At 44.8% G+C, this 72,089-nt stretch overlaps 2 protein-coding genes across 2 annotated transcripts; one reads left to right on the top strand and one right to left on the bottom strand.

The window, feature by feature from the left end:
- Window positions 1-26,697: 26,697 nt before the first annotated feature.
- On the top strand, window positions 26,698-27,541 carry LOC109780892 (uncharacterized). Its single transcript, XM_020339485.4, has one exon. The coding sequence runs from the start codon at window positions 26,810-26,812 to the stop codon at window positions 27,341-27,343; it is 534 nt and encodes a 177-aa protein (XP_020195074.1). The 5' UTR covers window positions 26,698-26,809; the 3' UTR covers window positions 27,344-27,541.
- Window positions 27,542-30,454: 2,913 nt separating this feature from the next.
- Window positions 30,455-34,708, bottom strand: LOC109780894 (basic leucine zipper 6). The gene is made up of 4 exons (XM_020339488.4): window positions 33,923-34,708; window positions 33,729-33,819; window positions 31,125-31,251; window positions 30,455-31,033 (listed from the first exon to the last, which is right to left on the bottom strand). Exons 1-4 carry the CDS (start codon window positions 34,363-34,365, stop codon window positions 30,888-30,890), a joined length of 807 nt encoding a protein of 268 aa, XP_020195077.1. The 5' UTR covers window positions 34,366-34,708; the 3' UTR covers window positions 30,455-30,887.
- Between the last annotated feature and the right edge of the window lie 37,381 nt (window positions 34,709-72,089).

The following is a 72,089-nucleotide window of genomic DNA, read 5'->3' as shown; positions in this document are numbered from 1 at the left end:
TTCCAATAGAATTGATACTGTGGACTTGAGGTTGTTTCCTCGGAAACTGTACCGTATGCTCATTACCATTAACATGAAAAGTAACATTGCCTTTGTTGCAATCAATAACAGCCCCTGCAGTATTAAAAAAGGGTCTACCAAGAATAATAGACATACTATCGTCCTCGGGAATATCAAGAATAACAAAGTCCGTTAAAATAGTAACGTTTGCAACCACAACAGGCACATCCTCACAAATACCGACAGATATAGCAGTTGATTTATTGGACATTTGCAAAGATATTTCATTAGGTGTCAACTTAATCAAATCAAGTCTACGATATAAAGAGAGAGGCATAACACTAACACCGGCTCCAAGATCACATAAAGCAGTTTTAACATAGTTTCTTTTAATGGAGCATGGTATAATTGGTACTCCTGGATCTCCTAGTTTCTTAGGTATTCCACCTTTAAAAGTATAATTAGCAAGCATGGTGGAAATTTCAGCTTCCGGTATCTTTCTTTTATTTGTAACAATATCTTTCATATACTTGGCATAAGGATTCATTTTAAGCATATCAGTCAAACGCATACGCAAAAAGATAGGTCTAATCATTTCAGCAAAGCGCTCAAAATCCTCATCATCATTTTTCTTGGATGGTTTAGGAGGGAAAGGCATGGGTTTCTGAACCCATGGTTCTCTTTCTTTACCGTGCTTCCAAGCAACAAAGTCTTTCTTATCATAACGTTGATTCTTTGATTGTGGGTTATCAAGATCAACAGCAGGTTCAATTTCTACATCATTGTTATTGCTAGGTTGAGCATCAACATGAACATCATCATTAACATTATCACTAGGTTCATGTTCATTACCAGATTGTGTTTCAGCATCAGAAATAGAAATATCATCGGGATTCTCAGGTGTGTCAACAACAGGTTCACTAGAAGCATGCAAAGTCCTATCATTTTTCTTTTTCTTCTTCTTAGAAGAACTAGGTGCATCAACATTAGTTCTCTGAGAATCTTGCTCAACTCTCTTAGGGTGGCCCTCAGGATACAAAGGTTCCTGAGTCATTCTACCCCCTCTAGTCACAACTCTAACAGCATTATCATTTTTTCTTATTATTTAATTCATTGAGCAAATCATCTTGAGCTTTAAGCACTTGTTCTACTTGAGTGGTAACCATAGAAGCATGTTTACTAATAAGTTTAAGTTCACCTTTAACTCTAGACATATAATAACTCAAGTGTTCAATCATATAAGCACTACGTTTCAATTGTCTACCAACATAAGCATTGAAGTTTTCTTGTTTAACAATAAAATTATCAAACTTATCTAAGCATTGGCTCGCAGACTTATAACGAGGAATATCACCTTCATCAAATCTATAGAGAGAGTTTACCTTTACTACCTGTGTCGGGTCATTGCTACCTCTTGAGCGCTGCGTTGGTTTTCCCTTGAAGAGGAAAGGGTGATGCAGCAAAGTAGCGTAAGTATTTCCCTCAGTTTTTGAGAACCAAGGTATCAATCCAGTAGGAGGCCACGCACGAGTCCCTCGCACCTACACAAACAAATAAATCCTTGCAACCAACGCAATAAAGGGGTTGTCAATCCCTTCACGGTCACTTACGAGAGTGAGATCTGATAGATATGATAAGATAATATTTTGGTATTTTTATGATAAAGATGCAAAGTAAAGAAAGCAAAATAAAGACGACGCTAGAAATAACTTGTTGACGGGAGATTAATATGATGGAAAATAGACCCGGGGGCCATAGGTTTCACTAGTGGCTTCTCTCAAGAGCATATGTATTACGGTGGGTGAACAAATTACTGTTGAGCAATTGACAGAATTGAGCATAGTTATGAGAATATCTAGGTATGATCATGTATATAGGCATCACGTCCGAGACAAGTAGACCGACTCTTGCCTGCATCTACTACTATTACTCCACACATCGACCGCTATCCAACATGCATCTAGAGTATTAAGTTCATAAGAACAGAGTAACGCTTTAAGTAAGATGACATGATGTAGAGGGATAAACTCATGCAATATGATATAAACCCCATCTTGTTATCCTCGATGGCAACAATACAATACGTGCCTTGCTGCCCCTACTGTCACTGGGAAAGGACACCGCAAGATTGAACCCCAAAGCTAAGCACTTCTCCCATTGCAAGAAAGATCAATCTAGTAGGCCAAACCAAACTGATAATTCGAAGAGACTTGCAAAGATAACCAATCATACATAAAAGAATTCAGAGAAGATTCAAATATTGTTCATAGATAAACTTGATCATAAACCCACAATTCATCGGTCTCAACAAACACACCGCAAAAGAAGATTACATCGAATAGATCTCCACAAGAGAGGGGGAGAACATTGTATTGAGATCCAAAAAGAGAGAAGAAGCCATCTAGCTAATAACTATGGACCCGAAGGTCTGAGGTAAACTACTCACACATCATCGGAGAGGCTATGGTGTTGATGTAGAAGCCCTCCGTGATCGATGCCCCCTCCGGCGGAGCTCTGGAAAAGGCCCCAAGATGGGATCTCACGGGTACAGAAGGTTGCGGCGGTGGAATTAGGTTTTTGGCTCCGTCTCTGGTAGTTTCGGGGTACGTAGGTATATATAGGAGGAAGAAGTACGTCGGTGGAGCAACGTGGGGCCCACGAGGGTGGAGGGCGCGCCCAGGGGGTAGGCGCGCCCCCCCTACCTCGTGCCCTCCTGGTTGATGTCTTGACGTAGGGTTCAAGTCCTCTGGATCACGTTCGTTCCGAAAATCACGTTCCCGAAGGTTTCATTCCGTTTGGACTCCGTTTGATATTCTTTTTCTGCGAAACTCTGAAATAGGCAAAAAACAGCAATTCTGGGCTGGGCCTCCGGTTAATAGGTTAGTCCCAAAAATAATATAAAAGTGTATAATAAAGCCCATTAATGTCCAAAACAGAATATAATATAGCATGTAACAATAAAAAATTATAGATACGTTGGAGATGTATCAAGCATCCCCAAGCTTAATTCCTGCTCGTCCTCGAGTAGGTAAATGATAAAAACAGAATTTTTGATGTGGAATGCTACTTGGCATAATTTCAATGTAATTCTCCTAATTGTGGTATGAATATTCAGATCCGAAAGATTCAAGATAAAGGTTTAATATTGACATAAAAGTAATAATACTTCAAGCATACTAACTAAGCAATATGTCCTCTCAAAATAACATGGCCAAAGAAAGTTCATCCCTACAAAATCATATAGTTTAGTCATGCTCCATTTTCGTCACACAAGAATGCTCTCATCATGCACAACCCCGATGACAAGCCAAGCAATTGTTTCATACTTTAGTAATCTCAAAAAAATTTCAACCTTCACGCAATACATGAGCGTGAGCCATGGATATAGCACTATGGGTGGAATAGAATATAATGATGGGGGTTATGTGGAGAAGACAAAAAAGGAGAAAGTCTCACATCAACGCGGCTAATCAATGAGCTATGGAGATGCCCATCGATTGATGTTAATGCAAGGAGTAGGGATTGCCATGCAACGGATGCACTAGAGCTATAAATGCATGAAAGCTCAACAAAAGAAACTAAGTGGGTGTGCATCCAACTTGCTTGCTCACGAAGACCTAGGTCATTTGAGGAAGCCCATTGTTGGAATATACAAGCCAAGTTCTATAATGAAAAATTCCCACTAGTATATGAAAGTGACAAAACAAGATACTCTCTATCATGAAGATCATGGTGCTACTTTGAAGCACAAGTGTGGAAAAAAAGGATACTAGCATTGTCCCTTTTTTTTGGGCCTTCCTTTTTTTATTTGGCCTTTCTCTCTTTTTTTATTGGGACAATGCTCTATGAATGATGATCATCACAGTTCTATTTATTTACAACTCCATGATTACAAATCGATACTAGAACAAAGTATGACTCTATATGAATGCCTCCGGCGGTATACCGGGATAGCAATGAATCAAGAGTGACATGTATGAAAAATTATGAACGGTGGCTTTGCCACAAATACGATGTCAACTACATGATCATGCAAAGCAATATGACAATGATGAGCGTGTCATAATAAACGGAACGGTGGAAAGTTGCATGGCAATATATCTCGGAATGGCTATGGAAATGCCATAATAGGTAGGTGTGGTGGCTGTTTTGAGGAAGATATAAGGAGGTTTATGTGTGAAAGAGCGTATCATATGACGGGGTTTGGATGCACTGGTGAAGTTTGCACCAACTCTCAATGTGAGAAAGGGCAATGCACGGTACCGAAGAGGCTAGCAATGATGGAAGGGTAAGAGTGTGTATAATCCATGGACTCAACATTAGTCATAAAGAACTCACATAGTTATTGCAAAAATCTACAAGTCATCAAAAACCAAGCACTATGCGCATGCTCCTAGGGGGATAGATTGGTAGGAAAAGACCATCGCTCGTCCCCGACCGCCACTCATAAGGAGGACAATCAAAGGACACCTCATGTTTCAAATTATAACGTTTGCCATACGTGCATGCTACGGGACTTGCAAACTTCAACACAAGTATTTCTCAAATTCACAACTACTCAACTAGCACAACTTTAATATCACTACCTCCATATCTCAAAACAATCATCAAGCATCAAACTTCTCTTAGCATTCAGCACACTCATAAGAAAGTTTTTTACTAGTCTTGAATACCTAACATATTAGGATTAATTTCCCAATTTGAGAAAATTACCATGCTTATCAAAATAATATAAGTGAAGCATGAGAGAATAATAGTTTCTATAAAACAAAACCACCGCCGTGCTCTAAAAGATATAAGTGAAGCACTAGAGCAAAAACTATATAGCTCAAAAGATATAAGTGAAGTGCATAGAGTATTCTAATAAATTCCGAATCATGTGTGTCTCTCTCAAAAGGTGTGTACAAAAAAGATGATTGTGGTAAACTAAAAAGCAAAGACTCAAATCATACAAGACGCTCCAAGCAAAACACATATCATGTGGTGAATAAAAATATAGCTCCAAGTAAAGCTACCGATGGAAGTAGACGAAAGAGGGGATGCCTTCCGGGGCATCCCCAAGCTTTGGCTTTTTGGTGTCCTTAGATTATCTTGGGGTGCCATGGGAATCCCCAAGCTTATGCTCTTGCCACTCCTTGTTCCATAATCCATCAAATCTTTTACCCAAAACTCGAAAACTTCACAACACAAAACTTAACAGAAAATCTCGTGAGCTCCGTTAGCGAAAGAAAACAAAACACCACTTTAAGGTACCGTAATGAACTCATTATTTATTTATATTGGTGTTAAAACTACTGTATTACAACTTATCTATGGTTTATAAACTATTTTTCTAGCCATAGATTCATCAAAATAAGCAAACAACACACGAAAAACAGAATCTGTCAAAAACAGAACAGTCTGTAGTAATCTGTAACTAACGCAAACTTCTGGAACTCCAAAAATTCAGAAAAAATAGGACTACCTAGACAATTTGTTTATTGATCAGGAGCAATTGGAATCAATATTTTATCACGTGCTGATGATTTTTAACAATTATTTTCATGAACAGAAATTTTCTGAAATTTTCAGCAAGATCAAATAACTATCACCCAAGAAGATCCTATAGGTTAAACTTGGCACAAACACTAATTAAAACATAAAAACAAATCTAACCATAGGATAGATCAAATATTTATTCCTAAATAGAAGCAAAAAGCAAAAAACTAAAAATAAAATTGGGTTGCCTCCCAACAAGCGCTATCGTTTAACGCCCCTAGCTAGGCATAATAGCAAGGATAGATCTAGGTATTGCCACCTTTTGTGGGCAATCCATAAGTGGCTCTCATGATAGATTCATATGGTAATTTTATTTTCTTTATAGGAAAGTGTTCCATGCCTTTCCTTAACGGAAATTGGAATCTAATATTTCCTTCCTTCATATCAATAATTGCACCAATCATTCTAAGGAAAGGTCTACCAAGAATAATAGGACATGAAGGATTGCAATCTATATCAAGAACAATAAAATCTACGGGCACATAATTCCTATTTGCAATAATAAGAAAATCATTAATTCTTCCCATAGATTTCTTAATGGTAGAATCCGCAAGGTGCAAGTTTAAAGAGCAATCATCAAAATCACGGAAACCTAGCAAACTGCACAAAGTTTTTGGGATCGTGGAAACACTAGCACCCAAATCACATAAAGCATAACACTCATGATCTTTAATTTTAATTTTAATAGTAGGTTCCCACTCATCATAAATTTTTCTAGGGATAGAAACTTCCAACTCAAGTTTTTCTTCATAAGATTGCATCAAAGCATCAACGATATGTTTAGTAAAAGCTTTATGTTGGCTATAAGCATGTGAAGAATTTAGCACGGATTGCAACAAGGAAATACAATCTATCAAAGAGCAATTATCATAATTAAATTCCTTGAAATCCAAAGTAGTGGGTTCATTAATATCTAGAGTTTTGATCTCTTCAATCCCACTTTTACCAATTTTTGCATCAAGATCTAAAGACTCCGAATTTTTGGAATGCCTTCTAGGTAAAGGTGGATCATATTCAGTCCCATCATTATCAAGATTCATATTGCAAAACAAAGATTTAATAGGGGACACATCAATAACTTTTAGATCTTCATCTTTATTTTCATAGAAATTAGAAGAACACGCTTTCACAAAGCAATCTTTCTTGGCACGCATCCTAGCGGTTCTTTCTTTGCACTCATCAATCGAAATTATCATGGCTTTGAGAGACTCATTGATATCATGCTTAGGTGGAATAGATCTAAGTTTCAAAGAATCAACATCAAGAGAAATTCTATCAACGTTCCTAGCCAATTCATCAACTTTAAGCAATTTTTCTTCAAGCAAAGCATTGAAATTCTTTTGTGAATTCATAAATTCTTTAACACTAGTCTCAAATTCAGAAGGCATCTTATTAAAATTTCCATAAGAATTGTTGTAGGAATTACCATAATTATTGGAGGAGTTACTAGGGTATGGCTTAGGATTAAAGTTTCCTCTATACGCGTTGTTACCAAAATTATTCCTACCAACAAAATTCACATCCATAGATTCATTATTATTCTCAATCAAAGTAGACAAAGGCATGTCATTAGGATCAGAAGAAACATTTTTACTAGCAAATAATTTCATAAGTCCATCCATCTTTCCACTCAAAACATTAAATTCTTCTATCGCATGCACTTTTTTATTAGTAGATCTTTCAGTGTGCCATTGAGAATAATTAACCATAATATTATCTAGGAGTTTAGTAGCTTCTCCTAAAGTGATTTCCATAAAAGTGCCTCCCGCGGCCGAATCTAAAAGATTTCTAGAAGCAAAATTCAATCCGGCATAAAAATTTTGTATGATCATCCACAAATTCAAACCATGTGTAGGATAATTACGTATCATTAATTTCATCCTATCCCAAGCTTGTGCAACATGTTCATAATCAAGTTGCTTAAAATTCATAATATCGTTTCTAAGAGAGATGATCTTAGCGGGAGGAAAGTACTTAGAGATAAAAGCATCTTTGCACTTATTCCAAGAATCAATACTATTTTTAGGCAAAGATGAAAACCAAGCTTTAGCACGATCTCTAAGCGAAAAAGGAAATAGCTTCAATTTAACAATATCATTATCCACATCTTTCTTCTTTTGCATATCACACAAATCAACGAAGCTATTTAGATGGGTAGCGGCATCTTCACTAGGAAGGCCGGTGAATTGATCTTTCATGACAAGATTCAACAAAGCAGCATTGATTTCACAAGATTCAGTATCGGTAAGAGGAGCTATCGGAGTGCTAAGAAAATCATGTTGGTATTGGTAAAGTCACACAACTTAGTATTATCTTGAGCCATCGTGACAAGCAAGCAATCCAACACACGAGCAAACAAGAAGCAAGCGAGAAAAAAGCAAACGGAAAAGAGAGGGCGAATAAAACGGCAAGGGTGAAGTGGGGAAGAGGAAAACGAGAGGCAAATGGCAAATAATGTAATGCGGGAGATAAGTGTTTGTGATGGGTACTTGGTATGTTGACTTTTGCGTAGACTCCCCGGCAACGGCGCCAGAAATCCTTCTTGCTACCTCTTGAGCACCGCGTTGGTTTTCCCTTGAAGAGGAAAGGGTGATGCAGCAAAGTAGCGTAAGTATTTCCCTCAGTTTTTGAAAACCAAGGTATCAATCCAGTAGGAGGCCACACACGAGTCCCTCGCACCTACACAATCAAATAAATCCTCGCAACCAACGCAATAAAGGGGTTGTCAATCCCTTCACGGTCACTTATGTGAGTGAGATCTGATAGATATGATAAGATAATATTTTTGGTATTTTTATGATAAAGATGCAAAGTAAAGAAAGCAAAATAAAGACGACGCTAGAAATAACTTGTTGACGGGAGATTAATATGGTGGGAAATAGACCCGGGGGCCATAGGTTTCACTAGTGGCTTCTCTCAAGAGCATAACTATTACGGTGGGTGAACAAATTACAGTTGAGCAATTGACAGAATTGAGCATAGTTATGAGAATATCTAGGTATGATCATGTATATAGGCATCACGTCAGAGACAAGTAGACCGACTCCTGCCTGCGTCTACTACTGTTACTCCACACATCGACCGCTATCCAGCATGCATCTAGAGTATTAAGTTCATAAGAACAGAGTACTGCTTTAAGTAAGATGACATGATGTAGAGGGATAAACTCATGCAATATGATATAAACCCCATCTTGTTATCCTCGATGGCAACAATACAATACGTGCCTTGCTGCCCCTACTGTCACTGGGAAAGGACACCGCAAGATTGAACCCAAAGCTAAGCACTTCTCCCATTGCAAGAAAGATCAATCTAGTAGGCCAAACCAAACTGATAATTCGAAGAGACTTGCAAAGATAACCAATCATACATAAAAGAATTCAGAGAAGATTCAAATATTGTTCATAGATAAACTTGATCATAAACCCACAATTCATCGGTCTCAACAAACACACCGTAAAAGAAGATTACGTCGAATAGATCTCCACAAGAGAGGGGGAGAACATTGTATTGAGATCCAAAAAGAGAGAAGAAGCCATCTAGCTAATAACTATGGACCTGAAGGTCTGTGGTAAACTACTCACACATCATCGGAGAGGCTATGGTGTTGATGTAGAAGCCCTCCGTGATCGATGCCCCCTCCGGCGGAGCTCCGGAAAAGGCCCCAAGATGGGATCTCGCGGGTACGGAAGGTTGCGGCGGTGGAATTAGGTTTTTGGGTCTGTCTCTGGTAGTTTGGGGGTACGTAGGTATATATAGGAGGAAGAAGTACGTCGGTGGAGCAACGTGGGGCCCACGAGGGTGGAGGGCGCGCTCAGGGGGGTAGGCGCGCCCCCTACCTCGTGCCCTCCTAGTTGATGTCTTGACGTAGGGTCCAAGTCCTCTGGATCACGTTCGTTCCGAAAATCACGTTTTCGAAGGTTTCATTCCATTTGGACTCCGTTTGATATTCTTTTTCTGCGGAACTCTGAAATAGGCAAAAAACAGCAATTCTGGGCTGGGCCTCCGGTTAATAGGTTAGTCCCAAAAATAATATAAAAGTGTATAATAAAGCCCATTAGTGTCGAAAACAGAATATAATATAGCATGGAACAATAAAAAATTATAGATACGTTGGAGACGTATCAGTTATCAAGACCATGTATTTCTTCAATGGGTGGTAAATTCTTAACATCTTCAACTTTAATACCCTTTTCTTTCATAGATTTCTTTGCCTCTTGCATATCTTCAGGATTGAGAAATAGAATACCCCTTTTCTTCAGAGTTGGTTTAGGAGTTGGTTCACGAAGTGTCCAATCATTATCATTACTCAATATATTATTCAATAGCAATTCAGCTTGCTCAACAGTTCTTTCCCTGAAAACACAACCAGCATAACTATCCAGGTGGTCTCTGGAAGCATCGTTTAGTCCATTATAAAAGATATCAAGTATTTCATTTTCTTGAGAGGATGATCAGGCAAAGCATTAAGTAATCAGAGAAGCCTCCCCCAATATTGTGGGAGACTCTCTTCTTCAATTTGCACAAAATTATATATTTCCCTTAAGGCAGCTTGTTTCTTATGAGCGGGGAAATATTTAGCAGAGAAGTAATAAATCATATCCTGGGGACTACGCACACAACCAGGAGTAAGAGAATTAAACCATGTTTTAGCATCACACTTTAATGAGAACGGAAATAACTTAAAGATATAGTAGTAACGAATTTTTTCTCATGAGTAAATAGGGTGTCTATATCATTCAATTTAGTAAGATGTGCCACAACAGTTTCAAATTCATAGCCATAAAAAGGGTCAGATTCAACCAAAGTAATTAACTCAGGATCGACAGAGAAATCATAATCCTTATCAGAAATACAGAAAGGTGAAGTAGCAAAAGCAGGGTCATATTTCATTCTAGCATTCAAAGACTTTTCTTCCAGCTTAGCTAACAGTTTCTTAAGATCATATCTATCTTTGCAAGCAAAAAATTCTCTAGTAGTTTCTTCATCCATAACATAACCTTCAGGCACATCAGGCAATTCATATCTAGGGGGAGAATCTTCATCATCACTTTCATCAATATTATCAGTTTAAATAATTTCATTCTCTCTTACCCTAGCTAGTTCATCAAGAAATTCACCTAATGGCACAGTATTATCAAGCATAGAAGTAGTCTCATCATAAGTGTCATGCATAGCAGAAGTGGCATCATCCATAACATGCGACATATCAGAATCAATAGCAGGAGTAGGTTTAGGTGTCGCAAGTTCACTCAAAACAGAAGGTGAATCAAGTGCAGAGCTAGATGGCAGTTCCTTACCTCCCCTCGTAGTTGAGGGATAAATCTTGGTTTTTTCGTCTTTCAAGTTCCTCATAGTGATCAACAGATATAAATCCCAAGTGACTCAAAGAATAGAGGTATGCTCCCCGGCAATGGCACCAGAAAATAGTCTTGATAACCCACAAGTATAGGGGATCGCAACAGTTTTCGAGGGTAGAGTATTCAACCCAAATTTATTGATTCGACACAAGGGGAGCCAAAGAATATTCTCAAGTATTAGCAGCTGAGTTGTCAATTCAACCACACCTAAAAGACTTAATATCTGCAGCAAAGTATTTAGTAGCAAAGTAGTATGGAAGTAACGGTAGCGGTGGCCAAAGTAACAGTAGCAGTTTTGTAGTAATCGTAACAGTGGCAGCGGAAAAGTAACTAAGCAAAGATCAATATGTGAAAAGCTCGTAGGCCATGGATCAATGATGGATAATTATGTCAGATGCGATTCCTGATGCAACAGTTATAACATAGGGTGACACAGAACTAGCTCCAGTTCATCAATGTAATGTAGGCATGTATTCCGAATATAGTCATACGTGCTTATGGAAAAGAACTTGCATGACATCTTTTATCCTACCCTCCCGTGGCAGCAGGGTCCTATTGGAAACTAAGGGATATTAAGGCCTCCTTTTAATAGAGTACCGGACCAATGCATTAACACTTAGTGAATACATGAACTCCTCAAACTACGGTCATCACCGGGAGTGGTCCCGATTATTGTCACTTCGGGGTTGCCGGATCATAACACATAGTAGGTGACTATTGACTTGGAAGATAGGATCAAGAACTCACATATATTCATGAAAACATAATAGGTTCAGATCTGAAATCATGGCACTCGGGCCCAAGTGACAAGAATTAAGCATAGCAAAGTCATAGCAACATCAATCTCAGAACATAATGGATACTAGGGATCAAACCCTAACAAAACTAACTCGATTACATGGTAAATCTCATCCAACCCATCACCGTCCAGCAAGCCTACGATGGGATTACTCACGCATGGCGGTGAGCATCATGAAATTGGTGATGGAGGATGGTTGATGATGACGACGGCGATGGATTCCCCTCTCCGGAGCCCCGAACGGACTCCAGATCAGCCCTCCCGAGAGAGATTAGGGCTTAGCAGCGGCTCCGTATCGTAAAACACAATGAATCCTTCTCTCTGATATTTTTCTCCCCGAACGTGAATATATGGAGTTGGAGTTGAAGTCGGTGGAGTCTTAGGGGGCCCACGAGGCAGGGGCACGCCCCAGGGGGGTGGGCGCGCCCTGCACCCTCGTGGACAGGGTGTGGGCCCCCTGATGCTGATTCTCTTGCCAGTATTTTTTATTTATTCCAAAAATATTCTCCGTGAAGTTTCAAGTCATTCCGAGAACTTTTATTTCTGCACAAAAATAACACCATGGCAATTTTGCTGAAAACAGCGTCAGTCCGGGTTAGTTCCATTCAAATCATGCAAGTTAGAGTCCAAAACAAGGGCAAAAGTGTTTGGAAAAGTAGATACGTTGGAGACGTATCAGGCCTTCATACTGCTTTGGAGGCATGCCGTCTTTTTCATGCAAACGTTGCAGGTCCTCCCGTGCCTCCGGTGTATCTTTTGTCTTCCCATACACGCCCAAGAAGCCTAGCAGGTTCACGCAAAGGTTCTTCGTCATGTGCATCACGTCGATTGAAGAGCGGACCTCTAGGTCTTTCCAATAGGGTAGGTCCCAAAATATAGATTTCTTCTTCCACATGGGTGCGCGTCCCTCAGCATCATTCGGAACAGATAGTCCGCCGGGACCCTTTCCAAAGATTACGTGTAAATCATTGACCATAGCAAGTACGTGATCACTGGTACGCATGGCGGGCTTCTTCCAGTGATCTGCCTCGCCTTTGAAATGCTTGTCTTTCTTTCGACATTGATGGTTGGTCGGAAGAAATCAACGATGGCCCAGGTACACATTCTTCCCGCATTTGTCCAGGTATATACTTTCGGTGTCAGCTAAACAGTGTGTGCATGCGTGGTATCCCTTGTTTGTCTATCCTGAAAGGTTACTAAGAGCGGGCCAATCGTTGATGGTTACAAACAGCTACGCATGCAGGTTAAATTCCTCCTGTTTGTGCTCATCCCACACACGTACACCATTTCCATTCCATAGCTGTAGAAGTTCTTCAACTAATGGCCTTAGGTACACAATAATGTCGTTCCCAGGTTGCTTAGGGCCTTGGATGAGAAATGGCATCATAATGAACTTCCGCTTCATGCACATCCAAGGAGGAAGGTTATACATACATAGAGTCACGGGCCAGGTGCTGTAATTGCTGCTATGTTGGGGAACGCAGTATTTCAAAAAATTTCCTACGATCACGCAAGATCTATCTAGGAAATGTATAGCAACGAGCGGGGAGAGTGTGTCCACGTACCCTCGTAGGCCGAAAGCGGAAGCGTTAAGTAACATGCTTGATGTAGTCGAACATCTTCGCGATCCAACCGATCAAGTACCGAACGCACCACACCTTCGTGATCTGCACACGTACAGCTCGGTGACGTCCCTCGAACTTCTAGATCCAGCTGAGGTCAAGGGAGAGTTTCGTCAGCACGACGACGTGTTGACGGTGATGATGAACTTACCGACGCAGGGCTTCGCCTAAGCTCTACAACTATATGACCGAGGTGGAAATGTGTGGAGGGGGGCACCGCACACGGCTAAACAATCAACTTGTGTGTCTATGGGGTGCCCCCTCCCCCGTATATAAAGGAGGGGAGTAGGGGGCCGGCCGGCCTCATGGTGCGCCCCCAAGGGGGGATTCCTACTCCTACTAGGAGTAGGTTTCCCCCCTTTCCTAGTCCAACTAGGAGGGGGAAGGAAGGGGAAGAAGGGAGGAAGGAAAGGGGGGCCGGCCCCCCTCCCAATTCGGATTGGGCTTGGGGGGGCACCTCTTGGCCACCTCCTCTCTCTTCCACTAAAGCCCATGTAGGCCCATTAAGCCCACAGAGGGGTTCCGGTAACCCCCCGGTACTCCGGTAAATGCCCGAACTCATCCGAAACCATTCCGGTGTCCAAACATAACCTTCCCAATATACCAATCTTCATGTCTCGACCATTTCGAGACTCCTCGTCATGTCTGTGATCACATGCGGGACTCCGAACTACCTTCGGTACATCAAAACACATAAACTCATAATACCGATCGTCATCGAATGTTAAGCGTGCGGACCCTACAAGTTCGAGAACTATGTAGACATGACCGAGACTCACTTCCGATCAATAACCAATAGTGGAACCTGGATGCTCATATTGGTTCCTACATATTCTACGGAGATCTTTATCGGTCAAATCGCATAACAACATACATTGTCCCCTTTGTCATCGGTATGTTACTTGCCCGAGATTCGATCGTCGGTATCATCATACCTAGTTCAATCTCGTTACCGGCAAGTCTCTTTACTTGTTCCGTAATGCATCGTCCTGTAACTAACTCATTAGTCACATTGCTTGCAAGGCTTATAGTAATGTGCATTACCGAGAGGGCCTAGAGGTACCTCTCCGACAAGCGGAGTGACAAATCCTAATCTCGATCTATGTCAACTCAACAAACACCATCGGATACACCTGTAGAGCATCTTTATAATCACCCAGTTACGTTGTGACGTTTGATAGCACACTAAGTGTTCCTCCGGTATTCGGGACTTGCATAATCTCATAGTCATAGGAACATGTATAAGTTATGAAGAAAGCAATAACAATAAACTAAACGATCATAGTGCTAAGCTAACGGATGGGTCAAGTCAATCACATCATTCTCTAATGATGTGATCCCGTTCATCAAATGACAACTCATGTCTATGGTTAGGAAACTTAACCATCTTTGATTAACGAGCTAGTCAAGTAGAGGCATACTAGTGACACTCTGTTTGTCTATGTATTCACACATGTACTAAGTTTCCGGTTAATACAATTCTAGCATGAATAATAAACATTTATCATGATATAAGGAAATATAAATAACAACTTTATTATTGCCTCTAGGGCATATTTCCTTCATGCTCTGCTCCCCGAAAGGATTAATGCCATCTGCGCTTAAACCAAACTATACGTTCCTTGGGTCACCTGCAAACTCAGCCCAGTACTTTCTCTCAATTTTTCTCCACTGCAACCCGTCAGCGGGTGCTCTCAACTTTCCGTCTTTCTTACGGTCCTCTCTGTGGCATCAATTTGGCATGCTCTTCGTTTCTGAACAGACGTTTCAACCGTGGTATTATAGGAGCATACCACTTCACCTTGGTAGGAACCCTCTTCCTGGGGGGCTCGCCGTCAACATCACCAGGGTCATCTTGTCTGATCTTATACCGCAATGCACCGCATACCGGGCATGCGTTCAAATCCTCGTACGCACCGCGGTAGAGGATGCAGTCATTAGGGCATGCATGTATCTTCTGCACCTCCAATCCTAGAGGGCCTACGACCTTCTTTGTTGCGTACGTACTGTCGGGCAATTCGTTATCCTTTGGAAGCTTCTTCTTCAATACTTTCAGTAGCTTCTCAAATCCTTTGTCAGGCATATCATTCTCTGCCTTCCACTGCAGCAATTCCAGTACGGTACCGAGCTTTGTGTTGCCATCTTCGCAATTGGGGTACAACCCATTTTTGTGACCCTCTAACATGCGATCGAACTTCAGCTTCTCCTTTTGACTTTTGCACTGTCTCCTTGCATCAACAATGACCCGGCGGAGATCATCATCGGGCACAATATCGTCTGGTTCCTCTTGATCTTCAGCAGCTTCCCCCGTTGCAGCATCACCGTATTCCGGTCAGAGTAAGACTTCGTATTCCCACATATAGGGCATGGACAACACATAAAACCATTTTGCTTGTTTGCCTCAGCCACTTCGAGAAAATTATGCACGCCCTTAACGTACTCGAAGGTGTGTCTGTCACCGTACATCCATTGCCGGTTCATATGCGTGCATTATATATAATTAAGTGTTTCAAAAACCATTACAGAACATCATGGATAGATAAGTGACCAAATTAATTGAAGTTCATCATCACATTAAAACCAAAGTACATACATAGTTCTCATTGAACAACATATAGCTCTCCAGAGCATCTAATTAAACCATACATTGAAACTATGTAAAACATTTCAATGCACCAACAAATGCGATCATAATCGCAACCAAGGTAACAATTTATCCAACGGCATAATGATACCAAGCCTCAGTATGAATGGCATATTTTCTAATATTTCTAATCTTCAAACGCATTGCATCCATCTTGATCTTGTGATCATCGACGACATCCGCAACATGCAAATCCAATATCATCTTCTCCTCCTCAATTTTTTTATTTTTTTCCAGTAATTGTTTTCTTCTTCAACTAAATTTAACCTGTCGACAATAGAGACGGTTGGAATTTCCGGTTCACATACCTCCTAGGTAAATAAAATCTATGTCACGTTGGTCGGCATAATTGTCATAAACAATAAATGAACCAAATAGTTATAAAAGATAATATATACCACATCCGAATCATAGACAGGACGAGTGCCGACGGGGGCGGATACCAAAACCATCGCACTATATAATAACAAGCAATAATAAAAGTAAGAAAATTAGACAAGTATCTATCTAAAGTAAGAATTTTTCTTTCTTTCAGAAAGAAGATAAGAACAAGAGGCTCACCACGGTGGTGCCGGCGACGAGATCAGCGCGGGCGATCGACGGCGGTGAATACGGGAACGGGACGTCATGAACCGCTAAACCTAGACAAATCTCGAGGAAAATGGAGTTTTGAGGTCGAGCTTCGAGAGGAGAAAGCTTAACTAGTGTGGCTCGGGCATTTCATCAAACACATCATGTGCATAGGAGGTGAGCTAGAGCACCACAAAGCTCTCCCCTCGCCGGCCAGAAAAACAGAGCAGTGTGGAGTGCTCTGCTCGCCAGCGATGGGGTATATATAGCCACCTCATTGGTCCCGGTTCGTGGCCGGAACCAGGACTAAAGGCCCCCCTTCTGTCCCGGTTCCATCCACGAACCGGGACCAATGGCCGTGGGCCAGGAGCGAGGACCATTGGTCCCGGTTCGTGCCTGGAACCGGGACAAATGGGTCCAGACGAACCGGGACGAATGCCCCACGAGGCCCGGCCGGGCCCCTGGGCGCACGAACCGGGACGTATGCCCCCCATGGGTCCCGGTTCGTGATTGAACCGGGACTAATGGGCTGGCCAGGCCCGAACCAAAGCCCTGTTTTCTACTAGTGCTCATATCTGTCGTATATTTGGGCTTGATATGAAGGGTGCCAGTCAGCCCGGGCCTTTGTCTGTGATTTGAGCGCTCATGTTGGGTCGGTATTTTGTGACCGGTCAGTGACCGGACTGCCTGCTCGGGCGTTTGAGAGGTCCGACTATAGATGCGCTAAGGCCACACCATAGTGATATGTTGCAACACCACCATGTGTGTTCTGCCATAGTCATATGTCTTTTCCGGGTATTTAATTATATAAATGTAAACCCACATTTTCACACCCATATCCTTTACCATTGATCCTGTACATGTGGCACAAAACAAGCACCTCTATATGTTTCTGATCAACCATGTAATTTGTACATAACTTGATGACTCTTGTGCGACATAGCCTTGGACGATGACACACCACAAGTGTAGGGGGTTCGACTATAGATTTTTTTGAAAGTAAAGAGTGTCAAACCCAACAAGACCCGGATGGTATTATCTTATGGAAATAGTTAGCATCTATTGCAAACGTTGAATAAAGTGACAATAGTATTTTTGATGGTTCAGATGATTACAAGAATAAAATCACAATAAGTAGCCTCGAGGACAATGCCACTTCATCGACGCGTCGTAGCTCTTGAACCCTTCTCATTCGAGGGGGCACTTCTCCTCTGAAGGGACACTCCTTAGACGGATGCCCCTCAACCATGTACCGCCGGCCCGCCGCCTCACGATGTTTCTTCTGCTTGCCACCTCTCTCCTTCCTTGTTATTTAATTATCTACTGATGCGTCACTTGTCTTCTCTGAGGTACTCAACCTCTTAAGGTATATTGTAACCCGGTATTTTGCAAGTGCACACGGCTAGTTAACCTAAGACAAATCAGAGAAAATGCGTATATTTTGTACCATCATTTTGTGTGTGTTCCAAACCATTATAAAGTAAGATTGTCTTCAAATTTTTAGGGTTAGATGTTGCCCAGATTTCATTTCATTGAGACCACACAGACTTAGAGGAAAACAACACACACACATAAGGACTATCTATGGTTCACTCAACTTCCAAATAGTCATTTTTCAGTTGATCTTCTCGTCCTCTTTTCCTTGCACGGGATTGTTTTTTTTTGGAACGAAGACGCTAGACGCGTCCGGCTTTAAATTAATAAAGCCCTCAGGCACTAGTTCAGCAAGTTACAAACCAGGAAAGCAGAAACCAGGTTCAGTCCAAGAGGACGACAGAAAACAGCACAGAGGTTCCACGCGAAGGCAGCATTACAACATACAAATCATCCAACGCAGAAGAACTATCTAACATGAAACATCCACCGAAGGCACCAAAAGCATCATCGAGTCGTCGAGTCTTGTCTTGCCATCACCTGGATAGTCTTGATTCGCGCCATGGCCTCTGACATGCGCTCAGCATCGCGCTCCTTCCCCAGCGGAGTCCAAGTCTGTAAGAAAAGGTGACATTTGAAGATCACATCCGCAGGGTGATTAGGAAATTTTTTCTCAATCGTAATTTTATTGCGCGTCGTCCAAATAGCCCACAGTAACGCCCCTACGCAACGCCAAGCGATTCTACTACTAGTCCCTCTCGTGGTTTTAAGGATGGCAATCAAGTCGTTCCCCGAGGCTGGGTTCCAGTTTGAGTGGAAGGCTTCCCTAACTGCACTCCACGCGAACCTGGCTAGGTGACATCTAAAAAAGACGTGGTTAGCATCTTCACCTAGACCGCACACAGTGCAGGTACCGTCAGCCGGACCGTTACGTTTTGCCACATTATCCGACGTGGGCAGCCTATTTCTGAGCATTTGCCACATGAAGATTTTAATTTTCAAGGGCAGGCCTGCCTTCCATAGCCCCTAGCTATGTCTAGTGCTGTCCCTTCAGTAAGCTTGTTGTATAAAGATTTAACCGAAAATTTTCGGGACGCTGTCAAGCTCCATTCGACCAAATCTTCGCCCGGCCCTATACGGTTGTCACCAATTTGATGCACTAGGTCGTCCCATGCCTCCCGTTCGGCATTGGTAAGGGCCCTCATAAAATGGATCGCTGGAGGGTCAGTACGGGCTGCCTCTCCCACTAAGATGTTGGTGTCAGTAGCGATCCGAAAAAGATTGGGGTGACTTTGCCAAAGGGGAGAGGCTCCCAGCCAATGATCCAGCCAAAAGCGAGTGGATTGTCCATTTTGAATCTGGAATTTGGCCCCGATAGCAAACGCTGGTCGGACCGCTTGGATCCCTTTCCAAAACACGGAGCCGTTGGCCGGGGCACTGAAAGGATTCCCATTTGGGAAGTACTTAGCCTTTAGCAGCTGAGCCCAGAGACTCATCTCGTTTTGGGCAAGCCGCCACCACCATTTGGACAGAAGGGCTATGTTCAAAAGTTTGGAGTTTAGGATCCCCAAACCTCCGAATTTTTTTGGCCTACAGACAGCCGCCCACTTTACCAGGTGATAATTCCGCTTGATTCTAGTTCCTTCCCAAAAGAACCGGGATCGCGGTGTATCTAGCTTAGCATGCACGCCATCAGCTAATAAGAACATCCCCATAGTGAATAGGGGCAGGGAAGAGAGGCTCGAGTTAGTTAAAATGAGCCTAGCCGCAGAAGACAAAAACCGCCCATGCCACGGGCTAACCCTATTGGCCACCTTCCCATACAGCGGCTCCCACTCTGAAATCGAAAGTTTACGATGCGATATAGGAAGCCCCAGATACTTTATTGGAAAGCTCCCAAGCTTACAATTAAGTAGATTTGTGGCACGCCGGCTTTGATGGTCGTCCATCCCCATGGTGATGACCTCGCTTTTAAGAAAATTAATTTTCAGTCCGGACAGGATCTCAAAGGCTAATAACAAAAGCTTAATGGAGGCGATGCTATGGTCGTCGGGCTTAAACAAAAGCAAGGTATCGTCTGCATATTGTAGATGGGTCACACCACCCGGGATGAGGTGTGGAACGAGTCCCTTAACATGACCAGCCTCGCTGGCCTTGGACAGCATAGCTGCCAAAGCGTCTGCCACAAAATTAAAGACAAGTGGGGAGATGGGATCGCCCTGTCTTAACCCTTTCCTATTACGAAAAAACTTCCCCATTTCACCATTGACAATTACCGAGGTGTTGCCACTCGAGATCAGATGCATGATCCGGTGTACGAAACCCGCCTCAAATCCCTTTTTGAGGAGGACTTCCCGCACGAACTCCCAGTTTACGCGGTCGTACGCTTTTTCAAAATCGAGCTTGAGGATAACGCCCTGTCCACGAGTGCGTTTTAACTCGTGGATTATCTCCGTGAGCGCAATAGGCCCTTCGAGAATGTTTCTACCCTTAAGGAAAGCGGTCTGGCTCTTTTGGATAACTCGTTGGGCAACCGGCGCTAACCTAGAGGCAAAGGCTTTGGCGCATAACTTGAAGGGAACATTTAGGAGCGTGATCGGACGGAACAGCTTGATTGTATCTGCCCCTTTGACCTTGGGAATCAAACAAATCGCCCCATAATTAAGTCTCGAGAGGTCAACCGTACCTAGGGCGAAGCCATTGATAATAGCTTGGAAGAGTTCTCTAAGGAAAGGCCAAAACTTTTTAAAGAACTCTACCGGCCAGCCATCCGGGCCTGGAGCCGTGTCGTTCTTCATGCCCGCAAGCGCTAGGTCAATTTCTTGTGGCGTAAAGGACAGCATGAGTGCGTCGTTTTCCTGTTGAGACACCCTCTCCTCCGGCCCCCATAAGTCTTCCCTAAGACTTAAGCTTTTCTGTTCGGCTGTTCCCAACAGCTCGACAAAGAAATCGAAGATGTGCTTAACGATTTCAGACTGGGACACCAGAGTCCCATGCTCCAACTGTAGTCTTAGGATGGTACTCTTGCGTTTACGGCCGTTGGCGTACGCGTGGAAGTAGCCAGTGTTGGCGTCACCTTTCACGACCCACTTGACGTCGCCCCTACATCGCCAGTACTCCTCCTCTGCTCTAAGGATAGCCAAGACCTGGTTTTCCAGAGAGTATCGATGCTCCCATTCGTCGCCAGAGAAAGGTCTGGCATCCGCCTGCGCGTCTAAAATCGCGATTTCTTCCACGATGCGTTCCCTTTCCCTTTTAGACTCGCTGCCGTGGTTGGCCCCCCCTCCCTGAGGAAAGCCCGCAAAGCCGCAGCCGCAGTGGACCAGAACTCTACTGGTCCTCTTTGACACCCCACCTGGTCGCCAATCATGGCCCAACGAGTCGTGACCAACTGGCAGAAGCCCTCGTGTTCGAACCACGCCGTCTCGAAGAAAAATCTACGGCTGCGACGCCTACTGTCCTCCCCTGACGACAGAATTAAAGGGACATGGTCTGAACCAATGCGCGTCTCGGCCATTAAGGTACAGAGGGGGAACAGGGCCTCCCAATCGCTTGAACAAAAAACACGGTCTAGAACACATCGCACTGGAACCCGCTGTTTGTTTGTCCAAGTGTACCTTGCACCTGTCCGCGCAATTTCCCTAAGAGCCGCGGCCGCGATAGCATTGTTGAAAAGGGACACCCTAGCCCAGTCAATGCTGCTATTGCTCTTGTCCGCCCCCGAGCGAATCAAGTTAAAGTCCCCGCCCACCACGATGGGCAAGTTGGCCGCTCGCTTGGCCTCGACCAAGGTTGTGATTTCCCCCAAGAAATCTGCAGACCTCGCGTGGTCCGCCGGCCCGTAAACACTGACAATCACCCAAGTAGCCAAGGATACCCGGTGACGGACAGTAACTGCAATATAGAATAAACCCGGCTCCCACGCAATAACATCACATATATCTCTATTACAACCCATCAGCTGACCTCCAGAGTGCCCCATGGAAGGGGTCCAAAACCAGTCAAAACGCTGTAGAGGATCATACGCCACTAAATCTCTAAACGAGAAATCAGCCTTAATAGTCTCTTGGAGCGCAACAAAATCGATATGTTCTTTAGACATATACTCTCTGAGCTGCGTACGCCGCCCCCCATGGCCGCATCCACGAATGTTCCAGAAGATGTATCTCATCAGATAACCCTATTACGCAGGCGAACTCCACGGGAGCTCACCGCCTTGGCCACACGCTTCCTTGCCGGCGCTCGGCTGGAAGAAGGCAAGTCCGAGGCCACCCCGGCCTCGTCTTCCTCGGTGGGCGAAACTACAGCACCAGCCCCTACTGGTATCACGGCCAGACCGTCCTCGGGCTGCACAACCGCACAACGGGCGGCAGCAGCCGCAAGAGCGGCCTGAGCATCTTCACGCGCGCGAACTAAGGGAATGATATCCAAAGGCGATGAATCTAGTGCAACGCCACTATCGTGAAGAATCTCAGCTAGATGGACGTCAGAAAAGGCATTTAAGATCTTGTAAGAGGGGGAAGGGTTACCTGTCACGTCCATGTTCTTGTCAGCCGCACGGAGCTTGGCGCTTTCCAATGATGATAAGTCCCCGAGCTTGGCCTTGGCGCGCACGCTAGGAGCCCGGGTCGCCACCGGAGTCGCCCTCGAACGCTTGGCCTTGGTCGCCGGCCCTGGCGCCTCCAGAGCCGCTCCAAGCTCTCCACCCAGCGCTTCGATCGCACCCGCCGCCTCCTTGGCCCCCGTCTTGTTCCCTGGTTTCCTCCCTGCTGTCTTCTTGCCCTGCCGTCCGGAGCCGCTCGACATCCGCTTGCCCGAGGCCGGGGTAAGGTCTGTTGCCTCGCGACCTGACCCCGAGCCCCCTACGCGCGCTGGAGAAGCATGCAAGGGGTCTGACTCCTTCGACACCAACGTCAAGGGCACAGGCTTGATTTGAGGCAAGTTGGAGCCGTACTGGTCGAAGGACTGATCCAGGGAGCGGGCGAGGGGGGGAAACTAACAACAGTGTCTTGAGTAGCTATCACACCCAACTTTTCCCAAGTCTCCGTGTCGATGGAAGTGTCTGGAATACTCTCTTCGGGGTCCTCTTGCAGCTCGCCCATCTCCACATCTTGGCCAGCCGGGGCCGCACCCGCGCCCGGCGCCACCTGCTGGTGCCCCCCAGCCGCAGAGTTGCCCGTTGCCGCACCCTTAGCAACTTGCTTGGAGTGAATCACCGCGGATGTCCCGGGCTTGAGATTGGGCTGCCCGCCCGCATCACGCTGGCTTTGTGGGAGGGGGCGGATGGGCCCGCCCCAGACGCACCACTTCCGTCCCCCAGCCTCCGCGGCATCCGCTCCACCTCCACCTTGATCTGATACCCTTCTTGGTTAAACCACACCTCGACCGTGCCGTTAAGTTTAGCCGGCGACTTGCAGGCCAATTTCATCCTCACAGGCCCCAACTTTATGAGGGAAAGCTCGTCGACCACGATCGGACGTCCCAGCATCTTAAAAGCCTCCTTGATTCGCTCGATCTTGCGGTGTTTCTCAAGGATCCCGTAGAGCCGCACCCAAGCTTCTGGCATCACCATCGGGGGGATCACCTCTTGCTCCACATCACGCACCCTAGCAATGATATCGTTGATAGACAGGAAAAGCTTGCCACTAGTCCGGGCCATATGCAGGAGATCTGCTGAAGGGAACACCACCATGAAATCGTCCTCTCCTACTTGGGTGACTTGCCAGTCCCACTCCCCCGTGACCATGTGGTTGAGCTCCTGGACAAGAATCCGCAGGCTCAGACGTCCTGGCTCAACCGAGAGGATGGCGGCGTTGCCAACAGAGAGCTACCGTGGACCCTCGGATTCCTCCTCCTCTTCGAATTGCAGACAAAAGAAGCCTTCCCCAGAAATTGCGCTACCCATGATCTGCAAACAAGGCTGCCGACCCCTCGTCGGGCAGTGCGCAGACGCGTGTCCCTCCTCCTTGCACAGCACACACAAAGACTTGAACTTACACTGCGACTGGAAATGGCCAAGTCTCCCGCACTTGAAACATTCCACCTCCGGGGCCTTCGGCACATCCTCCACTGGGATGGGTTCGTCCGCCGTACCCTTCGATCCAGGGAGGAGCGGCACCGTCTGGGGGGCGGAAGCCGCCCTGGGCCTCTTGGCCAATGGATCCCCGTGGCCACCACCACAGTTAGGATAATCCATTGGTTTCCGCTCCAGCTCCCGCCGCCGCGCCATCTCCTTCTTCTTCTTCTTTCTCTCCTGCTGCTGGATCCACCAGGGGGGGGGAGGACCCCAATCCCCCTCGCGCCCCACTTGCTCTTGGAAGCGGTCGGATCTACCACTTTTCCTCGCACGCATCTCCTGCGACGCCTTCTCCCGCAGGTCTCTCTCCCTCCGCCGCTCCCCATCCAGGTCTTGGGCCTCCATCGGCCTCTTCTCCATGCGCCGCTCGCTCATCACCGCCGCAGCAAACGAAATGGGAAGCGAGGGAAGGGGGTGGGGCGGATGGATCTGGCGAGGTGAGCAAGGCGCCGCACCTCGTTTCTGGTTGCGGGAAACCCTAGCGAGGGGGCGAGGCAGCCGCGCCGCAGCCATATATATGTGCCGTGGCTGGGCCTAGCCCTAGGAAGCGCTGGCGCGTGCCTAGCCGGGCCAGTCGGCCCAGTAGGAACCAGGCCACCGCCCGCAGGCTGATGTGTGGGCCCCACTTGGCAAGACACACCCTCGCCACCCGTCCCAGGCACGGGGGCCGGCCCACGGCCCACTAGCCCGACCACGGCCCCAGGCCCAGCAGCGCCAACCCTAGCCTGCGAGGAAACAGAGCCATCGACCTCCGCCGACCGCCCTGCCGCCGCCTCCACCTCCTCCGGCCCCTGACCGGCGGCGGCGGCCACCTGCGACGGCAGGCTCGGCCACGCAGCCTCCGAGGCTACAGGAGCGAGCATCGCTGACGCCGCCCTCGACCTGATCGTCCGCGCGGCATCTCCAGGAGACGCCCCCCTGACCGGGGTCTGCGAGGGCTGCCAGGCCCGAACAGCGACGGCGCGCGATCCCCGGCCACCCGGAGCGAAGCGACGGCGCGCCCCAGCGGCGCCGCTCCCCTCGGCTTGCGCGTAGGCGACAAAATCACCCAACGACGGGCCCTCCGGCACCGGCCGCCCTGCCTCCGACTCCAGATCCTCGCCGACCACTTCCTCCGGCTCCTCTCCTGCCAGCGCCCAAAACCTACCTCCTACGGACGCCACCACCGAACCCACCGCCGCGCCCCGCCGCGACCAAGCCGGGGAGGAGCCAGGACCTCTCCTAACCACCTCCCAGCCCTCGCCGGCCGGAGCACTGGGCGACCAGGGCACGGCGCCCGAGCCGTCGCCAGAAGGAGCGCCTAACGGTCTACTCATCCGCTTTCTCTCTGAAGCATGCACGGGATTGTTAGCGTTGATTTAGAAAAAAAGAAGTCAAAAGTCTAACAAACCGCAAAATAGGGGAAGAGTCTTATCGTCAACTTCTACTATCGGATTTAAGCTTCATGCTCCGCCATTTGATACTTTCTAGAGTCTTATGCTTTGATGGTCATTAGAACTAACTGAGGGTGTGTTTGGTGGAAGGCCAAGTATGGATGGATTCCGACCTTTTTTGGGGTTGAAAACAGTCAAGCAAAGTATTTGGCTGTATGCAAGAGATGATTCAATTGGGATGAGACCACGGCCAGAACCACAACCTCTTCACATGGCCATGCATGCAAAGGGTGGCAGCTTCAGCTGATGGATTTTAGCGGGTTCATAATCTTTGAGGTATATTCTATATAGTTGACTGAGACCGTACGTTGGGTTTGGAACCAAACACCAGAAAATGGACAATCTCAACCCATCCCTCACTCTCGTTTCAACCAAACACACCTAAGGCCATGTACAACGCAGGTGCCTGTGCACCGGTGCTAGATGCGTTGCGTCTTAGAAATTCTGTTACTTCCTGATGCAGAGTGCATTCACGGGGGTGCTAGTTTTTATTCTTCTTATGTCATAGTTGTAGTTTGTCAACTGCAGGTTTGGTCGCTTCGTTTTTTTTTTCTTTTTTCTCGCTTAGGCATAGCTAGCTTTGGTCATATATGACTTTGCTATTTGTCGGCGTTTTGTGTGTGCGTGCGTGTGTTCGTAGTGATTTTGTGCATTCTACCTATGCAGAGGTCGGATATGTGCTCATTGTATTTTGAGTCAATAAAATCCACCTTTTACCGGAAAAAATATCAATGAAGACACTGGGTTTAAGCATTCGTGGCTTGCAGGGAGCAGTTATTTCTCCCGAGCACCGGCTAGCACCGGACGGAAATATTTGCTTCTGCCTGCCTTACTAAGCACCTGTGCAATACAATCTCTAGAAAAAACCCGGGTTTTCTTTACTCAGGCACCTGTGTAAGCACCTGCCGTTGTACAGGGTCTAAGGAAGCCTCCCGGCGCTCTCAAGCTGGAGTGACAATACGTGCAAATGCAACACGGCGAAACCGAATGCATGCACGAAACAATTACTCCCTCCATTTTAAAATAGATGACCCAATTTTATACTAATTTTAGTACAAAGTTAATATAAAGTTGGGTCATGTATTTAGGTCGCTCCCATTAGAAGCAATTCGACCCTTGATCAGTAGAAGCAATTCGACCCTTGATCAGCACTAGCCATGCATCAATGCCGTCAAGTGGTGTGCGGTCCACATGCATGCCATCCATCCATCCTGCCGATCAATTCGGTACCCACACAGCTGGCACGTCCCACCCCACCTCGCGCTATAAAACGCTTCCCACTGAAATCATCACACCACACCTCACCACCCTGCCATGATCAACGCACCACACACACCTACACCTGAACAACATTCTCATCTCCTCTGCACACAAAGGAACTACAATATTCAGCATGGAGGGCATCGTGCAGCTGCAGCAGGAGCGGGAGCACTGCGTCACGGAGGTACCGGAGGTCGATGGCGCCGAGCTTCTCGTCGAGCTCCTGGACGCGTCGCTCGCCGTCGAGGAGGAGGAGGAGGAGGCGGCGGCAGTGCACGGCAAGCGTCATCAGCTCGGCTTCCCGGCCGACGACGTCGGCGATGGCTGGGTCGACGACGGCCTGCAGGAGCTGAACTTGATCCACCCGCACCAGGAGGCGGGCTGCGAGGACTGCGGGCTCGACGGCATCGTCGTGTCCGGCTTCGACGGCTGCGGGTGTTCGCCGGGGCCGTACGTCCTGGACGACGACGGCAACGCCGTGGGGTACTGGGCGGAGGAGATGGAGGGCGCCGCCTTTGGCTTCTTCAACGGCGACCGCGTGGGGGAGTGGTACTCGGACGGCATGGCCATGGAGTGGGACGAAGGGAGAAGCTACTGCTCCTTTTACCCTTCCTACGGCGGCGAGGCGTGCGCGGAGCAACCGTACATCAGTCCATTGTGGGAGTGAACTAGTTCTCTATCGTGACAAAAAAAAAGTCTAGTAGTCTGGCTAGAAGTGTGTGTGAGCCTTTTTTTTAGCTAGAAGTGCGTGCGAGCCTTTTTCTTAGCTAGAACTAGAACTAGAAGTGTGTGTGAGCCTTTGTTTTTTGAGCCAAAATTGTGTGTGAGCCTTTTTTTGGAGCCAAAAGTGTGTGTGAGCCGTGAACAGTGTCTCTATCTAGTAGATACCCGTGGGCCATGGCAGATTGGCCGGTGGGCCTTGCATGTCATGTCTGCATTTTGCGACTTTAGCACGACCTGAAGGGTTGACGTGGCTATACACGGAAGTTCTCGCCCAAGAGCACCTCCAGCGAACCATGCAAAGATTCACGTGGATGCTGCCGTGAGACCAGGACGAGGCGGTTCTGCAGCCGTGGTGTGCAGGGATGCCGATGGTAACTATTTGGGTACTAGTACTGTACTGCTTTGGTGGTGCAAGGAATGGATGATCCAATGACCCTGGAGGCGCTGGCCTGTAGGGAGGCACTTTGTGCTGCCGAGGATCTTCTCTTGCAGCATTTTGTGGTAGCGTCAGATGCAAAACAAGTAGTGCGGGACATTGCTCAAGGCTCTCATGGCAAACATGGTGCAATCATCAGCAAGATCAAAGCTCCTTCTACCGCCTTTTCTTGTAGCTTTATTTTTGAAGGTCGAGATAGTAATATAGAAGCTCATAGTTTAGTTAGATACGCTCTTAATCTAGTTTCAGGGCGTCATGTGTGATTTGGCCAACCACATAATGTAAACATTATACCACTATATGTGGAATTCGATCAATAAAGAGCATGCTTTTCCCTCAAAAAAAATAGCACGACCTGAATTTGCTGAAGAGAGCATGAGTCCCTCAGGTTATCTGAGAAACAATGGCGTGCAGAGAAGCGCCGAGGATCTCCTCATCCAACAGTTCGTGGTGGCATCAGATGCTAAACAGATTATCAGACATCGAGCAAGGCAACTATGGAAAACATGCAGCCATCATTAGAGAGGTTAATGATCATAGTACTTCTTTTTCTTGTAAATTTATTTTTGAAGGTCGAGGTAGCAATGTCGAAGCTCATAGTTTAGCTAGATATGCTTTGAATTTAGTTTCTGGGCATCATGTGTGGTTTGCCCAACCACATGACGATAACGTTATCCCACATTTTATGGACTTTGATTAATAAAGTCGGCCTTACCCCTAAAAAAAGAGTGATTTGACTAATTTAGTTCTGCTTGCGATCGTGTCAGTGTTATTTTATACTCCCTTTATAAAGAAATATAAGAGCACTTAGATCACTAGATATATTTTTTACAGAAGGAGTAGATTGCTTATACTGAAATGAGTACGAAACTGTTGACTGGTTGCTTATTTGTCTGTAGTTGACAGTTCTGTTATTTTCTTGGGCATGATTTTTTTTCGAAACGGAGGAAAAAGATTTGCCCAATCCATTAAACAAGGAGAGAATAGAGTTTAGAGTTTTATAAACACCCATAAAAACGCCATGACAATTACTCGCCTGACAACAAATTCCCTAGTTTATTAGCGCCCGTGGTAACCCAAAGGTTGGCCTCCTCCAAGATGATGTTAAGGAGAATAGGCGGTGGCATGCTTTTGTGACGGAACACTAGCATTTCTTTCATTCCAAATGGTCTAAGAGACAAGCATGGTGAGCGAGGCTATTGCATGCCAATTAGGATTGCTATTATCAGTTTTCTTGTCCCACCACTCATTGACGGTTTCATCAAGGTGCCATGTGGAGATATCCATGTGATATAAGCCAAGCTTCTCGATGATGGCCCTCCAAAGCCTAATCATGTAGCAGCATTTGAAGAAAAGGTGATCGCCTGTTTTTTGCTCCCTCTTGCAAAGAGGGTAAATGGCACAATTTGGTCACCCGCGCCTCTCCAAGTGATCGATTTTCCAAATTCTATCTTGCAATGCCAACCAAGCAAAGAACTTAACCTTGGGAGGAGCCCAACCCTTCCAAAACGTGCGGTCCATGTGAGAGAGGGTCAAACCAAGGAATTGGGCCTTGAATGCGGTGGCTGCCATGTAAATTCTATTATTCGCATGTTTCCAAACAATTTCATCTTTGGCTTGTTCATCAAGGTGGAAGTTGAGCACAAGCATCCAAAGAGTGAAAATTTCCCGAATGTGGACACCGAAGATAGCGGTGTTGTGGTAGATTTTGAGGATCCACACATTCCCTCTAAGAGCCTCGCACACCTTCCAATTCTTCTGTCTTGATGCCTCATGGATTAGCTGCGCAATATCCTTGGGCTTGCACCTAAGAAGCCAAGGGTCGTCCCAAAACGGTGTTCTTGTGTCGTCACCCACGGTGATAGTGGTAGAGGCGTAGAAAAACTCCAGGTCATCCTCGGTGCAAGGGTTGCCAAAACACACCCAAAGCTTGTGGTGCTCCGTCCATTCATACCAAAGCCAACGTAGGCGCAAAGCACGTGCAAACTTGTCGGTATTGAGCACTCCTAAACCACCGTATTCCTTTGGTCTGCACAACACTTTCCAATTGACGTTGCACTTGGCTCCCGTTGTTTTATCTGCGCCGGACCAAAGGAAAGCCCTCTCAATTCTGTTTAGGCTATGAAGTGAGCTTGGTAGCACGATGAGAGGCATGATAGAGTACACCGCTTGGGAGGAGATGACCGACTTGACAAGGGCCGTGTGTCTGAAATTGACAGAGAGAAGAAACATTGCTACAAAGATTTGTGCAGTTTAATTCGTGGAGGAGCAGTACTGAAAATCTAAGGGCTGTTGCAGTGTACTCCCTCCGTAAACTAATATAAGAGCGTTTAGATAACTATTTTAGTGATCTAAACGTTTTTATATTAGTTTACACAGGAAGTATTATACTAATCGGTGGGAGAACAATTAACAAATATGCAGGGTTGTGCACCAAATCATCGAATGGAAAATGTGAAGGCTGGACAGGGGTAACTGTATTTAGGAATTTTCGTAGGATCAAAGTTGGATCCACTGTAATGAGTTTCTGAGCAGAGTTTCATCGGCCCTCAAACCACATGGAACAAGTAAAAAAGTTACAAAGTTAAGTGAAGCATCGTAACAAATGGATAAAGCTAGTAACAAAAGAAGCATAAGCCCACATATACATTTACTGAGAAACAAGGGATTCAGAAGAATACATACAACAATTCCGCTAAATCAGTACGAGGATACAAAGCAAGAGCTGTGCTTATGTGGTTTCCCAAAAAACTTTCCTAAAAAACGATGGCTCCAAAACTAAACTGAAAACAGTCTACGTACACAAGATGCAATGCTACACACGGAATTTACAACGGAGGCACACTCTTCAGTTTTTTCTTCACAGTAAAAAACCCAAAACTGAAATCGACATGCAAAGAATGATACACAGGTCAATGGACAAGAAAAAGAAGAACAAGAGAAAAAAAGCATGGACGGTTTCATTCATGCATTTCATGATGCCATGTGTTCCCTCCCAGGTCAATGATGCGGCGGCGGGGCGGCTGCGCGGAAGGGACATGCGATGATCGCTTCAGCTCATGAGCTCCTTCTCCGCGCGCACAGGGGGCGGCCCGCCGTGGTCGGAGGCCGCGCCCGCGCCGGACGACATCCTGAGGTTCTGCTGCTGGTACACCTGCCGCAGCCTCTCGATCTCCTCCTTGAGCGCCTCCTGATGAGCTGCAGATCAAAACGGTTTTGGTTATTCCTCACGAGTCATGCAGGATGGATGGACTTGTGAATTTATGATTGGGTGGGAAGGAGTACTGACCGTCCTTGAAAAGCTTGTCCTGCGCCAGAGCTGCGATCCGCTGCTTGAGGTGGCTGTTGCCGACGGTGAGGATCGTCCGCTGCTGATCCAGAAATGCCACCCGGGGAGACAGTACGGACACCTCGTTCTGCAGATCAAACCATCGAAACGTCACGTGAGAGGTAGATAGACACCATGAGCGTAGTACGAGGGCAAGTAATAATAGCTCATTAATCCGAACTGGACATTTTTACAGTTACTACATGCCAGTCAAATTGGAAGGGGACACTAACTAACTAAACTGATGGCAGTTCACATGCCGCCAGAGTTAATTAGTTTTGACTGATGACTTGTCAGATTAACTCTTGGGTTTGACCCCAAACATCCTCCCTTTTCTTTTTTGTGATGTCTCCATGTGCACCCAGCTTGTGACAGAATACACACACATACACAGCATATACCCTTAACGTGCGGCGCATGCAAGTGGGTACAGTAGGGTTGTTAAATGCTACCAGTGCACTAGCGCTCACATCATTGCTTAAGACAATAATCAGATGTGGCACCACTCACTACTAGGTGGGGCCGGGAGGCGCCTGCGCCTGCATGTGCCGTACCACTCACTGGCCGTGTAATTGGAGCGGGAGAGGAGAGGGACCGCCACTCCGTGAGATGCGAGCACGCAGCGCCATGTGCATTTGGATCACGCGAGCCACCCCCCGCCAGCCGGCCTTGGTTGGTAGGTACCGTACATCGCTGTGCGTATGCACGAGAGGGGAGCCTACTCATCCATCTCATTCATGATCCCACCCCACCCCACATGGGTTCTCACCAACATCATTTTGCTACCTTGCGTGCCAGCCAGCCTGCACCTTCGATCTAACCCTCTAGTGCACGCGGCGATTGATACGTTTGTGTCATTGTGTGCGCACGAGCGAAAACATCGGTATATGGGTACGTCGTGGTATGTCGTGAGTACACCAAATTAATGGGTACGTACGTATACATCGCCCTGCCCTGCGAGTGCGAGCGACGTGCACATTTTGTGATACAAAACCACGCAAGGCCGAGTGTGTGCTAGCTCTTGCGCATGCATGCACGCATGACAAGAGCGTGCATGAGCTGCATGCATGCCGAAATTGTGCTCATGGGCGTGTCTACGGAATTTTCTTAGAGCATCTTCAACAGACGCCCAACGGAGGCGCGCTCTAAATTTTTTTACAGCGTCAAAATAGCGTTTTAGCGCTTTGAATGGCCGAACATCTCCAGCAGATGCTCAAAAATATACAGCCAAGCTACATCTCCAGCAGACGTCCAAATTTAATCACACGCGCCCGTATCCAGCTCGCCGTCCGTGGCATGCTCGGCGCCATGGTCATGGCCAGGCGCCGCCGCCCGTGGCCTGCTCGCCGCCGTGGCGGTGGCCGCGTGGCCGCGGTCCGCCCCGCCCCGCCGCCGTGGCCGCGCCCGCCCCCGCGCCCCTCCTCTGCTCGCCTCGCCGTGGCCGCACCTGCGCCCCGCCGTCGTGGCCGCGCCCGCGCCCCGCCCATGCTCGCCTCGGCGTGGCCGCGCCCACGCCCCGCCGCCATGGCCGCGCCCGCGCCCCGCCCCTGCTCGCCTCGCCGTGGCCGCGCCCCGCCCCCGCTCGCCTCGCCGTGGCCGCGCCCCGCCCCTGCTCGCCTCGCCATGGCCGCGCCCCGCCCCGCCCCGCTGCTGTCGTGGCCGTGCCCGCGCCCCTCCCCTGCTCGCCTCGCCGTGGCCGCGCCGCCCTGCCGTGGTCGCGCTCCTCCCCGCCACGCCGCGCCGCCCTGCCGTGGCCGGCTGGCGGGCTGCCGCACACACGCGAGGAGGCCGGCGGCGGGCGCACGCGAGGAGGCCGGGGGGCTGGCGCGCGCACGCGAAGAGGCCGACGGCAGCCAAGGACGCACGGGGCACTTTTTCACCATGAGTGGGAAGTTCAGCGCGCTCGAGCTCACGCGCCAAATATACGGCTTGCGATCCAGTTTCGTCCGGCGCACTGGACACTTTTTACAGCGTGCTCTATTATGCAGCCTCTGTTGAAGTGCTATTTTCAACTCCGCGCGCGCTAAACTTGTGAATTTTTGGGCGCGGCGCTAATATTGGGCGTCTGTTGGAGATGCTCTTAGCATTACGTAGCGTACATCTATGATATACTGCTACTTAGTTTTCTACTCTGGCCAGGCGTGTAGCGCCTATCTGTGAGGCGTTCCACAATGTAGTGTGACGTCTTCGTGTCGGGCGTCACACAAAAGGTCAACCGCGTGAAATAGTTTCACGGGCAGTTAATTTTGTGATTTGATTTCGTTCATAGGTCAAATTTGTCAAATTTGCCAAGGGGTGTTGGGTGACAAAATTAAAGGTCGGAGGCATGCGTCAAGTAGAGTGAGTGGCGTACGTGTCGTCAGCTTTTCAAGTATCGCTCCTAGAATTGAGATCCATATATTTCGACCAGCTAAATTTTTTTTCAGACAATTTGGACTAGCTAACTACGTACGTACTAGCTCGCCCTTTATGAAGCCCAGAAGTTATGAGTTTTGCACGTACTAGCTCATTAGACTGTTGTTAGTGAAGCAATTAGTAGCTAGCGGCAGGTGAGTATATATGTACCTGCAGCGTTGTGACGCACCGCTCGAGCTCGGAGATGTACTGCAGCTTCCTCACCCGAGATCTCTGAGCCGACTGGCGATTAGCCAGTATCCTGGAAACACACAATTCGGTCGGTCCATGAGTCGAATCGAGCTTGATAACCAGCACATTAATCAAGGAATCATCGCATGCATGCATTGGCATTGCGCGCGCACCTCTTGACCCTCTTGGGGTCGCGGATCGTCTCCGTGGACGAGGTCGGCGTGGCTTGCCCCGGCCCCGGCTCCTCCGGGTTAGCATCGTCGTTGTGCCCGTCGTCGTACCGGTCCTTGCCGTGCTTGTCGCCGTCGCTGTCGCTGGTGCCGTTCTCGGACCCCGGGGCCGTCGACCCTCCCTCGTCGGGGAACATGGACATGAGCTGGTCGTCGTCCAGCCTGTCGAAGTCGCCGGCCCCGCCGCAGCCTCCCGGCGCCATCTCCACGAAGGCCACCGAGTCGCTGAGCGACCTGCGGTGCGCGCCCCGGCGCGCCGCCGCGAACTCGGCGAACTCGTCCGCCCACACCGCGGCGGGCCCGTGGCCGTGGTGCTCCACGCCAGCGCCGGGCCAGTGGTGCGCCCCGGTCGCCGCCGTCGGGATCTTGGGCGGGAGCTGCGCCATTACGCTCGAGAGCGAGCCCGGCAATGCACAACAGCTAGCTAGCCGCTACCTCTCCTCCTAGCCACGCCAAAGCTAGCTAGAGTTGCGTAATGCGGTGTGCCGGCGTGCGTAGAGCCTTGTTTTATACTGGCCGAGGCTGGCATAGAGAGTAGCCTTCGCTGCTACTAACACTTGCTTGCGCCTCGTTGCTTGGGCGAGATGGGGGATGGAGATTGATGGGAATTGGAATCGGGGAGTCACATGGGACGAGACTTTTGGAACATGAGGACAGCCTGCGCCAGCTAGCTTGGCCGGAGGGGGTGGTGCGCGCGGGAAGGAAGGAAGGATGGATCGATGGATCGTCGAAGATGGTGGTGGGGATCGACGGTTTTAAGCGAGGCGGTTTTTAGTAGGTGGGCAGGAATCCCCATCCACGTGCCGCTGTCGATCTATCCACCCGTCCGTCCGTCCGCCCGTCCATGGATCTCATTCTCCCATCATTGCCTCTCAGTAGCTCGCTGCCTGTGCATATATGGCGAGAGCTGCAAGTAGCCGTCGCTGTCGCCTAAAATGGGCCGGATGTCAGCAGCGGCTAGATCTGATCTGCTGCGTGTGCGCTTTGAATTAATGGCCATGCAGCTGCTGGTTGTGCTTTTGCCTGATTGCGATTACGAGCGGGAGATGGACATTCTTCTCATTCGTTCGTTCGTTCATGGCTAGTACGTAGTTTCAGACTCCATTGGCATGGCTCGACCGTGTCAGACATGGGAACGGATGGAAAGGAAGAGGCAGGAAAGCGTGTCAGCCTGCTGTCAGGTTGGTTTGCACCGGAAAGCTGCGTGCGCGCGTATCATTTGGTCAGAAAACGGGCATGTTCGCGAATCCTCGGGATCAGAGATCTCACCGCATCTAATTCCATGCATGTTACCGGGAATCTTCTGTCCTCTCTTTATCACGACACCTTCTACTGTACCACCCTTCCTCTTTGTTAATACAGTAATACTACTATACTCCAAAGAAGTCCAGTGACTTCTTTATTTTATTTTATTTTGAAACGAAAAGGTAGCTTGGTTTCTACCTTATATATTTCAAAACAGACAGAGCCCGAGGACCCAAAGGTCGATTACATGAGTTTGTGATTGCACCATGGTGCAAGGCCACAAACAGCCTGGAAGCAGAAGACACAAGGTAGGGGGTGAGAGGGCAGACAAGCGAGTAAATACACTAAGAAGGCATAGACACATGCATCAGCCATCAAGCAGATTAGACCAGAACAGAATATCACTCTTACCTTGCGGAAGTTTAGCATGGAATCGCCACATGCGGAGCAGATCCGCTGCGTAGAATCTGAGGTAAGGTTCGGACCAAACCTTGCTGTTGAAGACCTGGTCGTTTCAGGCATGCCAGAGCAAGACCAAGCAAGCAGCGAAGGCCACATTCCACTTACGCTTGAATACCAGTTGCACAGAGGCTTGCGTTGCAAAATTTAGCAAGTTGAGTGAGGAAAGTGCCAGGGGCGCCAAGTGCAAGAACTCCCAAAGGGTTTGTGCCGGTCGACAATGCAGGATCAAGTGCTCAATTGACTCCACAGCAGGGCATAGGTCGCAGTGTGCATTCGGGGCAATGGCTGACCAGCCCTTCTTTACCATGTTATCTCTAGTGTTTAGCCTTCCCCAAAAGGCCAGCCAAAGGAAGGTTCTGTGCTTCAAGGGAATAAGCTTGTCCCAAACCCACTGCTCGTACGGATATTGAACCCCTCTGAAAGTTAGCAGCTTGTAGAAATACCTCGTGCACGCACCCATATTGGAAAATGGTAGTAGACCGGGCGTCCTCAGAATCACTGACTGGGACAACATTTGTCAGAATCTCATGCAGAGTTTGAAGCTCAGATTGCGCAGCCCTCGAGAGGTTTGGATGGAGTTGGACCTCCCAGCCATTTTGGGAGAACTGCGAAGCAACAAAGGAGAACGGATCCCTCGTAAAGGAGTAGAGGACAGGCGGCACGAACTTCAGATGGCCGGAGTCAAGCCAACAATCTTGCCAGAAGGAAACCAGAGCCCCAGAGCCAAGCGAGCAGTGGGTGGAGCTGACAACCAGATGAATGCATTGTTTGAATCCTTTCCAGAAGGCCGTATCACCGCGGTGTGCAGCTAGGGACAGATCCCTCGTGCAATACTGCGTGGCAAACCAGATGTAGCAGGGGACGCCCGAGGGTTGCAAAACCTTTGCCACAAACTTGCATAGCATCGATTGATTGTAGGCACCAAGGTCTCGAACATCAAGGCCACCAGAGCTGCGTGGGAGTGTAACAGTATCCCAGGCGACAAGACATTGGCCGCCCTTGATCTTGTTCTTGCCCTGCCAAAGGAAAGCACGCAGGAGGCCCTCCAACTTGCAGATGGATTCCTTCGGCCATGGGAAGCAGGCCATGAAGTAGCTGGGTATGCCAACGAGGACAGAGTTTAAGAGGGTGAGGCGGCCCCCATAGGAAGGAAAGTGGCAAGCCAACCCGACAGGCGCTTGTCCACCTTGGGATGACTGGCAGGAGCATTGCATGGGAAATCTTATGCAGAGACAGCAGCAGACCGAGGTAGGTGCATGGGAAGGAAGACAGAGAGCAGCCGAGCAACTGGGCAATCTCCACAGCCACATCTTCCTCCACCCCCACTGGCACCATGGTACTCTTGTGGAAGTTAATGTGCAGCCCTGAGAAATCTGAGAAGGCCTTTAGAATGTTCTCGATGACCCCAGCTTGCTGAACATCGCCACGGAAGATCAAAAGAGTGTCATCCGCGTATTGAAGCACAGGAAACATGGTACTAGCACTGAGGGGATGCATCAAGTTTCCATTTTGGAAGTGCCAGAGCAGAGCCTCTGAAGCACTTCAGCCACCAGGATAAAGAGATAAGGCGAAATTGAATCCCCTTGGCGAAACCCTCTCTTATGAGAGATAGGTTCCCCGACCTCTCCATTTAGCAGCACTCTGGAGATGCCCGTGGATAAAAGAGTGGTGATCCACTGTGTCCACAACGGGGGGAAACCACGGGCTTCAAGGACCTGGAGCAGGCAGCTCCAACTGACGCTGTCAAAGGCCTTGCGGAAATCCAACTTCAGCACAGTGATAGGTGGTTTTCTTCTGTGCGCAGTCTGCACCATATCCGCGGCCAGTGCAAAGTTCTCGATAATGGAGCGACCTTTGAGAAATCCAGATTGCAATGAGTGAACCAACTCAGGTATACGATGTTGCAATCTGTTGGTCAAGACCTTGGAGGCCAACTTGGGCATGATGTGAAGCAGAGAGATGGGTTTGTACTCACGCAACTCCAAAGGAGAGTCGTTTTTAGGCAGCAGGGTGATGTATGCAGTGTTAGCTCCCTCCAAAAGCAGACAGTTGTGGTGAAAGTCAGCGAAAAACTGCATGAGATCATCTTTAAGCAGAGGCTGAAAAGCTTTGTAAAACTCGTTTGTGAAGCCATCCGGCCCGGGGCTTCTGTTGTTGGGTGAGTTTTTGATGGCTGTAACCACTTCAGCCCAGGAGAACGCATCAGCAAGGCGGGAAAGGTCGGCCGGCTCGTACAAGTCACTGAGTTGAACGGTGGGCATTGACACCGCCTCTTGGCCCAAGATGTCTTCAGAATATTTGGTGGCAAGAGCAAGTTTTTGGCTATTCTGGTAGAACTCAACTCCATCATGCACAAAGACCCTGATCTTGTTGCGGCGTGCATGGCAGTTAGCAGCCGCATGGAAGAACTGGCAGTTTTCATCACCCGAAACACACCAACGGATCTTAGCCCGCCTTTTCCAGAGCGCTGTCTGCCATAGGACGAGCTGCTCAGACCGAGCAGAGGCAAAGACACGGAGCACAGACTCCAGAGAGGAGAGATCTCTCCTCTCCTCAACTGCATTCAGAAAATTGACCACATGCTTGTTGTTGTCAATGAGCACTCTGAGGTTGGACTTGCGCTTGCACCACTGCCTGAGGGCCGCTCGGATACGTTAATCAAAGATGCAGACAATCGAAAAGATCTGCAGCCCCTAGTCCAGCCATCGATGATGATCTTACGGGCATCTTCCATCTCCAAGCAATGATTCTCCATTCTGAAAAGCTTGCTCTTGGGTATGCTGGTAGAGATGTTGATATGTCTCTAACATATCTATAATTTTTTATTGTTCCATGCTATTATATTATCTGTTCTGGATGTTTATGGGCTTTATTAAACACTTTTATATTATTTTTGGGACTAACCTATTGACCCAGAGCCCAGTGTCAGTTTCTGTTTTTTCCCTTGTTTCAGTGTTTCGCGGAAAACGAATATCAAACGGAGTCCAAACGGAATGAAACCTTCGGGAAAGTTATTTTTGAAACGGAAGCAATCCAGGGGACCTGGAGTGCACGTCAGGGAATCAACGAGGAAGGCACGAGGCAGGGGGCACGCCCACCCCCTGGGCGCCGCCTCCACCCTCGTGGGCCCCTCGTGGCTCCCCTGACGTATTTCTTCCTCCTATATATACCAATATACCCTAAAACCTTCGGGGAGCAGAATAGATCGGGAGTTCCACCGCCGCAAGCCTCTGTAGCCACCAAAAACCAATCGGGACCCTATTCCGGCACCCTGCCGGAGGGGGGATCCCTCACCGGTGGCCATCTTCATCATCCCGGCGCTCTCCATGACGAGGAGGGAGTAGTTCACCCTCGGGGCTGAGGGTATGTACCAGTAGCTATGTGTTTGATATCTCTCTCTCTCTCGTGTTCTTGAGGTGGTACTATCTTGATGTATCGCGAGCTTTGTTATTATAGTTGGATCTTATGATGTTTCTCTCCCTCTACTCTCTTGTAATGGATTGAGTTTTCCCTTTGAAGTTATCTTATCGGATTGAGTCTTTAAGGATTTGAGAACACTTGATGTATGTCTTGCCGTGCTTATCTGTGGTGACAATGGGATATTCACGTGATTCACTTGATGTATGTTTTGGTGATCAACTTGCGGGTTCCGCCCATGAACCTATGCATAGGGGTTGGCACACGTTTTCATCTTGACTCTTCGGTGGAAACTTTGGGGCACTCTTTGAAGTACTTTTGTGTTGGTTGAATAGATGAATCTGAGATTGTGTGATGCATATCGTATAATCATACCCACGGATACTTGAGGTGACATTGGAGTATCTAGGTGACATTAGGGTTTTGGTTGATTTGTATCTTAAGGTGTTATTCTAGTACGAACTCTATGATAGATCGAACGGAAAGAATAGCTTCGTGTTATTTTACTACGGACTCTTGAATAGATTGATCAAAAAGAATAACTTTGAGGTGGTTTCGTACCCTACCATAATCTCTTCGTTTGTTCTCCGCTATTAGTGACTTTGGAGTGACTCTTTGTTGCATGTTGAGGGATTGTTATATGGTCTAATTATGTTATCATTGTTGAGAGAACTTGCACTAGTGAAAGTATGAACCCTAGGCCTTGTTTCGAAGCATTGGAATACCGTTTGCGCTCACTTTTATCATTAGTTACCTTGCTGTTTTTATATTTTCAGATTACAAAAACCTATATCTACCATCCATATTGCACTTGTATCACCATCTCTTCGCCAAACTAGTGCACCTATACAATTTACCATTGTATTGGGTGTGTTGGGGACACAAGAGACTCTTTGTTATTTGGTTGCAGGGTTGCTTGAGAGAGACCATCTTCATCCTACGCCTCCCACAGATTGATAAACCTTAGGTCATCCACTTGAGGGAAATTTGCTACTGTCCTACAAACCTCTGCACTTGGAGGCCCAACAACGTCTACAAGAAGAAGGTTGCGTAGTAGACATCAAGCTCTTTTCTGGCGCCGTTGCCGGGGAGGCTAGGTAAGCGGCACTCACACCCCGTCAACTAAGCTCTTTTCTGGCGCCGTTGCCGGGGAGGTGAGTGCTTGAAGTTATATCTTTAGATCTTGCAATCGAATCTTTTTGTTTCTTGTTTTATCACTAGTTTAGTTTATAAAAGAAAACTACAAAAAATGGAATTGAGGGTGCCTCATATGCTTCATCTTTTTAATGTCTTTCGTGATAATGATGGGAAGGAAAATTGTGCTCAAGTACTAGAAGAAGAATTACATAGAATGCTTGGCATAAAACATGTGAATGATGAGCATGATTGCAATGTTGTTAGTATGAATTCTTTGAATACCCATGATGCTAATGATATGCAAAGCCACAAGCTTGGGGATGCTATGTTTGATGAAGATGATATGTTTAGTACCCCAAGTTTTGATGAGCAAATTTATTATGATGAAAGCATGCCTCCTATTTATGATGATTATTGTGATGAAATGTATGCTATAAAGAATAAAGCATGCCTCCCACTACTATTGATGAGAATAAATTTGCTTATGTGGAGAGTAATAAAAATTCTATGCTTATGCATCATGAAAAGAGTGCTTTATGTGACAGTTATATTGTTGAATTCATTCATGATGCTACTGAAAATTATTATGAGGGAGGAATATATGCTTGTAGGAATTGCAATAATATCAAGTTTCCTCTCTATGTGCTTAAAGTTTTGAAGTTATGCTTGTTCTGGCTTCCTATGCTAGTTGATTATTGTTCCCATAAGTTGTTTGCCCACAAAATCCATATGCATAGGAAGTGGGTTAGACTTAAATGTGCTAGTCATATTATTCATGATGCTCTCTTTATGTTTCAATTCTTATCTTTTATGTGAGCATCATTGAAATTGTCATGCCTAGCTAGGGGCGTTAAACGTTAGCGCTTGTTGGGAGGCAACCCAATTTTATTTTAGTTTCTTGCTTTTTGGTTCTGTTTAGGAATAAATAAATCATCTAGTTTCTGTTTAGATGTGGTTTTGTCTTTTAATTAGTGTTTGTGCCAAGTAGAACCTTTGGGAAGATTTGGGTGAAGTCTTTATGATCATGCTGTAAAAAACAGAAACTTTAGCGCTCACGAGATTAGCTAAAACTTTTTACTGAGAGTGCTATTTAGTTGATTCTTTTTTCAGATGATTACTAGACAAATTCCGCAGGTGCACCAATTTATTTTAGAATTTTTGGAGTTCCATAAGTATATGTTTGATATAGATTACTACAGACTGTTCTGTTTTTGACAGATTCTGTTTTCTATGTGTTGTTTGCTTATTTTGATGAATCTATGAGTAGTATCGGAGGGTATGAACCATAGATAAGTTGGAATACATTAGATATTGTACCAATATGAATTTAGAATGAGTTCATTACAGTACCCAAGTGGTGATTTATTTTCTTATACTAACGGAGCTTACGAGTTTTCTGTTAAGTTTTGTGTTGTGAAGTTTTCAAGTTTTGGGTAAAGATTCGATGGACTATGGAATAAGGAGTGGAAAGAGCCTAAGCTTGGGGATGCCCAAGGCACCCCAAGGTAATATTCAAGAATAACCAAGCGTCCAAGCTTGGGGATGACCCGGAAGGCATCCCCTCTTTCGTCTTCATTCATCGGTAACTTTACTTGGAGCTATATTTTTATTCACCACATGATATGTGTTTTGCTTGGAGCGTCATTTTATTTTATTTAGCTTTGCTTGCTGTTTGAATAATATCACAAGATCTGAAATTCTTAAATGAGAGAGAGTCTTCACATATCTATATAATTATTTAACTACTCATTGATCTTCACTTATATCTTTCGGAGTAGTTTGTTGTTTGCTCTAGTGCTTCACTTATATGTTTTAGAGCATGGCGGTGGATTTATTTTGAAGAAATATATGAACTCTCATGCTTCACTTATATTATTTTGAGAGTCTTTAGAACAGCATGGTAATTTGCTTTGGTTATGAATTTAGTCCTAATATGATGGGCATCCAGGAGGGATATAATAAAAACTTTCATATAAAGTGCATTGAATATTATGAGAAGTTTGATTCCTTATGATTGTTTTGAGATATGAAGATAGTGATATTAGAGTCATGCTAGTTGAGTAGTTGTGAATTTGAGAAATACTTGTTCTAAAGTTTGTGATTCCCGTAGCATGCACGTATGGTGAACCGTTATGTGATGAAGTCGGAGCATGATTTATTTATTGATTGTCTTCCTTATGAGTGGCGGTCGGGGACGAGCGATGGTCTTTTCCTACCAATATATCCCCCTAGGAGCATGCGCGTAATACTTTGCTTCGATAACTAATAGATTTTTGCAACAAGTATATGAGTTCTTTATGACTAATGTTGAGTCCATGGATTATACGCACTTTCTTTCTTCCACCATTGCTAGCCTCTCTAATACCGCGCACCTCTTCGCCGGTATCATATACCCACCATATACCTTCCTCAAAACAGCCACCATACCTACCTATTATGGCATTTCCATAGCCATTCCGAGATATATTGCCATGCAACTTACCACCGTTCCGTTTATTATGACACGCTCCATCATTGTCATATTGCTTTGCATGATCATGTAGTTGACATCGTATTTTTGGCAAAGCCACCTTTCATAATTCTTTCATACATGTCACTCATGAGTCATTGCATATCCCGGTACACCGCCGGAGGCATTCATATAGAGTCATATCTTGTTCTAAGTATTGAGTTGTAATTCATGAGTTGTAAGTAAATAAAAGTGTGATGATCATCATTATTAGAACATTGTCCCAGTGAGGAAAGGATGATGGAGACTATGATTCCCCCACAAGTCGGGATGAGACTCCGGACGAAAAATAAAAAAAGAGAAAAAAAGAGGCCAAAAAAAAGAGAAGGTCCCAAAAAAACAAAAAAATGAGAGAAAAAGAGAGAAGGGACAATGCTACTATCCTTTTACCACACTTGTGCTTCAAAGTAGCACCATGATCATCATGATAGAGAGTCTCCTATGTTGTCACTTTCATATACTAGTGGGAATCTTTCATTATAGAACTTGGCTTGCATATTCCAATGATGGGCTTCCTCAAAATGCCCTAGGTCTTCGTGAGCAAGCGAGTTGGATGCACACCCACTTAGTTTCTTTTGTTGAGCTTTCATACACTTATAGCTCTAGTGCATCCGTTGCATGGCAATCCCAACTCGCTCACATTGATATCTATTGATGGGCATCTCCATAGCCCGTTGATACGCCTAGTTGATGTGAGACTATCTTCTCCTTTTTGTCTTCTCCACAACCACCATTCTATTCCACCTATAGTGCTATGTCCATGGCTCACGTTCATGTATTGCGTGAAGATTGAAAAAGTTTGAGAACATCAAAAGTATGAAATAATTGCTTGGCTTGTCATCGGGGTTGTGCATGATTTAAATATTTTGTGTGATGAAGATAGAGCATAGCCAGACTATATGATTTTGTAGGGATACTTTTCTTTGGCCATGTTATTTTGAGAAGACATGATTGCTTTGTTAGTATGCTTGAAGTATTATTGTTTTCATGTCAATATTAAACTTTTGTCTTGAATCTTATGGATCTGAATATTCTTGCCACATTAAAGAAGATTACATGGATAAATATGTTAGGTAGCATTCCACATCAAAAATTCTGTTTTTATCATTTACCTACTCGAGGACGAGCAGGAATTAAGCTTGGGGATGCTGATACGTCTCCAACGTATCTATAATTTTTGATTGTTCCATGCTATTATATTATCTGTTTTGGATGTTTATGGGCTTTATTAAACACTTTTATATTATTTTTGGGACTAACCTATTGACCCAGAGCCCAGTGCCAGTTTCTGTTTTTCCCTTGTTTCAGTGTTTCGCGGAAAAGGAATATCAAACGGAGTCCAAACAGAATGAAACCTTCGGGAAGTTATTTTTGAAACGGAAGCAATCCAGCGGACTTGGAGTGCACGTCAGGGAATCAACGAGGAAGGCACGAGGCAGGGGGCGCGCCCACCCCCCTGGGCGCGCCCTCCACCCTCGTGGCCCCCCTGGCGTATTTTTTCCTCCTATATATACCAATATACCCTAAAACCTTCGGGGAGCAGAATAGATCGGGAGTTCCACCGCCGCAAGCCTCTGTAGCCACCAAAAACCAATCGGGACCCTGTTCCGGCACCCTGCCGGAGGGGGGATCCCTCACCGGTGGCCATCTTCATCATCCCGACGCTCTTCATGACGAAGAGGGAGTAGTTCACCCTCGGGGCTGAGGGTATGTACCAGTAGCTATGTGTTTGATCTCTCTCTCTCTCGTGTTCTTGAGGTGCTACGATCTTGATGTATCGCGAGCTTTGCTATTATAGTTGGATCTTATGATGTTTCTCCCCCTCTACTCTCTTGTAATGGATTGAGTTTTCCCTTTGAAGTTATCTTATCGGATTGAGTCTTTAAGGATTTGAGAACACTTGATGTATGTCTTGCCATGCTTATCTGTGGTGACAATGGGATATTCACGTGATTCACTTGATGTATGTTTTGGTGATCAACTTGCGGGTTCCGCCCATGAACCTATGCATAGGGGTTGGCACACGTTTTCATCTTGACTCTCCGGTAGAAACTTTGGGGCACTCTTTGAAGTACTTTTGTGTTGGTTGAATAGATGAATCTGAGATTGTGTGATGCATATCGTATAATCATACCCACCTATACTTGAGGTGACATTGGAGTATCTAGGTGACATTAGGGTTTTGGTTGATTTGTATCTTAAGGTGTTATTCTAGTACGAACTCTATGATAGATCGAACGGAAAGAATAGCTTCGTGTTATTTTACTACGGACTCTTGAATAGATTGATCAGAAAGAATAACTTTGAGGTGGTTTCGTACCCTACCATAATCTCTTCGTTTGTTCTCCGCTATTAGTGACTTTGGAGTGACTCTTTGTTGCATGTTGAGGGATTGTTATATGGTCTAATTATGTTATCATTGTTGAGAGAACTTGCACTAGTGAAAGTATGAACCCTAGGCCTTGTTTCGAAGCATTGGAATACCGTTTGCGCTCACTTTTATCATTAGTTACCTTGCTGTTTTTATATTTTCAGATTACAAAAACCTATATCTACCATCCATATTGCACTTGTATCACCATCTCTTTGCCGAACTAGTGCACCTATACAATTTACCATTGTATTGGGTGTGTTGGGGACACAAGAGACTCTTTGTTATTTGGTTGCAGGGTTGCTTGAGAGAGACCATCTTCATCCTACGCCTCCCACGGATTGATAAACCTTAGGTCATCCACTTGAGGGAAATTTGCTACTGTCCTACAAACCTCTACACTTGGAGGCCCAACAACGTCTACAAGAAGAAGGTTGCGTAGTAGACATCAGATGTCGATAAGGATAGGTGCGTGGTCAGAGGTGGTGGCAGGCACAACGGTGGCCGAAGTCTGAGCATATTGTAACCCGCAAGCAGCATTGATCAAGACTTTGTCCAAACGAACAAGTGTTGGTGACCTCCTTTTGTTAGACCAAGTAAATTTCTTGTTGCCAATCTGTATATCATCCAGGATGTGATCTTTGACCCAAGCATTGAAGGTTTCCATCAGGTTCCAGTCAATCCGGTCGCAGGATTTCTCGTGGGAGAACCTATACATGTTAAAATCCCAGCACAATCCAAGGCAGGTCAGCAGTAGCAGCAACATTTTTAACAGCCTCGAAAAAACCCGTTCTCTCACTGTTCAGGCAGGGTGCATAGACCGTAGTAAGGAGGAAGGAGTCGTTGTCGGATGCAGACGACAACTTGTCAGTAACATGATACTTGTGGGCAGCAACCAGCTGTCCCGAGAACAAACTTGGGTCCCAAGCAACGATGGTGCCTCCAGAAGCATCATCCGAAGGAGTAAAAGCATGGGTCTTGAGGTTTGCAGGCAGGAAGCACCGCAACTTGTTGAGGGGGAGAGATGCAAGCTTTGTTTCCTGCAAGCAAGCAACACTAGGACAACAAGAGATTAAAACATCACGTACTAGCGAACACTTGTCATCATCACCTAGGCCACGAACGTTCCAGTTTAGTAACTTCATCATGTAAGAGTGTAAGCACAACCTAGGTATGGAACAAGAACAAAGAATTGCATGATCATAAAGAGAGCTGGGGGGACGATACAAAGTTACATGAGGCCAACAAATTGGCCGCAGTGCAGCCTGGGCCAGGAGCCAAGGCGCGCTGAGACTGATGCAGGACTGAACTAACCTAGAATAACCCAAACAACGGAAGAAGGAGAGGACTACTACGACATGCCAGGTCAAAACCAAAAGATTACAGAGGAACAACCCACAACTAGGTCATCGGCCGCCTGCCTCTACGATAGCGATTTCTCCAGTGACTTCTTTACACAAGTAACCTGCTCTGTCTGTAAGGATGTTGTGCTGCATATCTGTAATCTTGCAAAGGAAAGGCAGGACCGATCGACCTCCGTGCTGATGAAATGTTTAAAATAGCAGGAAGAACAAGTAAGCACACATTTGAGATGTGCTACGTGATCTTCATTCTTCACTGACCTCGATGCATTTGATTCTAATTGAGTACCAACCGTTGTGCTATGACAGGAAAGGTCCTGGTTGTGCAGACCGGTTGGGGTGGAAGCAGCGTTGGAGGCTGTTGGCTAGGCCAAACCATTCCGAGGGCTCGGTGGGATGGTCGTGCCCGGGTCTAGGCGAAAGCTTTGAAGTCAACGGGGGAGGATGCCGGTGACGGCGGCGTCCTCAAACGCTGTTTACTTTCTTGAAGGCATTTCAGAAGGTGTTGCCTTCGATGTTCCTGTGAAGAGGGCATGTTAGGTGTCAGTGGTATGTTTGTGGTTTTCGGCATAGTTTTTATCATAAACCGGGCAACTCTGTCTTTGCATTTTCTCTGTTAAGAAAATTGGCAGAGCTTCTGCCATGCACGTCAGAATAATAATAGGTGTTTGGTTAGTGTCCAATTCTTCTATACGATGTTTTTTGTACTATGTGTAGGAATTTGGTAATTGTTGTCAATTTTTTTGATATGCATGTTTCCAATATAATACTCTGTACCAAAATATAAGACTTTTTAAGGCTAAACTAGCATACAAAAACATCTTAGTTTTGATACCAAGGGAGTGTATTTTTTGTGAATGTTACCAAAAATACAAATAACTAAAATATTGTCGCTCAAAAACTACAAACTTGTAAAATTCACCAAAATTTGAAATATGTGAGAAGATGCAAGGTTGGTTTGGGCACACACAAATGCAACACAAACATGACGATGGGCCCGAAGTAAAAAAAACAAACATGATGTCATGCCCAGCCCAATGGTCCCTTCTTTTTGTTTTTCCTTTTGTTTATTTCCCATTCACCTTTGTTTTTGTCCTTCCAAGAAATGCAAAAAGTGAAGTTCAAAAACCAATCACATTTTAAAAAACATTTAACTATCCAAATTTATTAAGAAATATCCACAAATTTCAAAAATGGTCGCGCCTTTTGCAAAACTATGTAAGTTTTTCAACAAATGCAGATTTTTTAACTTTTAAAAATAAAATATTTTACATGTTTTTTTATGGAAAACAAGAAAAATCAGAAGAAAATTTTGGTATATAAATTTAGAAATATTTCAATATGTAACAATAGTAAAAATAAAGAAACAATGAAGGAAACAATCAATCGAATGTTACAGACGAACTAACAATTACTGTTCCTGCCCACTACAGACCTTTGTTTAAGGTGAGACTTTCATCTGTCTGACAGTAAGCGGGGCGCGGCTGAGGGTTATCCTATTCGCCGCTTGTTGCGGCAAAGAGGCGCGGTTTCGCACAGGCGGGTGTCCAACTGGGCCAGCCCATGAATATAGCGACGACAGTGCGCTGTAGCTAAAACAGAAATATCACGCTTGCAGGAATTCGAACCCAGGACCTGACATTATACCAAACGTGGTACTACCGGTTGAGCTAGTACTCGTTACTGAATCTATAGCAGCGCCGAGCATACAGAATCAATCCCGCAGCGCAGTCCGAAATATATATCTTGAATTTCAAAAGCATTTTTGATTGCAAAAAAACGAAGGGATCTGTGACACACAAGCAAATTGCTGATTTGCAAAAAAAAAAAACTGAAATATTTGCAAAAATCAGGAACATTGTTTTTGAAACAGGAACTTTTTTAAATTCCAAGACAGAAGAAAACGCGAACATATTTTGAAAAATGTGAAAACAAGAACATTTTCTGAAAATTTGAAACTGAACAATTTTCAAAAATCCTGAAAAAAAGAAAACATGCACATTTTTTAAAATTGCGAACAATTTTTGGAAAGGGGAACATTTTTGAACTGCCCAAATTTTTATTGAAATTTGTGAACAAAAAGTTAAAACTGAACAATTTCAAAACTTCTGAAAAAATGAAAACATGCACCTTTTCTAAATTTGTGAACTATTTTTGAAAACGGGAAAATGTTTGAACTGCCCGAACATTTTTTGAAATTTGTGAACAAAAAATTTGAAACTAAACAATTTCGAAACACCTGAGAAAATGAAAACATGCACATTTTTGAAAATTGCGAACAATTTTTTAAAACGGGAACATGTTTTGAACCGCCCGAACAATTTTTTAAATTTGTGAACAAAAATTTGAAACAGAACAATTTCGAAACTCAAAAATGAGAACGTGCACATTTTTTTCAAAAATTTTTGAACAATTTTAAAAAATGGGAACATTTTTAATTCCTGAGCATTTTCTAATTCGTGAAAAAAAAATACGCAAACACTTTTGGAATTTTTAAGCAAATTTTGAAACATGAATATGTTTAGAATTTTTGAACAAATTTTGAAAGCGGGAACATATTTCTTAAAACGAACATTTTTTAGTTTGTGAACAAAATTTAAAAAGATGAACACTTTTTCTAAAATAAGCGAACAATTTTTGAAATTCTAAAATTTTATGAAATTTCTGAACAAAAAATTGAAAACAGGAACATTTTCTGAAAAAACGGAACAAAATCTGAAAGTTCACTTTTTAGATTTTTTTTAAAACAGTCATTGAAAAAAGAAAAAAAAGAAAAAGAAAAAGCGCAAGAAGAAAGAAAAAAAGACAGAAAAAAGAAAGAGAAAAAATGAAAAAGGAAAGAAAAATGGAAAATAGAAACGAAAATAAATATAAAAACAAAGAAAACCGGTTCAGGAACCTTCTAGAAGGTTTCCAAAACCGGGAAAAACCTGGCTAGAAACAGTCATAGAAGGTTCTCAAAACCGGTGTCCTTGGAAGGCTTAACAGGCCAGCCCACGCGCGTCGCTCGCTCGATAACCCCTGTGCGGAAGCCCGACTGTTTGCCGCAGAGAGCGGCAAATAGGGTTTTCCGCTGAAGGGAGCTCCAATTTGGGGCGTGGCGCGCTGGCGAACATGCCAGCACACAGCCCCCGTGCGTCCCTATTGGCACGGACCATGAGCGGGGATGGAAGCCCCAGTTTTTTTATTTTGTTTTTGCTGTTTCTTCTTTTTTTCTTCTTCTTGTAAGTAATTTTGAATTTCAAAAAGCCCCTAATTTCATGAAAAATAATTTTGGAAAAAATGTTCCAGAAAATCATAAAATGTTCGTGGTTTAAAAAAATGTTCGTAAATTCAAAACCTATTCATGAATTTGAACAGTATTTCATCCATTCAAAAAATGTTTGATGATTCAAAAAATGTTTGTGGTTTCTAAAATAAATGTCCGTGTACTCAGTAGTTGCTCCAAAATTTCAAAAAATGTTTGCCCATGCAAAGAACTTGTTCAAGAGTTCCATAAAAATGTACACAATATCAAAAAATGTTCATGAATTCAAAAAATGTTTGTGAACTAAAAAAATGTTTATGATTTAAAACAATGTTCATGAATATATCAAAAATATTTGCATATTCAGAAATATAGTGATTTGTTTTGAATTCGATGAATTTTTTTGAATCGAATATTGCCCTCGATCTTCACGAGAAGAGGGAATGTTAGTTGCTAGTGGTCTGCTTGTGGTTTTCTGCCCAATTTTAAATAAACAAGGCAATTCTGTATTTGCTTTCCCTCTCTTAAAGAAATTGGCAAAGCTCCTGCCATGCACGTCAGAAAAATAATAATACACGGGTGTGTGGTTTGTGCCCAATTCTTTTATACAATGTTTTTTTGACTATTTCTAAGAATATGGTAATTGTTTGGTCGTTTGTCAATTTTTTGATGTTCCTATTTCCAATATAATACTCTGTACCAAAATATAAGATCTTCATATGCTAAACAATCATACAAAAATGTGTTAGATTTTGATACGAAGGGAGTATAATTTTTGTGAATGTTACCAAAAAAATAAATTACTAAAATATTGTTGGGCAAAAACTACAAACTTGCAAAATTCATCAAAATTTGAAATTTTGCCTGGAATTTTCTAAGTTTTTTTAGATGATGTAAGGTTAGTTTGGGCACATACAAATGCAACACAGACATGACGATGGGCCCGAAGTAAAAATAAACATGACGGCATGCCCAACCCAATGGTCCCTTTTTTGTTTTTGCTTTTGTTTATTTCTCATTTACCTTTGTTTTTGTTCTTTTAGTTTTTATTTTCAAAAAACAACAAATAAGTTAAAGTTCAAAAGCAATTGACCTTTAAAAAACATTGAATTATCCTAATTTATTAAGAAATATCCACAAATTTCACAAAATGGTCGTGTCTTTTGGAATTCAAGAAATGCAGATTTTTTTGCTTTTAAAAAATAGAACTTTACATGTTTTTAATGGAAAACAGGAAAATAAGAAGAATTTTTTGGTATGTCAATTTAGAAATATGTCAATATATAAATAAGTGTTGGAAAATAAAAAATAAAAACAACGAACGAAACAAGCAATCGAATGTTAGGGACGAACTAACAGGTACTGTACCCGCCCACTACAGACCTTGGTTTAAGGTGAGATTTTCATATGTCTCGGAGTAAGCGGGGCGCAGCTGAAGGGAGCTCCTATTTGGCGCGTGACGCGCAGGCAAACATGCCACCACGCACCGCCTCCCCTCCCACGTGCCCCTATTAGCCTGGCCCATGAGCGGGGATGGATGCCCTAGTTTTCTATTTAATTTTCTTTTGCTTTTTTATTTCTCTTTTTTATGTTTTTATTTTTCTTATTTAAAGTAATTCGGAATTATAATAAATCCCAAATTTCCAAAAAATAATTTTGGAAAACAAATGTTCCTGAAAATCATAAAAAATTCATTATTTAAAAAATGTTTGCGTGTTGAATAAATGTTCATAAATTCAAAAGGTATTCATGAACTTCAAAAAAAGTTCATTGAATCAAAAAATATTCGCTAATTCAAAAAATATTCATGATTTCAACACTTGGAAAACATGTTCCCAGACTTAAGAAAATGTTCGTGCAATTTGGAAAGGAAAAAATGAAAAATGAAAAAAGAAAACCAAAGGGAAAATGGGAATTAAAAAAATGAAGAATAAAATAAAATAAACAGAGAAAAAATGTTCCCAATTTTAAAAAATGATCGTACGTTCAAAACAAAATCACGTCTTCTAGAAATGTACACAATTTCAAGAAATGTTCAGGAAGTTGAAAGATGTTCAGGAATTTGTAAAAAATGTTCTCGAATTTAAAACATATTCATGTATTTGTAGAATGTTAATGATTTCAAAAAACCGTTCACAATTTCAAAAGACGTTCACGAACTTGAAAAAATGTTAGCACATTGAAAAAAATGATTCCTCGCCCTGACAGCTGGGACCCGGCAGCTATATATTCGCATGCAGGGAAGGTGCGTCCTTATCCTCCCTCACATCTGGGAACCATTTGATCGAAGCGTACGTAGCGTTGTCTGCCTGGTCGCGAATGTGCACGTACATACTGGTCGATCGGCCTCTATACAAGGATGAACCGTGGTCGAGTAAGTAGCGGCACGTGTCGTAATAGAGCCCCCGACGTAGCAGTTTAGGCTTTCCCGTCGCAATCGTGTACACGTATGTACAACCAGGCTGCAAGAAATTAATACGTTCACGTACGTACATATGGGCGGGATCTCGAACTCCTACTCACGCATACGTACGACCATGGCTTGTTGAGGGAGTCCTAGACTAGGGGGTCCTCGGGTTGCCGACCTGTCTCTCGTGGGCCGGACAGTTGGGCCACACTATATCCGGACCGAAGACCCTTTGTGCCTTGGAGTGTACCCCAAGTCAAGATGGAAGATTCGGCGTTCTTGCTCCTTCGATGTAACCGACTATGTGTAAACCCTCGTACCCCTGGTGTCTATATAAACCAGAGGGTTTAGTCCGTGAAGGCTAAGAGAACATATATAATCCTACTAGCCTAGGGTTTAGTTCATCTGATCTCATGGTAGATCGACTCTGTAATCCTCATATACACAAGCAATATAATAAAGCAGAACGTAGGGTTTTACCTCTTAGAGAGGGCCCGAACCTGGGTAAATACTGTGTCACGCATCCCTTGTTCCTCATCGATCCAAGATCCACAATTCGGGACCCCCTACCCAAGATCCACCGGTTTTGACATCGACATTGGTGCTTTCATTGAGAGTTCTGCCGTCCCTGAGCAACTATTCGCGTTCGGCAGCATTGTTCTTCACGCCAATCCCGCTGGTCATCTCGACCAGGTCGGCAACTTCGTCCCTGAGCATCATATCAGGTTTGGTAACCTGGAGTACATCGCCGACGCTGGAGGTGATCTGATCTTCACCGGCATCTTGGCCTTGCCCGAGACGCCCGACAATCCCGGAGCCTTGGCTTCCGGATCCCCCTCGGTCAGATCATTGAATCGGCCATCAACGCGCACCAGGATTCGAACGCGGATGCGACTGCCTCAGACGACCCAGAGTTAACTCTGGCCGGACGCACTTCCCCCACCTCGGGTCAGGCTTCGAGCCCCAATGCCAGCTCGGCACCCATGGACCAGGAGACGGTCCCGGCCGGACTCTCCCCCCTTGCTACTGGTCCGGTGACCCTCCATTTTTGATGTCTTGATCCCGCGTCAGTATTTTCCCCAAAGAGTAAGGGTTGATGCAGTACAACTAAGGTAGGTAGATCCCTCAGTTATGAAACCAAGGTTATCGAACCATAAGGAGAACCAAGCAACACCATGTAAACGGTACCTGCACACAAAGAACAAATACTTGCAACCCGACGCGAAAGAGGGGTTGTCAATCCCTCTCGGGTACAAGGTTGGTAAAGTGATAGATTGGTAGATGCAAATAAAATAAAGGCAAATAAAATTCAACGAAGTATTTTTAGGTTTTTGGTAATATAGATCTGAAAATAAAAGATGCAAATAAATAAAAAGGCAAATAGCAATATAGATCTGAAAATATATGATGAGAAAATAGACCCGTGGGCCGTAGATTTCACCAGTGGCTTCCCTCGAGAAAATAGCATACGGTGGGTAAATTTTTTACGGTTGGGCAATTGATAGAACCTCAAATAATTATGACGATATCGACGCAATGATCATTATATAGGAATCACGTCCAAGATTAGTAGACCGACTCCTGCCTGCATCTACTACTATTACTCCACACATCGACCGCTATCCAGCATGCATCTAGTGTATTAAGTTCATGGAGAAACTGAGTAATGCAATAAGAACGATGACATGATGTAGACAAGATCTATTCATGTAGGAATAGACCCCATCTTGTTATCCTTAATAGCAATGATCAATACGTGTCTTGCTGCCCCTTCTGTCACTAGGAAAGAACACCACACGATCGAACCCATCACAAAGCACCCCTTCCCATGGCAAGAAAAATCGATCTAGTTGGCCTAACTAAACCAAAGATTCGAAGAAGAAATACGAGGCTATAAGTAATCATGCATATAAGATATCAAATAAACTCAAATAATTTTCATTGATAAATAGATCTGATCATAAACTCAAAGTTCATAGGATCCCAACAAACACACCGCAAAAAGAGTTACATCAAATAGATCTCCAAGAGACTATTGTATTAAGAGTCAAAAAGAGAGAAGAATCCATCTAGCTACTGCCTACGGACTCGTAGGTCTACAATGAACTACTCACGCATCATCGGAGAGGCACCAATGAGGATGATGAATCCCTCCGTGATGGTGTCTGGATTGGATCTGGTGGTTCTGGAACTTGCGGCGGCTGGAATTGTGTTTCGTCGACTCCCCTAGGGTTTTTTGGATTTTCGGGGTATTTATAGAGCAAAGAGGCAGTGCGGGAGGCGGCCGAGGTGGGCACAACCCACCAGGGCGCGCCTGGGCCCCCAGGCATGCCCAGGTGGGTTGTAGGTATTTCTTTGGCCCAACAGGTGTCTTCTGGTTCAGAAAAAATCTCCAAAAAAATTTCGCTGCGTTTGGACTCCGTTTGGTACTGATATTCTGTGAAGTAAAAAAAAGCAAAACAACAACTGGCACTGGGCACTATGTCAATAGGTTAGTCCCAAAAAAATGATATAAAGTTGCTATAAAGTAATTGAAAAACATCCAAGAATTATAATATAACAACATGGAACAATCAACAATTATAGATACGTTCACTGGTACGTGTCGGTCCTAAACAAACGGTTTTTAACCCCTTTCCGCGACGGCATTTGGAAACGTCGCCAAGTGAGTGTGTGCGATAGGGTGTCCTTCCCATACGACCCAGAAATCGTCGGGGATAGGCCCTCCTGGGAACCAGGCTGGGGCCGTGTGCGATCGGGTGAGGCATCGAAACCCAATCATTTCCGTAGGTATGTACATCCCACACGGTAATCTGAGAAAATCATTTCTGTAGGTATGTACATCCCACATGGTGAATCCCAGAAAAACATTTCCGTTCGTATGTATATCACACACAGTCAATAAAAGGAATACATTTCCGTTCTTATGTACATCCCACACAGTCAATCCAGGGAAAACGTTTCCGTTCGGATGTACATCCCACACAGTTTTATGTATACGCTCGTGTGTGAAAGGTGAAACTATCACACATGCTCTGCCTTGGTTAACTGTTTGCTTTCATTAACTACATCACACACGATTTGATGTAGAAAAGTGTGTGGCATTGGGCTATCCATCACAAGCGCTTTTACTACTAGAACTGTTTGCAATGTTCCATGACCGTCTGTTCTCTTTTTATTTTTTCCTATAATTTATTATTCCAATTGGAAATTTTGAAATATGAAACGTGCAATTCAAATTCTCAGCACAATGGTTCAACAATGAATCCATAAATAAAATTGCCAGTATAATATGTTCACTAATTACAGGATTAGGCAGCAATTAACTATGATGAACCACGGTATTTAAAGGTGGTAAAGGTGAAGAGACAAGTGTAAATTATTTTGATTGCCGACGGTGTTGAAGAAGCGGAATGCCCATAATGTGCCTTCCTGCATGCCATAGGCACGAACCACTTTTGTCCAACTCCTTGTGACGATCGCCCGCCCATCCTTCACCGCCTTCAGGAAGACTTCTAGAGCATTATCATGGTAGCATGAATTATATACTTTAACCTTAGTTGCCTCCACTCCGGTCATGTAGTTTGCAAGGTAATCATCAGTAAATAGCTTCAGAAACCACTGAAAAGAGAAAAATATCAGATATTGAGGTCTAAAAGAGTAACTTGTTGTGGGCAGGGGGGAAAAGGCAACACATTACTTACCATCCTAAAGTTCACTGTTGTCTTCGACAAAGTGTAAATAAAGAGCTTAATTCCAATCACCCATTTCTTTCGCCTAATAATCTTTCTTAGTTTCCTCACTTGACGCTTGTTCATGAATATCTCATTGCCCCATACGCAAAAGGGATCGAAGCGTGGATCAGTACCGCTCATATATGTACCTGCAAGCAACCAGTAAATGTTAGAAGCTAAACTGAGATTGCACAAATGATGTAAAATACAACTACCTATGTTCCTAAGTACAAGTATATTTTTTTTGAGATTTCAATATGAACTACATACGGATGTATATAGAATTATAGATATAGTTTAGATTAGAATCTAGATTCACTCATTTTGCTCCTTATGTAGTCTATATTGGAATCTCTAAAAATACTTATATTTAGGAATAGATGGTGTATAAGACATGGGATGCAGCTAACCTCGACGGCAAACAACAGCATCGCCCATTGTAGCCCTGTATAAGTACATGGAAAGCCAATGTTAACTACAACAGGGTTAACATCCACCAAAAATAGCAAGTGGTAATAAAACGACAGCATCTGTAGTGATATCTTCATTTTGAAAGAGTAGCATGGTAGCAAAGGGACGGATTAAAAAATGGATACAACTGTTAATTGCAACATGCGTAACAACATCCTAATTCATGTTTTGTAAGTTTGTAGCCATTGAAATACAACTCTTTAAAAATGGATACAACTGTTAATTGCAACAGGCTTAATGGCCATTGAAACCGGTACTGATAAAAATGCAATTGGTAGAGTTAAACATCACAGGCCAGGTCCTGCCAGAGCAGATAATGGCCCAGTTGTTTATAAAAAGGTAGGGAAAATAGCTCAAACATGTTAGGCATGTTTACTACAACATGCTTAATACATTGACAGTACAAAACATAGCCATTAATTGCAACATGTATTGGTAAGATTTAACTGGTGGGTACATACTTGGTAAGTCCTGAGAGGTAGTTTGCTGGGGCACTTCATCTTGGCCAGAGCCCGCCCAAAGTCAGCGGTGGCGGAGGCGAGCTGTTCCTCCGGGTCGAAGCGTGGATCAGTGCCACTGACATGTGTACCTACAGGCAACCAGTAAATGGTAGAAGTTAAACTGCAATTGCACAAATGATGTGAAATACTGTAAGACATGAGATGCAGCTAACCTCGACGGCAAACAACATCATCGGCCGTTATGACCCTGTGTAAGTACATGGACAAGCATGTTAAGTACAACAGGGTTAGCATCCACCAAAAATAGCAAATGGGGCAGCATCTCTAGTATACCTTCATTGCGGAGAGTAGCATGGTAGCAAATGGACATATTAAAAAATGGATACAACTGTTAATTGCAACAGGCTTAACAGCATCCTAAGTCATGTTTTGTAAGTTTGTAGCCATTGAAATACAACTGTTTAAAAATGGATTCAACTGTTAATTGCAACAGGCTTAATAGACATTAAAACCGATACTGATAAAAATGCAATTGGCATAGTTAAACATCACAAGGCAGGTGCTGCCAGAGCAGAGAATGGCCCAGATGTCTATAAAAAGGTAGGGAAAGTAGCAAAAACGTGTTAGGCATGTTTACTAGAACATGCCTAACACATCGACCGTACAGAACATAGCCATTAATTGCAACTGGTATTGGTAAGATTGAACTGGTGAGTACATACTTGGTAAGTCCTGAGAGGTAGTTGCTGGGGCACTTCATCTTGGCCAGAGCTCGCCCAAAGTCAGCGACGGCGGAGGCGAGCTGTTCCTCCGGGTCGAAGCGTGGATCAGTGTCACTGACATGTGTACCTACAGGCAACCAGTAAATGGTAGAAGTTAAACTGCAATTGCACAAATTACGTGAAATACTGTAAGACATGGGATGCAGTTCACCTCGACGGCAAACAAAAGCATCGGCCGTTATGACCATGCGTAAGTACATGGACAGGCATGTTAAGTACAACAGGGTTAGCATCCACTAAAAATAGCAAATGGGCAGCATCTCTAGTGATATCCTGAGTCATGTATTGTAAGTTTGTTGCTGGTATTGGTGAAATTGAGCTGGACACGGTAATATTTGAACATCACACAGTGTGCAATACTGAAATAAACAAGGCACGAACATGCTTAATACATCATCCGTACAAATCATAGCCGTTGCAAGTGGTATTGGTAAGATTTAGCTAGTCAGATCTTACCTGTTAAGTCCTGGGGGGTAGTCGCTGGGGACTTCATCCGGGCCAGAGCCTGCACCATGTCGGCGGCGGCGGCGGAGGCGAGGTGTTCCTCCGGGTCAACACCCACAGCGGCCATCGCGCCATGGACAGACATCAGCTCCTGGCGGGGGGGATTTGGAGGCATGAGGATGTTTCGCAGGCGCCATTTAAGCAATTAGGCCGGGGACGTGATAGAGATCGGTGGGTTACCTGACTGGATTCAAGCAGAACATAGATGTGGTTCAAGCTGTGGTTGCGGCGGCGGCGGTTTGAGATGCCGGTAGGGGGAGGCGCGAGGGAGGGGGGATACTGAGGGGAAGGGGATGTGGTTAGAGGAACAAGTTCTGAAATCGCACGCCTTGAAACTTGGGTGGGGGAACACACAACGCAGATGAAGCGCGTAAAATACTCGTGTGTGAGAAAAAAGAAAGTCGGCAGATCCCGTCTCCAAAAAAATGTACACGTGTACTTGATTTTTTTGGGTCAATGGTACGCCTGGTTTATTAGGAAATATCACACAGGTAACTGACTAATGGGTCATTAACACAAAAAACACAGACGGGTACGGCATAGAAACCGTGTGTTTTGTGATCTTCTAATGATTAACGCAAAAAAAACGCACACGGGCACACATGCTAATCAACGCTCAAAGCCCTCAAAGGATGCTCTTACCGACATTGTATGTTAATACTACTGGTAATTTGCTCTAATACTACAAACTTAAACTACTTCTCACATGCTGCCATCAGGGCATGCTGGCCAGATGCCGGCGTTCTCCTTCCCGGCCTTGTAGGCGGCAACCCACCGTGCTTCGATCTCCGCCAAGCTCTCCTCACCATGGCGTGCGGCCTCTTTTTTCTTGCGGCGGTGGGACTCTATTTTCTTGACTGCTTTCTGCCTTTTCCGCTCCTTCTGTGCGGCTTTGGCCGCCTCTTGACCCACCACCCATTCGGCCATGGCAGCCTCAAAGTCCGCCATGTAACTGTCTGGCCAGCGGCGGCGATGAACTCGGTGCGGCGAGATGCCATCGCTTCCTTACCATGTGTGCGGTCGCGCGCGGTGAGGAACGCGGCGCGGTGGGATGCCATCGCTTCCTTACCAGTTACTGTGCACCGTGGTGCCATGGACGACACCTGGAGAGAGCTCTGGGACGGAGGGGCCGGGCAGCCGTACAGTGTGGTGGTATTCAAGAGCTCAACGACAAACGACAACAGAAATTTGGCTTCCCTTACAATTTTGCTCGTTCATTATCGCACACGGTTCATCTCCGTCGCTTCCGGAAATAGTGTGCGCAGTGTGTTGCGTTATGATTGGTCGGAACCCCAGCCATGCGGATCGCGCGTGTGCACCTTTGGATGCACCGCAATCGAACGGCAATCCACGTCCCTCACATCACACCCGTGCACCTGTAGCTGGATTGGATTTATATGCGCTAAATGCCTAGAAAATGCACATAATCCCCTAAATATGGTAAATGAGCCCGGAAAAATGCCAAATTTGAACACAGTGATTTACATGGTGTATGTTCGTCGTAGAAAAAAACTCCAGGGCAAAGAACAAAGAAAATTTGGATTCCCCTTCAATCTTGGGGATTTCCCTCTTGAAAGCATGGAACTTCCTTGGTGATGGTTCGATTTATGAAGGGCATGCATGACGACATAGGCCAAACCTTCTGAAATTTTTACCAGAGCATGGTGAGGTCATACCATGGCACCATGCCACGCGTCATGTTTTTTAAGCATTTATTTTATTTTTTTCTATAGTTGAAAAACCAACAAACAAACATTTGTGGTTGACTATTGCCACACATTTCATCGAAATATCTGTCCATTCCTTGTAAAAGGCATGAGAATTTACTAAATGGCACGAGCATGGTTTTCTAGGCCATTCTTGTGGACCCTTTCATGCATCGATTGTTTTAACTTGAATTATGCGCATTAATGCCTAGGAAATGCACATAATCCCTAAATATGGCAAATGAACCCGGAAAAGTGCCAAATTTGAACACGGTGATTTGCAAGTTGTATGTTCATCATAGAAAAAAACTCGTGGACAAAGGACAAAGGAAATTTGGACCCCCTTCAATCTTGGTGATTTCCCCCTCGAAACCATGAAACTTCCTCGGTGATGGTTCGATTTATGAAAGGCGCGCATCACGACATAAGGAAAACATTCTCCAGTTTTTACCAGGGCATGGTGAGGCCATACCATGGCACCACGCCAGGCGTCATGTTTTCCAACCATGTGTTTCATTTTTTGTATAGTTGTTAACCGAGTAAACGACGCGTTTATGGTTGACTATTGCCACACATTTCCTTGAAATATCTTCCCATTCATTGTAAAAGTCATGAGAATGTACTAAATAACACGAGCATGGTTTTCCAGACCGTTCTTGTGCACCTTTTCATGCACCGATTGTTCGAATTTGAATTATGTCCATTAATGCCTAGAAAATGCACATAATCCCCTAAATATGGTAAATGAGCCCGGGAAAATGTCAAATTTGAACACGATGCATTTGAGGCAGTATGTTGATCATTGGAAAAAAACTTAATGACAAACTAGGATGGAAATTTGGATTCCCCTTCAATCTTGGGGATTTTCCCTCTCGAAAGCATGGAACTTCCTCGGTGATGGTTCGATTTATGAAGGGCGTGCATGACGACATAAGCCAAACCTTCTGAAATTTTTACCAGGGCATGGTGAGGTCATACCATGGCAGCATGCCAGGCGTCATGTTTTTTAAGCATTTATTTCATTTTTTCTATAGTTGAAAACCCAACAAACAAACAATTCTGGTTGACTATTGCCACACATTTCATCGAAATATCTATCCATTAGTCCTTGTAAAAGGCATGAGAATTTACTAAATGGCACGAGCATGGTTTTCCAGGCCGTTCTTGTGGACCCTTTCATGCACCGATTGTTTGAACTTGAATTATGTGCATTAATGCCTAGGAAATGCACATAATCCCCTAAATATGGCAAATGAACCCGGAAAAGTGCCAAATTTGAACACGGTGATTTGCAGGTTGTATGCTCATCATAGAAAAAAACTCGTGGACAAAGGACAAAGGAAATTTGGATCCCTCTTCAATCTTGGTGATTTCCCCCTCGAAACCATGAAACTTCCTCGGTGATGGTTCGTTTTATGAAAGGCGTGCATGACGACATTTTTACCAGGGCACGGTGAGGTCATACCATGGCACCACCCCAGGCGTCATGTTTTTCCAAGCATGTATTTCATTTTTGTATAGTTGTTAACCCAGTAAACGACGCGTTTATGGTTGACTATTGCCACACATTTCCTTGAAATATCTGCCCATTCCTTGTAAAAGGCATTAAAATGTACTAAATAGCATGAGCATGGTTTTCCAGACCGTTCTTGTGCACCGTTTCATGCACCGATTGTTCAAATTTGAATTATGTGCATAATTAATGCCTAGAAAATGCACATAATCCCCTAAATATGGTAAATGAGTTCGGAAAAATGTCAAATTTGAACACGTTGCATTTGAGGCGGTATGTTGATCGTTGGAAAAAAACTGAATGACAAACTAGGACGGAAATTTGGATTCCCCTTCAATCTTGGTGATTTCCCTCTCGAAACCATGAAACTTCCTCGGTGATGGTTCGATTTATGAAAGGCGTGCATGGCGACATAAACCAAACCTTCTCAGCTTTTAACCAGGGCACGGTGAGGCCATACCATGGCACCATGCCAGCCGTCATGTTTTTCAAGCACATATTTCATTGTTCTATAGTTGATAACCCAGTAATGACGCGTTTGTGGCTAACTATTGCCACGCATTCCATTGAAATCTCTGCACATTCCTTGTAAAAGGCTTGAGAAGTTACTAAATACCACGAGTATGGTTTTTCCAGACCGTTATTGTGCACCCTTTCATGCACCGATTGTTTGAATTTGAATTACGTGCATTAATGCCTACAAAATGCACATAATCCCCTAAATATTGTAAATGAACCCGGAAAAGTGTCAAATTTGAACACAGTGATTAGTAGGGTTTATGTTCATCGTAGAAAAAACTCATGGATGAAGGACAAAGGAAATTTGGATTCCCATTCAATCTCGGTGATTTACTATCGCACATGATTCATCTCCGTCGCCTCTACGAACCGTGTGTGTTCACACACACATGCAAACGGAAAAGAAAACCCTCGCCCACTTTGTCCCCGCTCACTCGCCGCGGACTCCTCTGCAACTCTGCACCCTAAGCTCGACGGCTGTTGGCGGCGGGCATAGGTCGCGCTCCAAACGGCACCGGATTTCGCCCCCACCGCCTATCCAAACGGCACCGACATTCTAGACTTTGGTCGACTGGGGTTTTCTGCGGGATTGGGCCATGAATTTTTCTCATGGAGAAGGTAATCAACTTAATTAGCGAAATATTCACCCATCTCTTATCGCAGTCCATCCGTCGCTGTTAATCAACCGACGGAAATCTTCGTGGAATCATTTTTGTTCTAGCTGATTCGTGGGTGTTCATTCATGTGTCCACAGTGCGAGCACAAATCGGGCAACTGTGGTCATGGCCAGTCGGAAACGAAGTTCTATCTCACCACTCGGGAGCGCTCGATATGTTCAATCTCAACCTACCATGGTCGGCATGGCCTAAATTTGTGAACATATACCGTCTGTTGCTACATTATCTATATATTTGCATCAAATCTTTGTTACATTATCTATTTTTAATTCTATATTTTTGTACTTTGCTTTCATCTATATATATATATGTATGGATCTGTTCTATCAGTTACTCCAATATTTGCATCTTGCTCTGTTATTTCAATATATCTAATTTACGATCTTAATTTTCATTTCAAGCAGTACATCCCTTGCTTTGCAAGAATAGGAGTAGAATAAAATCTTGGGCTTTACTTTGCTGATGACTCCCAGGATGTCATATTGACAACGCAGCATGGATTTACAATGACGGTTAGCATAAAACTTGATAAAGATGGTCACTCCTATTTTAATGCGGACCTTTGGAGAAAAATGTCTAAGTGTTATGAACTGAAAGCTGGCAATAAAATTCTAGTGCGTGCACCACAGCCTGGTCTAATTAACATGGATGTTTACTTCCCCAACATCATCAGCCGATCAAAGTCTGATCGAGGTTAGTGTCCTTTCAACTTTCTCCTTGCTGTCATATTACTATTTAAGCAACCAATTGATTACTATTTAAGCAACCAATTGTGATATCATATTCTGTCTCCGTTCCTAGGCAGTAACAAATTCTATTTACCAATTTATGCGCACTATATATTCTTCTGCCATGTTCTTAATAAATAATACTTTCCACCTTTTAAGCAGGATATGTTGGATGCATAGTGAATGATCTATATGTTACTAAGCGTACCAAATTTCACTGGAAGGACTTGAAGCATGTCATAAACTTTGTTGATAATCTGACAGACATAGCACATCGTATGAACGCTGGATTTTGGATGGGATTAATTAGACCTATGGTGCACACACTGAACAAGACCAATTGTGTGCACAAAACGCTGGTAAAAAGTCTTATTTTAATGTTGATGCTCATAAACTATAAATATCTTCAACGATATGCTACAATTGTTCTTTATTCTACATGTCAACAGAAATTGCCCCTTGTAGCAGTTCCTGGATCGATTTCCCGACGTGGTAGAATTACACTTGTGCCTGCTAATGACGCCAAAGTGATTGCAAGGTACTGCATTTCCCGCAGAAATGGAACCATTCAAATTAACAAGTTCTCGCTTCTCGTGGCAATGCATCCCTATTGGAAAATTGGAGACACTGTTCTACTCATGATCTACCAAGGCACAGGAGGCTCTTCCTTTTCATTGATGAGATGCCGAGTCGCCGTGATCAAGCTTCTTCCAGTGGATAGTTGTGGTTGTTGGCCCTCAGCCTCTTAAAATGTGCTAGCTGTTACTATATATGTTAAGTATGTAGATATGGACCATATGGTTGTTGGCCCTTAGCCTCTTAAAATGTGATAGTTGTTACTATGTTAAGTATGTAGATATGGACCATATGGTTGTCAAAACCGTGTACGAAGATCCTCCTTTTGTCGAATAGTGTAACCACTATATATACGTTACTCAAATGCTGTTACCCAAGTTCATAAATTTTCATGGAAAGTATTAGTATCGTACACAGTTCATTGAGTTTAAGCGTGTGCTCGATGACCAGAAGGCATTTGCATATTAACTGTCCATATTGCAAATTCACACACATGTTAACATAAGGAAACGTATGTGTAACATACTAATCATCGCACATGAGTACTCGCAGACGCATCGTGTATGACACTCCGCCACCGCAAGCAACTAATTTGCATTTTTCAAAGTTTTTTGTACACACAGAATCGCACACGGAGTAACTGCATTGACCGTCTATGTTGTAATTCCTCATCGCAAACAGTTCATCCGAGTCGGCTGTTTGCCACGTATCACACACATCTTGTTTACACGACTTGTTTGTGTTCTTTTGGCTCATCGCAAACAGTTCATCCATGTGAACTGTATACCGCATATCACACACATCTTGTTAAGTTGAACCGTTTCTGTTGTGTTCCCTAATCAAAAACAGTTCGTCCGAGTTAACCGTATGTCGTATATCACACACACATTGATATGGCTGCCTGTTTCTGTTGTTCTACCTCATCGCAAACAGTTCGAATGGATTAACCGTGTGTCCTGCATCACACACACATTGTTATAGCTGTCCGTTTCTGTTGTTCTGCTTCATCGCTGACAGTTTGAATGGATTAACGGTGTGTCCTACATCGCACACGCAACTAAAATCTGAACCGTGTTTGATGGCTCCGCCATTGCAAACGTTTTGCACCTTTTTTGACGGGTTTTTTACACCACCGTTTGCGATTATTGCATCGCACACAGTTTTGGCAAAGGGCCTCTGATCGTAGTGTCGCGTTAGCAGTATCCTGCAGTAGTGGTTGGAGACGTATCAGCATCCCCAAGCTTAATTTCTGCTCGTCCTCGAGTAGGTAAATGATACAAACATAATTTTTGATGTGGAATGTTGCCTATCATGTTCTCACATTCTTTTCTTTTGTAGCATGGACATATGAACTTTTATATGGTTCAAAGCAATAGTCTAGTTTTGACATGAAGATTTCAATACTCAAGCATATCAACAAATAACCATGCCTTTCAATATCTGAACACTAAAGCAAGTTATCCCTAGCCCATCATGGTTAATCATTGATCCATTCATGGAACACACTCGCATATTAGCTACATCCAATGATGAAGTACGATCATAGTGCCCCTTAGTTGGTGCTTTATAAGAGAAGACGGAGACTCAAAATAAAAAATGCATAAAGTAAATAGAAAGGCCCTTCGCAGAGAAAAGTAGGGATTTGTAGAGGTGCCAGAGCTCAGAGTGAAAAAAAGAGATATAATATTTTGGGTGGCATGCTTTTCCTGTCAACAAAAACGATTGAGTAGTTCCCAATACTTTCCATGCTAGATATATCATAGGCGGTTCCCAAACAGAAAATAAAGTTTATTCCTTTTTCCACCATACTTTCACATTCCACGGCTAGCCGTATCCACGGGTGCCGTCCATACCAACACTTTCCAAGGAATTTATTATTTGACAACATAAAGTAAATTCATTTTTCATTTCGGGACTAGGCATCCCTAATACCTTTGCTGTACTCTCGTGGAATGACAAGTGAATAAACACTCATCTTGAGAATAACACATCTAGCATGGAAAAATATCAGCCACCCCCTACCATTTCATGAGCGGTACGAGCACACAAAAAGGAAATTATTTTGAAGATTAGAGATGGCACATACAAACTTGCTTAGAACGGCACGGGAATACCGCATATAGGCAGGTATGGTGGACTCATATGGCAAAACTGGGTTTAAGGATTTTGGATGCACAAGTAGTATTCCTACTTAGTACAAGTGAAGGCTAGCAAAAAGATTGAGAAGCAACCAACCAAGAAACGAAAAATCACATAAGCGAGCATTAAGCATAACTAACCCCGAATAATGCACCACAAGTAGGATGTAATTTCATTGCATAACCATTGACTTTCATGCTTGCATAGGGAATCGCAAACCTTAACACCAATATTCTTACTAAATCATAATTACTCATCAACATGACTCACATATCACTATCATCATATCTCAAAACTGTTACAAAGAATCAAGTTTATTTTGTCCAATGATCTTTGTGAAAGTTTTTATTATATCCCTCTTGAATATCTATCACTTTGGGACTAGTTTCATATGTTGCTTTTGATAAGCTCAAACAAATTTAAGTGAAGAACATGATCATAAAATTTTCATATCTCAAAATAATATAAGTGAAGCATGAGCGAATTTCTTCAAACATGTTAAAGCACACCGTGCTCAAAAAGATATAAGTGAAGCACTAGAGCAATTCCATAGCTCAAAAAATTTAAGTGAAGCATAAAGAGCAATTCTAACAAATCATAGCATAATTTGGCTCTCTCAAATAGGTGTGTCCAGCAAGGATGCTTGTGACAAACTAAAAAGCAAAACAAGCAAAGACTCATATAATACAAGACGCTCCAAGCAAAATTCATGGTATGTGATGAATAAAAATATAGCTCCAAGTAAAATACTGATGGTCGTTAGAAGAAAGAGGGGATGCCACTCGGGGCATCCCCAAGTTTTGTTGCTTGTTCATCCTTGAATATTAACTTGGGGTGCCATGGGGAATCCCAAGCTTAGGCTCTTGCTTCTCCTTATTCCTTCATCCATCGTGATCTCACCCGAAACTTGAAAACTTCAATCACACTAAACTTAACAAAACCTTTGTGAGATCCGTTAGTATAACAAAGCAAATCACTACTCTAAGTACTGTTGCAAACCCATTCATATTTTTGCATTATATCTACTGTATTCCAACTTTGCTATGGCTTATACCCCCCGATGAACACCATAGGTTCATCAAAATAAGCACACAACGCAAAGAAAACAGAATCTGTTGAAAACAGAACAATCTGTAGCAATCTGGAAACTTTGTATACTTCTGTAACTCTAAAAATTCTGAAAAATTAGGACAATGTGGGAAATTTGCATATCAATCTTGTGTAAATAATTCAGAGGAAAAGCACGTTTCTGTGATTTATGAAAATTATTTTACTAAGCGCAAAAGTTTCTGTTTTTCAACAAGATCAAGTCAACTATCACCCAACATGATCCCAAAGGCTTTGTTTGGACCAAACACTAATTAAAACATAAAACACAATCATAACAGAGGCATAATTGTGCAAACACTCAAGAATAGAAAGAAAAAGGAAAAAATAAATTTTATTCATTGGGTTGCCTCCCAACAAGCTCTTTCTTTATAGCCACTAAGATAAGCATGGGATTTCATTGATACCTGCCATTAAAGCTCAAAGGACCAGCCCAACATTGGTTGAACAGCCTCCCTGAAGACTCCATAGGGAGCTGGGAAGAGCTTGAAGACGCTTTCCAAGCTAACTTAAAAGGCACCTATGTCCGGCCTCCGGATGCCGACGGCCATGTGGTCCAACAGCTCGGCGAGTCAGATCGACAATTTTGGAATAGGTTTTTGGCCAAAAAGAATCAAATAGTCGACTACCTGGACGCCGAAGCCATAGCCGCGTTCAAACATAGTATCCGAGGCGAATGGCTCGCACGCCAACTCGGCCAAGACAAGCCAAGGAAAATGGCGGCTCTCACCTCCCTCATGACCCATTTTTGCGCGGGCGAAGATAGCTGGTTAGCTCGTAGAAGCGCCAACCTAGAGGACCCCGGCACTTCGGAAGCCCGGGACGGCAACGGGAAGCCACGACGCAATAAAAACAAGCATCAACACAATGACACCGATGCCACTGACATGGCGGTAAACGCCAGATTCCGCAACTCCAAATCAGGGCCGTGGAAAAAGCCTTCTAAAGGAAATCAAGATGAACCCACCAAGTTGGACGTCATCCTGGATAGTCCATGCCAGATGCACGGCACTCCCGACAAGCCTGTGAACCACACCAACTGTAACTATTGGGTCATTAAATAGGCCGACAAGCTCACAGTCGAAGACACGGGCAAAAGCCCTCGCAACAAGGATGACGAGGAGCCTCGCAGGCCGAACAATGGTGGCCAAAAACAGTTCCCTCCTGAGGTCAAAACAGTAAACATGATCTATGCAACTCACATACCCAAGAAGGAGAGGAAGCGCACACTTCGGGCGTCTACGCCATAGAGCCGGTAGCCCCAAAATTCAATCCATGGTCGGCCTGCCTGATCAACTTCGGCCACAGGGACCACACGACCAGTATCCATCACGGAGGATCGGCAGCTTTGGTCCTAGACCCTATTATCGATGGGTACCACCTCACCAGAGTCCTCATGGACGGAGGCAGTAGCAATCTGATCTATACAGATACCATAAGGGAAATGGGTATTGACCCATCAAGGATCAAACCCAGCAACACCACCTTCAAGGGGGTAATCCCTGGCATTGAAGCACGTTGTTCGGGCACCCTTACCTTGGAGGTCGTGTTCGGCTCTCTGGATAACTTTCAGAGCGAAGACTTGATCTTCGACATCGTCCCCTTTCGCAGTGGTCATCACGCCCTCCTAGGCCGCATGGTGTTCGCTTGATTCAATGCCGTCCCCCACCATGCCTACCTCAAATTAAAAATGCCCGGACCAAGAGGCGTCATCACAGTCAATGGTAATACGGAGCACTCTCTCTGGACAGTGGAACACACTGCGGCCCTGGCGGCCGAAGACCAATCCGGCACTGATGGGTCAAAGTGCCAGCACGCCATCAAGGTGCGAGAGGCAGGCAAACGAGCCAGAGCCTCATCTCCACCAAAAGAGCCTCCCTCCGCTTGACGTACATAGGGATACGCCCCCACAACACGCCCACCCCAGTAGCACGTTACGTGCCTCGACAGGACAACTTCGTGCTCAAAATACCATGGGCAGCTGTGGGGCTTAAGCACCAAGGGTTCGGTTCAACCGCACCATGAACTAACGCATCTTTGGACGACGAACAGGTACCATCTAGGACCTATCCGGCATCAAGCCCAAACAGACACGACGACCTCTCAAAGATCTCTATCAAGGGCCCGTCGACGAATAATCATCCTCTCCATGTAGTCCTTCTGCCAAATAGAAGCGAAGGCGCAGACGTGCAGTAGGGCATAGTGAGGGTTTCAACCCATATGTCAGTGCCCTGCGTAAACCTTTCATCTATAAATATTTCTTCCTTTTTTTCGAAACATTCATGTCAGATGTCTTTTTAGACAGTTCGAATTGTACGGCTAGACGTCATGAGCTTATTGGAAATAAAGCAAACCTTTTACGATTCTTCTACAACTATCTATACTGCACTTTCCTTTTTTCTGCTCTTCGATTCTGTCTTAATCAAGCATGGTACATATCTGATTTCATATATAAACTGGCTAATAGACCGGGGGCTCGACCGTGACGCTCGCCTATATATCAAGTCCGGCACCCTTTTCCCCTGTGTTCGGCATCTCAGATATTGCACTATATGCATCAGTTCCGAATTATGTCTTGGATCAATGGTTGGGTTGACCCACTCCTGTGCTTACCTTCTTATGTTCCGCATGTTCGGCTAAGTAGGTAAACGGAGAACCACTGTGATTGTGCTTCCGGCTAGTCCGGACAAGTACTTCAGTGGAGAAAGCCGAGAACTGACTGTCATAATACGCGAGAACTAGTCGGTGATCCGATGACAAGTCTTTAAACTAAAAATCTTTAGCGATTGCATCATGTAATAGGAAGGATTTTTTTGAACAAACCAAGTGATAGATGCATGGCCCGTGGGTTCGCCGGACATCTCACTACACTGGGGGCTAATTACCAGCCCCCTGCGGTCAAGCTCCTATGGCTAAGTGAAAGTAATAAAGCCGCATAGTCCGATTGCCTTGTTTCCCTCCTACACTACCGCCTTAGGGCACCGAGACGTCGGCTAAGGGTTACAGTGTGGAGGACGGAACACCCCTCGTAGCATCTACGTGGGGGCAAAAGACGACGACTGGTAACTTTCAGAATGAAACAACCGCACTGAAGGAAATATGCCCTAGAGGCAATAATAAAGTTGTTATTTTATATTTCCTTATTCATGATAAATGTTTATTATTCATACTAGAATTGTATTGATCGGAAACCCAAATACATGTGTGAATACCTAGACAAACATCGTGTCCCTAGTGAGCCTCTACTTGACTAGCTCGTTGATCAAAGATGGTTAAGGTTTCCTAACCATGGACATGAGTTGTCATTTGATAACGGGATCACATCATTAGGAGAATGATGTGATGGACAAGACCCATCCGTTAGCTTAGCCTATTGATCGTTCAGTTTTATTGCTATTGATTTCTTCATGTCAAATACATATTCCTTCGACTATGAGATTATGAAACTCCCGAATACCGAGGAATGCCTTGTGTGCTATCAAACGTCACAATGTAACTGGGTGATCATAAAGATGCTCTACAGGTATCTCCGAAGGTGTTTGTTGGGTTGGCATAGATCGAGATTAGGGTTTGTCACTTCGAGTATCAAAGAGGTATCTCTGGGCCCTCTCGGTAATACACATCATAAGAAGCCTTGCAAGCAAAGTGACTAATGAGTTAGTTGCAGGATGATGTATTATGGAATGAGTAAAGAGACTTGCTGGTAACGAGATTGAACTAGGTATGAAGATACCGACGATCGAATCTTGAGCAAGTAACATATCGATGACAAAGGGAATAACGTATGTTGTCATAACGGTTCGATCGATAAAGATCTTCCTAGGATATGTAGGAGCCAATATGAGCATCTAGGTTCCGCTATTGGTTATTGACCGGAGAGGTGTCTCGATCATATCTACATAGTTCTCGAACCCGTAGGGTCCGCATGCTTAACGTTCGATGACGATTTAGTATTATATGTGTTATGTGATTTGGTGACCGAATGTTGTTCGGAGTCCCGGATGAGATCACGGAGATGACGGGGAGTCTTGAAATGGTCGAGAGGTAAAGATTGATATATAGGATGATAGTATTCGGACTCCGGAAGTGTTCCGGATAGTATCAGGTATTTATCGAAGTACCGGGGGGGGGGGTACCGGAACCCCCGGGGGAAAGATATGGGCCATATGGGCCATAGGAGGGTGGCACACCAGCCCACAAGGGGTGGCGCCCCCCAAGGAAGGAGGCCGAATTGGAGAAAGAAAAGAGGGGGTTCGGCCCCCCTTTCCTTCTCTCCTTCCTCTTCCCTTTTCCCTCCTCCGGAAATAAGGAAAGGGGGAGGCCGAATTGGGGAGGACCCCAAGTAGGATTCCTTCTACTTGGGGCTCCCCATGGCTGCCTCTCCTCCCCTCCCACCTATATATACGTGGGAAGGGGCGCCTAGAATACAACAACATCTATTCCTAGCCGTGTGCGGCGCCCCCTTCATAGTTTACACCCCCGGTCATATTCTCGCGGTGCTTGGGCGAAGCCCTGCACGGATCACTTCACCATCACCATCAGCACACCATCGTTTTGACGGAACTCATCTGCTTCCTCGACACCTTGCTGGATCAAGAAGGCGAGGGACGTCATCATGCTGAACGTGTGCAGAACTTGGAGGTGCCGTACGTTTGGTGCTTGATCGGTCGGAGCTAGAAGAAGTTCGACTACATCAACCGCGTTGTCAAAACGCTTCCGCTTTCGGTCTATGAGGGTACGTAGACACACTCTTTCCCGCTCGTTGCTATGCATCTCCTAGATAGATCTTGCATGAGCGTAGGAATTTTTTTGAAATTGCATGCTACGTTTTCCAAGAGTGGCATCTGAGCCAGGTCTATGCGTAGATGATATGCATGAGTAGAACACAAAGAGTTGTGGGCGGTGATCGTCATACTGCTTACCACCAATGTCTTATTTTGATTCGGCGGTATTGTTGGATGAAGCGGCCCGGACCAACCTTACATGACCACATTCATGAGACCGGTTCCACTGCCAGACATGCAACTAGTTTTGCAT

The sequence above is a fragment of the Aegilops tauschii genome, chromosome 3 (assembly GCF_002575655.3).
Source record: "Aegilops tauschii subsp. strangulata cultivar AL8/78 chromosome 3, Aet v6.0, whole genome shotgun sequence".
NCBI lineage: Eukaryota > Viridiplantae > Streptophyta > Magnoliopsida > Poales > Poaceae > Aegilops > Aegilops tauschii.
The sequence above is the reverse complement of the archived record's forward strand: the minus strand, read 5'-3'. Positions and strand labels throughout refer to the sequence as shown.

Coding starts and splice junctions, on each gene's coding strand:
- LOC109780892 (XM_020339485.4), top strand. CDS start 26,810: ATGGAGGGCATCGTGCAGCTGCAGCAGGAGCGGGAGCACTGCGTCACG.
- LOC109780894 (XM_020339488.4), bottom strand. CDS start 34,365: ATGGCGCAGCTCCCGCCCAAGATCCCGACGGCGGCGACCGGGGCGCAC. Junction 33,820..33,922: donor GACCCCAAGAGGGTCAAGAG/GTGCGCGCGCAA, acceptor GTGTGTTTCCAG/GATACTGGCTAATCGCCAGT. Junction 31,252..33,728: donor GGTGCGTCACAACGCTGCAG/GTACATATATAC, acceptor TTTGATCTGCAG/AACGAGGTGTCCGTACTGTC.